Source organism: Nicotiana tomentosiformis, chromosome 12, assembly GCF_000390325.3.
Source record: "Nicotiana tomentosiformis chromosome 12, ASM39032v3, whole genome shotgun sequence".
Lineage (NCBI taxonomy): Eukaryota > Viridiplantae > Streptophyta > Magnoliopsida > Solanales > Solanaceae > Nicotiana > Nicotiana tomentosiformis.
In genome coordinates this window covers 101,962,437-102,034,525 of record NC_090823.1, presented here as the reverse complement: position 1 = coordinate 102,034,525, position 72,089 = coordinate 101,962,437, and the positions used below count along the sequence as shown (strand labels likewise).

At 40.7% G+C, this 72,089-nt stretch overlaps 2 protein-coding genes across 2 annotated transcripts in view; both read right to left on the bottom strand.

The window, feature by feature from the left end:
• Positions 1 to 53,737: 53,737 nt before the first annotated feature.
• On the bottom strand, positions 53,738 to 56,093 carry LOC104086976 (glycosyltransferase family 92 protein Os08g0121900-like). The gene has a single exon (XM_009591343.2). It carries the CDS (start codon positions 55,692 to 55,694, stop codon positions 54,222 to 54,224), a length of 1,473 nt encoding a protein of 490 aa, XP_009589638.1. The 5' UTR covers positions 55,695 to 56,093; the 3' UTR covers positions 53,738 to 54,221.
• Positions 56,094 to 71,277: 15,184 nt separating this feature from the next.
• Positions 71,278 to 72,089, bottom strand: part of LOC104119702 (glyceraldehyde-3-phosphate dehydrogenase B, chloroplastic-like) — a 3,188-nt gene continuing 2,376 nt past the window's right edge. The window contains exons 8-9 of the mRNA XM_009631275.4: positions 71,682 to 72,088; positions 71,278 to 71,545 (exon numbers count right to left, since the gene is read on the bottom strand). Of these exons, the coding sequence (XP_009629570.1) occupies positions 71,413 to 71,545; positions 71,682 to 72,088 (540 nt within the window). The 3' untranslated portion in view covers positions 71,278 to 71,412. The remainder of the gene's footprint in view (positions 71,546 to 71,681; position 72,089) is intronic.

The following is a 72,089-nucleotide window of genomic DNA, read 5'->3' as shown; positions in this document are numbered from 1 at the left end:
TCTGAAATAACATAGACAGAAAAATAAGAACAAAAGAAAGGCTCTAGGTGCTGCAGAACGACTCAGGATGCAGCTCACCACTAGGCCTCCGGGTAACGAGGATGTGCGCCGGTATGTCCACCAGATGCACTTGCCTCAGATCCTGCATAGTTAGTGCATAAGTGTAGCGTGAGTACATAAACAACATATACCCAATAAGTATCAAGTCTAACCTCGAAGAAGTAGTGACAAGGGGTCGACATCGACACTTACTATGGGCTACCAATAAAGTACAGAAGTTCTAAATAAGCATGAGTTATGTAATCAAAATAATAACTAAATAACAAGCAGGAAGTAAAGAATTCTTTCACACATGGTAAATCCCAAATTAATTCCATCATGTATACTTTTAACCTCTCAAGCCATGAAATGATATCAGATATATAATTAAACTCTGAGTGTTAACACGTACGATTATGCCGAGGTCGTATGGTCCGATCTATAATAATGTGTACACTGCCGAGGGTCGAGCAGCACGAACCATAGATGCATCTATATACTGTCGAGGCGTTCGGCCCGCTCCACAAGAAGAGAGAATACTTTATAAGCATTTGACTTAAACGTTATTAAAGGCTAACACACAATGTAGTACAAATTCCATTAACGGTCTTTAACAATTCCTCTATAAGTTCTAATATAATTTAGGCACTTAAATTACAAATAGGGTGCGACATTTGAAATAATTCATGATTTGGGTCCTAAACTACCCGGACATAGCATAAATAGTAGCTATACACGGACTCCCGTCACCTCTTACGTATGTAGACCCCATAATTAGAGGCAAACATTAAATTTAAAGCACCTATGGGGTAGATTCCCTCTTACAAGGTTAGACAAGAGACTTACCTCGTCTCAAAGCTCACTTTCCGGCCTCAAATTCACTCCAAAGCCTCAACTCGGTGCCGAACAATCCAAAACTAGTCAAATGTTGTAACAATCAATCAATATATGTTCAAACGTTCATATTTTAACTATTAGAGTTATTACCCAACCCCAATTAAAAGATTCCTAAATTTCGTCCACGGGCCCACGTGCCCAGATTCCGGAATTATTCAAAGAAAGTTGCTACCCATAAACTCACGAACTCAAATATATAATTTTCACTCAATTCTATAACCATTTCCGTGGTTAAACCCCATTTTTATCAAAACCTAGTTTTTTAATCTAAACCCATAATTTTCAACAATTTTCATGTTAAACTCTACCCATAATCTATGTATTAAACTCACATTGCATAGAAATTACTTACCTCAATTAGCTAGGTGGAAATCCCCATCTTTAAAGCTCCAAAATCGCCTAAGTGTGTAATAAATGAACTCAAAATAGCCTAAGTCCCGTTTTAAATAGATCACACTGCCTCCAGCGATTTCGCACCTGCGGTCACTAGGCCGCATCTGCGGCACCGCTTCTGCGGAACTGCCTTAGGCTGGCTGGCATCGCTTCTGCGGACATGATCCCTCTTCTGGGGTCCCGCCTTTGCACTTGCTTCCCCGCTTCTGCGGACCACTGGCCAATGCCCAAAGCCGCTTCTGCGGCCACAAGCTCGCATCTGCGGCCTCGCTTCTGCGGCGAGCGCGTTGCACCTGCGACCCTATTCCGCTTCTGTGATCGTCTTCTTCGCACCTGCGCCTCTGCAGGTGCGGTCCCTACACCGCTTCTTCGATCACTGGGCAGTCTGTGCTGGGACGCTTTTGCGGTCAATGGCTCACTTCTGTGAGCTCGCACCTGCAGCTGGACTTCCGCAGGTGCGATTACACCAGAAGCTGGGTGTTTTAGCCATTTCGAAAACTTGCTCCGCGCCTCGTTCGATTAACACCCGAGGCCCCGCCCAAACATACCAACAACATTGAAATCATAAGACGGAATCGCTCTCACCCTCAGAATGCGGAAAACAACATCAAAACTAAGAATCACACCCCAAACCAAATTGAATTAACTTATAAAACTCCAAACGCGCCGAAACCTACTTAAACTATTCGGAATGACACCAAAATTTGCGTGCAACTCTTAAATCACCATACGGAACTATTCCTTGGCTCGAAATCCCAAACTGACCTGGATAACACTAAATCCTACTTCAAACCAAATTTAAAGAACTCTAAAACCTCCAACGCGCCAACTTTTACTATTAAGCGCTAAAATGTTCCCGGGTCATCCAAAACCCTATTCGAACATATGCCCAAGTCTGAAATCATCATATGAACCTATTGGAACCATCAAATACCGATTCCGAGGTTGGTTACTCAAAATGTTGACCAAAGTAAAACTTAGCCTTTTAAGGCCAAACCAAGGAACCAAGTGTTCCGATTTCAACCCGAACCTTTCCAAATCCTGAACTAACCATACCAGCAAGTCAAAAAATAGCAAAAGCACAAACGGGGAGTCTTATTTAGGGGAACAGGGGTCTAGAAAGCAAAATGACCGGTCGGGTTGTTACATTCTCCACCTCTTAAACAAACGTTCGTCCTCGAACGGGTCTAGAGTCATACATGAAGTGCCGAATAAGTGTGGATATCTGCTCCGCATGTCCTCCTCGGCCTCCCAAGTTTCCTCTTCGACTGGTTGGCCCCTCCACTAAACCTTTACCACAAAAATGTTCTTGGACCTCAACTGGCGAACCTGCCTATCAACAATGGCAACTGGCTCCTCCTCATAACCCTGGCTCTCATCTAACTGCACCGTGTTGTAATCCAACATATGTGCCCTGTCGGCATGATACCTCCGGAGCATAGACACGTGGAAAGCCAGATGAACTCCCGATAGACTGGGAGGCAAAGCAAGCTCATAATAAACCTCCCCAACTCATCTCAACACCTCAAACGGGCCTATAAACCCTGGGCTCAACTTGCCCTTCTTTCCGAACGTCACGATCCCCTTCATTGGCGACTTTCAAGAGAACTTTCTCGCCCACCATAAATGATAAATCGCGCGCCTTCTGATCCGCGTAACTCTTCTTCCTGGACTATGTTGTGTGAAGCCGCTCCTGAATCAACTTTACCTTTTCCAAGGAATCCATCACTAAATCAGTACCATATAACTTAGCCTCGCCGGGCTCAAACCATGCGAGGGGAGAACGAAAGTGTCGACCATATAAAGCCTCAAATGGAGCCATTTTGATGTTGGACTGATAACTGTTGTTGTAAGAAAACTCGGCCAAAGGCAAGAATCAATACCACGGCCCTCCGAAGTCAATCACACATGCTCTAAGCATATCTTCTAAGATCTGAACTGTCCGCTCTGACTGCTCATCGGTCTGCGGATGAAAGGTTGTGCTGAGCTCTACCCGGGTCCCCAACTCACTCTATACTGCCCTCCAGAAATGTGATGTAAGTTGAGGGTCTCTATCTCATATGATGGATACAGGTACACCATGCAACCGAACAATCTCCCGGATATAAATATGGTCTAACTTCTCTGAAGAATACGTGGTCACAGCCGAAATAAAGTGTGCTGACTTGGTCAATCTGTCGGCAATGACCCAAACTGCATCAAACTTCCGCAAGGTCTGTCACAACCCAACTATGAAGTCCATAGTAATGCGCACCTATTTCCACTCAGGTATAGTCATTTGCTGAAGTAGGCCACCTAGCCTCTGATACTCATACTTGACCTGTTGGAAATTTAGGCACCTTGCCACATACACAACTATGTCCTTTTTCATCCTCTGCCACCAATAATGCTGCCTCAGGTCATGATACATCTTTGTAGCACCTAGATGAATAGAATACCAAGAGTTGTGAGCCTCCTCTAGAATCTTCTCCCTTAAGCCATATCAACATTAGGAACACATAGGCGACCCTAGAGTCACAAAACACCATCCTCACCGAGAGTAACCTCCTTGGAACTACCCTGTAGTACCATCTATCTGAGAACTAACAAGTGTGAATCATCAAATTGGCGAGCCTTGATCCGCTAGAGTAGTGAAGACTGAGCAATGATGCATACAAGAACTCGGATGGGCTCTGAAATATCCAACCTCACAAGTCTGTTAGCCAAGGAATAAATGTCCAAAGCTAGTGACTTCTCCTCTGTTGAAATGAATGCCAAACGACCCATACTCTCTGCCTTTCTCCTCAAGGCATCCGCAACTACATTAGCCTTGCCCGGATGATAAAGGATGGTAATATCATAATCCTTTAGTAACTTAAGCCACTTGCGCTGCCTCAAATTGAGATCCCTCTGCTTGAACAAATTCTACAAGCTGCGATGATCGGTGTAAACCTCACAGGATACCCCATAAAGATAATGCCTCTAGATCTTAAGAACATGAACAATCACGGCCTACTCCAAATCATGTACAAGGTAATTCTTCTCATGGGGCTTTAACTGCCGTGAACCATAAGCAATAACTCTCCCCTCCTGCATAAATACACAACCCAAACCAACACGCGAAGTGTCGCAATACACAGTACACATCCATAAATTGGAAGGCAACACTAACACTGGTGTTGAAGTCAATGTGGTCTTGAGCTTATGAAAGCTCGCCTCGCTATCATCGGACCATCGGAATGGAGCACCCTTCTGGGTCAATCTAGTCAAAAATGCTACAATAGATGAGAAGCCCTCCACAAACAGATGATAATAACCTGCTAACCTCAGGATGCTCCTAATCTCAGACGCTGTGGTAGGACAAGGCCAACTCTGAACTACCTCGATCTTCCTGGGGTCTACCTTAATATCCTCGCTTGATACAACATGCCCCAAGAATTCCTCAGAATCCAACCATACCTCACACTTAGAGAACTTATCATATAGCTTCTGTTCCCGCAAGGTCTGAAGCACCACTCTCAAATTCTGCTTGTGCTCCTTCATGGTACGTGAGTAGATCAAAATGTCATCAATGAAGACAAAGACAAACGAATCAATATAAGGCCTGAACACCCAGTTCATCAAATCCATAAACGCCATCGGGGCGTTAGTCAAACTGAAAGAAATCACTAGAAACTCATAATGGCTATATCTAGTCCGGAAAGCAGTGTTCAGAATATCCAAATCCTGAATTTTCAACTGACGGTACCCCGATCTCAAGTCGATCTTAGAGAACACCCTGGCACCCTGCATCTGATCGAACAAATCATCAATACGCGGTAATAGGTACTTGTTCTTGATAGTAACCTTGTTCAACTAGCGGTAATCAATGCACATCCGCATAGTCCCATCTTTCTTCTTCACGAATAACACTGGTGCACCCCAAGGCGATACACTCGGCCTGACGAACCTTTTTTCTAGAAACTCTTCAAGGTGCTCCTTCAACTCTTTCGGAGCCATGTGGTATGGTGGGATAGATATAGGCTGGGTACCTGGATCCAAATCAATACAGAAATCGATATCACAATCTGGTGGCATGCCTGGAAGATCAGAAGAAAACATATCAGAGAATTCCCAGACTATGGGCACTGAATCAATCGCCTGAGTCTCTGCAGTAGTATCCCGAACATAGGCTAGATAAGCCAAGAAACCTTTCTCGACCATGTGTCGAGCCTTCAGAAAAGAAATAACCTGACTAGGTGTACTGACAGACGACCCCTTCCACTCCAATCTAGGCAACTATGGCATCACCAAGGTAACAGTCTTGGCATGGCAATCAAGGATGGAGTGACATGGAGATAACCATTCCATGCCCAAGATGACCACAAAGTCGGTCATATCAAGCAACAGAAGATCTGTAGTCTCATAACCACAGAATGTAACAATGCAGGACCTGTAGATTTAATCCATAATGAAGGAATCGCCCACTGGAGTGGATACATAAATAGGAGTACCCAAGGACTCACGAGAAACACCTAAGAAATGAGAAAATAGAGATAAAAAATATGAATACGTAGACCCTGGGTCAAATAGTACTGAAGCATCCCTACCGAAAACAAAAATAATACCCGTGATCACGGCATCTGAGGCCACTGCATCTGGTTTGGCTGGAAAAGTATAGAACCTAGTTGGAGCGCCACCTGACTGGCCTCCACCCGATTGGTCTTCACCTCTAGGATGTCCCCTACCCACATGCCCTCCGCCTCTAGTTGGCCAGACGGCTGGTGGGGCAGTTGGTGCTGTAATCATAGGTTGCTGACCCTGCTGCATTGCCTTGCCCCAAAGCCTGTGGAAGAACCTCCACACATGACTGGATCCGCACTCGAAACAACCTCTTGGTACGGTGGACTGCTAACTTGAAATCTGACCTTGATGGCCTAAATACCCACTGGAGGAACCTTGGATAGCTGGTGGGAAGTAAGAACTCTCTGGCATGGCACTAAAATAAGGTTGCACTGGAGCACCCCGAGGAGGCGATGGTGCTGGATATGTAGGCCTACTAGACTGGCCCCTCACGAACTTACCCCAGCCCCTAGTTGGGGCAGCACTGAACTCTCCAGAATATCGAAACCGTTTATCCCTCGTCGCATGCTCTCGGCTCCACTGACAGACACCCTCGATCCTTCGAGCTATCTCCACAACCAGTCCGTAAGAAGTCCCCATCTCCACCTCTCGAGCCATAGTGGCCTGGATACCAGAGTGCAATGCGAAAACAAACCTCCTCTCTCTCTGCATCGGTAGGAAGTATCATAAGTGCATGGCGAGACAACTCAAAAAATCTCGCCTCATAGTCGTTCATCGACATCTGACCATGCTGGAGCTGCTCAAACTGAAACTGCAACTCTTCCCTCTGAGAGGCTGGAATATATTTGTCCAAGAAGAGGCGTGTGAACTGATCTCAAGTCATGAGAGGGTAACCTGCTGATATGCCAAGAAGATAGGACTGACACCATCTACAAGCCCTGCCCTCCAGCTGAAAGGTAGTAAAATCCACCCCATGGAACTCCAATATCCTCATGTTGTGCATTCTGTCCCTGCACCGATCAATAAAGTCCTGGGGGTCCTCATGTCACTCACCTCCAAAGGCAGGAGGATGAAGCCTGGTCCATCTGTCCAATAGCTTTTGCGGATTGCCGGCCGCAGCTGGTCTGGGCTCAGATACTGCTGCTGTAACTGGCTGAGCTCCACCCATGGGTAGTGCACCCGGGGTCTGATACACGATAGTTGCATGCCCTAAAGCCTGAGCGGTAGGGGTCTGTGCTCCCCCTCCCGCCTGAGATGTGTCTGGGTCTGCTGGAAATAAACATGCCTGAGTCATAGAATCCATGAACTGCAGCATACGGCCCATGACCTCCTGGAATCCCGGAGCGGACATGAAATCTACTGGGGTTGGCTCTGCTACAGGTGCCTTGCCCTACTTCTCAATAATAGGATCCTCTACGGGATCCACTGGTGGCATAGCTGGAGCAATTTTAGGGCATCCTCGTCCCCTACCACGGGCTGGAACCCTCCCCCGGCCTCTGCCTCGGCCTCTAGCAATAGGGGGAGCAGCTCTTCCATGGTCTGGAACATCCGCTGCGCGTGTCCTCACCATCTGCGAGAGAATAAGAGAAAGATACTTAGTACCACATCAACTGCATGATAGGAGATGAAGAAAGAGTAGTTTCCTAACGCCCTATAGTCTCTCGAAGATAAGTACGGGCATCTCTGCACCGATACGCAAGACTCTATTAGGCCTGCTCATAACTTGTAAGACCTATATGAACCTAGTTTTCTGATACCATGTTGTCAGGACCCAATTTCTCCGATTGGCCGTGATGGCGCCTAACATCGCCGCTAGGTAAGTCTATGATGAATTTACTACGTGATTACTTATTTTAACAGGCTTACAAGTAATTAAGTTCCATTTATTTAGAAATTTGCAAAATAGAGAGTCAAATGAATAAAATGAAAGCATCTGAATGCACGCATAAATATGTAAATACTCCAAAATCATAAAGTCTACTAAAGTGTGTGCCAAGATCAGGTGTCACAAGTGTATGAGCAGTAGAAGAATATACAAAACTCTAACTACTGTCTGAAATAACATAGACAGAAAAATAAGAACAAAAGAAAGGCTCTAGGTGCTGCAGAACGACTCAGGATGCAGCTCACCACTAGGCCTCCGGGTAACGAGGATGTGCGCCGGTATGTCCACCAGATGCACTTGCCTCGAAGTCTAACCTTGAAGAAGTAGTGACGAGGGGTCGACATCGACACTTACTATGGGCTATCATAAAAGTACAGAAGTTTTAAATAATCATGGGTTATGTAATCAAAATAATAATTAAATAACAATCAGGAAGTAAAGAATTCTTTCACACATGGTAAGTCCCAAAAATTCCATCATGTATACTTTTAACCTCTCAAGCCATGAAATGATATCAGATATATAATTAAATTCTGAGTGTTAACACGCACGATTATGCTGAGGTCGTATGGATCGATACAGAATAATGTCTAGACTGCCCAGGGTCGAGCAGCACAAACCATATATGCATCTATCTACTGGTGAGGCGTTCGGCCCGCTCCACAAGAAGAGGATACTTTTTAAGCATTTTACTTAAACGTTATTAAAGGCTAACACACAATGTAGTACAAATTCCATTAATGGTCTTTCACAATTCCTTTACAAGTTCTAATATAATTTAGGTACTTAAATTACAAATAGGGTGCGACATTTCAAATAATTCATGATTTGGGTCCTAAACTACCCGGACATAGCATAAATAGTAGCTACGCACGGACTCTCGTCACCTCGTACGTATGTATCCCCCACAATTAGAGGCAAACATTAAATTTAAATCACCTATGGGGTTGATTCCCTCTTGCAAGGTTAGACAAGAGACTTACCTCGTCTCAAAGCTCACTTTCCGGCCTCAAATTCACTCCAAAGCCTCAACTCGGTGCCGAACAATCCGAAACTAGTCAAATGTTGTAAAAATCGATCAATATATGTTCAAAAGTTCATATTCTAACTATTAGAGTGATTACCCAACCCCAATTGAAAGATTCCTAAAATTCGCCCCCAGGCCCACGTGCTCGAATTCCGAAAATATTCGAAGAAAGTTACTACCCATAAGCTCTCGAACTCAAATATATAATTTTTACTCAATTCCATAACCATTTCCGTGGTTAAACCTCATTTTTATCAAAACCTAGGTTTTTCATCTAAACTCGTAATTTTCACCAATTTTCATGTTAAAATCTACCCATAATCTATGTATTAAACTCACATTGCATAGATATTACTTACTTCAATTAGCTAGGTGGAAATCCCCCTCTTTAAAGCTCCAAAATTGCCCAAGTGTGTAATAAATAAACTCAAAATAGCCTAAGTACCATTTTAAATGGACCACACTGCCTCCAGCGATTTCGCACCTACGGTCACTGGGCCGCATCAGCAGCACCGCTTCTGCGGACCAAGGTCCGCTTCTGCGGAAGTGCCTTAGGTTGGCTGGCTTCACTTCTGCGAATGAGATCTCGCTTCAGCGGTCCCACTTCTGCGCTTGCTTCCTCGCTTCTGTGGACCACTGGCCAATGCCCAAAGCCGTTTCTGCAGCCACAAGCTCGCATTTGCAAGATCGCTTCTGTGGCGAGCGCGTCGCACCTGCGACCCTATTCCGCTTCTGGGATCATCTTCTTCGCACCTGCGCCTCCGCAGGTGCGGTCCCCGCACCGCTTCTACGATCACTAGGAAGCCTGTACTGGGCCGCTTCTGCGGTCAATGGCCCGCTTCTGCGAGCTCGCACCTGCGGCTGGACTTCCGCAGGTGCGATTACACCAGAATCTCGGTGCTTCAGCCATTTCCCCTAAGTCCAAAACTTGGTCCGCGCCTCGTCCGATTAACACCCGAGGTCCCTGAGGCCCCACCCAAACATACCAACAAGTTTGAAATCATAAGACAGACTCGCTCGCACCCATAGAACACGGAAAACAACATCAAAACTAAGAATCACACCCCAAACCAATTTGAATTAACTTATGAACTTCAAGTTCTTCCAACTTACTCCGAACGCACCGAAACCTACTTAAACTACTCGGAATGACACCAAATTTTGCGTGCAACTCTTAAATCACCATACGGAATTATTCCTTAGCTCAGAATCCCAAACGGACCTCGATAACACCAAATCCCACTTCAAACTAAATTTAAAGAACTCTAAAACCTCCAATGTGCCAACTTTCACTATTAAGCGCCGAAATGCTCCTAGTTCATCCAAAACCTGATCCGAACATACGCTCAAGTCCAAAATTATCATACGAACCTATTGGAACCGACAAATCCCAATTTTAAGGTTGTTTACTCAAAATATTGACCAAAGTAAAACTTAGCATTTTAAGGCCAAACCAAGGAACCAAGTGTTCCGATTTCAACCGAACCTTTCCAAATATCGAACTAACCTTCCCCACAAGTCATAAAACAAAAAAAGCACATACATGGAGTCTTATTTAGGAGATCGAGGGTCTATAAAGCAAAATGACCAGTCGGGTCGTTACAATAGTCGGGTAAAATCAGAAAGAACAGAGGGAGAATCGCTGAAGATTTTTACTTAAGAGGAGAATAGGCTTAGAATCAATAGATGAATATGGAAAACCAATGGTCAAATCTTCATTGTCTATAGTTCAAAATAGAGGTCACTGCGTTTGATCTCTGGACATCGAATAACAATCAAGGAGTTTTTTAAATCTTCATGCATACCTCCGATTTGAAAGATGAGAGGAGAATCGTTGAGTTTCAATTACATGATTTTAGGTCTAGGGTTTAATTTTAGGATTTGAATCTGTGTGATGAAATATGAAACGGAATCGGCAGGAATCTGTGTGATTTGTGACCTTGCACAAATTTGTGCAAGGTTTGTTTGATTGATTAGGTCCGGCGTTTGAGAGAATTGAGAGAGAGAAAAAAAGGAGGAGGCTGGGGCTTGTGGGGGAAATGATTAGGGTTTGGGAGATAGGGGTGGTCGTCTCTAGTTTAAGCTTAGGAGATTAGATCTGGGTCGTTGATCTTTGGGATTAACGGTCCTAATAATTTGGGATTAAATTATTTTTATGGAGAATTTTGGTGTCCGTTGGATCCTTGTGATCCAACGGTTAGGATTAGATCTCTGGGTGTTTTAAAAATTAAAGAGGAAATAGGGCTAAAAATCATGGGCCGTTGATCTAAGAAACAGATGGCTTAGATTAGTTGTGTTTGTTTTGTGAGTATAGGAGACGGGTGTCGTGGCAGGTCTTGATTGGTTAAAAAGGGATGGAAAGGATCGCCAACAGGGATTGAAGGGGCTATTTGGGTTGGGTCATTTCCGATTGGGCTCTTGTATTTGGGCTAGAATTAATTTTAATGGTAGCCAACCAATGTTTAATTTGAAATTGCAATTATAACATTTTAGCCTTTTAACCGCTTTTGAAATTAAATTAAATAAACTTAATTATTTTCAATAAAATATAGTAAATTTATAATTATCAAATATACTAGTAATTATTGTAATTAATTATTTATAAAATATCTTGTTTTCAAAATTGTAACACTGGTTTCGAATTATTAGCATAGTAATCTAATTTATTAGAAATTAAGAAATAATTCGTTAAATTAATTATAAAGCCTATGTGATGTATATAAAAATTATTTTAATAATCTTAAGATAGTAAGTACGATATATTTATAATTATATTTATAACATTGAATTATCAATTTCAAAATTACTAATACTATATTAATTTTGTAAAAATAGGTATTATTGATTGAAAATATTTTCAAAACATTCGTTGTAAATTATTAAGCATAAATAAGTTAATTTAAAAAAGGAGGGTCAACATTGGCCGTAACAGTTTTCCCTCTTTGACTGGAGACGATAAAAGAGTTTTCGGGTAAAGAAATTGAACCAAAGCCAATTTTGTCCCGACTTTAGGCATACATTGCAAGAAATGGCATTTAGATTAAAGAAGATTATGAGTTGTAGGTTTAGGGATTAAGGAGGATTCCAGGAGAATTTTCTGCGAGACGGAAGATTCGGTACTCATGATAGCTTTTCAATTACGGCTTGATTTGAAGATTTAAAGAATTAGAGTTCTACCGATCGTTTTGAGTTTGAGCTTGGATCTTTGCCTCCCTAATGAGTTTGTTGTCCTTCATAGCGTTGTAGCTTGGTTTGCTGCTTAGAAGGAGTTCCACGTTGCGATGCTCATTCCTGCAAAAACAAAACACACACATACCCATATATTGCAATGCAAAATATGTTAAGATGTGATGTAAATGATGCAGGAATGATGATGAATGGTTGTCGGCTAGCCGTTATTTGGGATACAGATGATGGGATACTTGAATCTGACTCAATTATTAGATGGGTTGTGTACCATTTTGTAGGTTTCGGAGCATTAAGTCTCCTCGTGTTGGGAGTAGTTGACTTGTAATGTAGAATGCATTTCCTCTTGCTTGGAGATGTTGCATTGAAATGTAAAGTATTGTTACTTGATGGGAGCATTTGTGCTGGAATGTAAAGTATCTCCGCATGATGGGAGTTTCTGACTTAAAAAACATAATCATGCATGTAAGCTGCATGAGCAAAGCATCAAAGAATTCGAGATAAAAATAAAGAAGAGGGAGCATGCCCAAGAGGTACTCTTGACTGTGAAAAACTAAATTGCGGTCATTGATTGACAAAATGTTGGTGACGACGTTTGCAACTAACTATTCTGATCTCCGATGTGGCGGAGTGGCGGTGCTGGTCTCTCCTGTTGGCGAAGCGAACTATTTGCTATATATAGGGATTGATTGGAAAACCGACGCTCGATTTGTACAGGGCACTGCGATCGATTGAGCTGACGATTTGCTATATACAGGGCTTCAATTGGTGAAGCTGGCGGCTCGATTTTGTACAAGGTGCTCCAATTAATTGAGTTGGTATTTTTTTATATACAATATACTTCAGTTGGCAGGGCTAGCGGCCTAGTTCTGAGATACCAGCAAAGATCTGAGAGTTAGTTTTAGCTATATAAGTAAAATTTGAATAAGGAAAGAGAGATGATAGTTATGAAAGAATGGTAGATCCGTTATTGCCCGAGTGTGTTCGGCGCTTCAATGAATATTTTGACAAATCTTTGTTTGGTGGCAAATGCCGTCATTCCGGATTATGACATGTTCCGAAAGTTTCTCAAATACGAGCGTTGTTTCTTGAAGACTCCATCCTGCTGATGTTGATCCTCCATGATGCTTCTGACGACATGGCTTTGTAACGACCCAACCGGTCGTTTTGAGCATTATAGCCTTGTTCCCCCATTTACTGCTTATTCTTTGCTCAGCTACTATTATGTGACTTGCCTGGGTAGATGTTTTAGTTCAAGGGATGTTTCGGAATAAATTGTGGTACTTAGTTCCAAGGTTGGAAGCTTAGGTTGAAAGAGTTGACCGGATATTGACTTATGTGTAAACGGCTCCGAAATGGAGTTTTGATGGTTCTGATAGCTCCGTAGGGTGATTTTGGACTTATGAGTGTGTCCGGATATTGATTTGGAGGTCCGTAGTTAATTTTGGCTTGAAATGGTAAAAGTTGGAAAATTAGAAGTTTGGAAAGTTGAGAAGTTTGACCGAGAGTTGACTTTGTGGTTATCGGGCTTGGATTTTTGTTCTGAAAGTTAGAATAGATCAGTTGTGTCATTTATGACTTGTGTGCAAAATTTGAGGTTAATCGGACTTGATTTGATAGGTTTCGGCATCGAATATAGAAGTTGGAATTTATTAGTTGTCATTAGGCTTGAATTGGGGTGCGATTCTCATTTTTTTTGCTGTTTGATGTGATTTGAGGGTTTGACTAAGTTCGTATTGTATTTTAGGACTTGTTGGTATATTTGGTTGAGGTCCCGGGGGGCCTCGGGTGGATTACGGATGGTTAACGGATCAAAAGTTGGACTTGAAGCATTGCTGGATTTTTGCCTTCTGGTGTGATCGCGCCTACGAAGGGATCAGCAGCAGGTGCGGCTGATGTGGCACCAAAGCAGAGTTGGGTTGGCCTAGGGTGTGTCGCAGGTGTAAGGGATCTTCCACATCTGCGAGCCCGCAGGTGTGAGCAAGGCTTCGCAGATGCGGAGAATGGGGGAGTGAGCTGTCTTCGCAAAAGCAGATGGATGGTCACAGAAGCGCTTCTGCAGGTACAGAACTTGGAGCGCAGGTGCGGACCTCGTGGACTTAAGTTACTTCCACAAAAGCGGGTTTATATCGCAGAGGCGATTCTATAGGTGCGGAGTTTTGGCCCACAAGTGCGAAAGCACTGGGCAGAATATAGGTTGAAGGGTTACGAGGTTTTTATCATTTTTGGACTTTGCAGGCTTAGAGTAAGGCGATTTTTAAAAGGGCTTTCGACTGATTTCGTGAGGTAAATCACTTTTGATCATTTTTATTCAATAATGTTGAGTACCCACTGAATTTCCCACCTAGTTTATGTGTTTTTAATGTGGAAATTTTGGAGTTTTAGGCTAGGGATGGGAGAGTCAAACTTGGGGATTTGAGTGATGATTTGGCGTCGAAATTTGGTAAATTTGGTATGGTTGGACTCGTGGTTGAATGGCTGTTCGGGTTTTATAACTTTAGTTGGGTTCCAAGACATGGGCCCGGGGTTGACCTTTTGAGTTGACTTTTTGACTTTTGATTAAGAACTTAGCATTTTCATATGGAATTGATTCCAATAGCTTGAGTTGATTGTATCGAATTGATTGTGGCTAGATTCGAGGCGTTCAGAGGCTGATTCGCTAGGCAAGGGCTTATTTGAGTAGAGATTTACACGGTTTGAGGTAAGTAACACTTCTAAACTTGGTTCTGAGGGTATGAATCCCTGAATTTAGTGCTATATGATCAGTGTTGAGGTAATGCATATGCTGGGTGATGGGCATGTGGTCGTACACCATAGTAATTATGATTTAGTCGATTTCGTGGGACTGTGTAGTCACCTTATCTGAATATTATTATTGTACTATATGTGTTAGAGCACTTGAGTTGTGAATCATGTTAGAAATCAGGTTTAGGCTATGAGCTAGTACTATTGGGACCCACATTGCTCGTTCTTTAGTTGTTGAGTTTATTTGCTTAATTTGCAGTTACGTACTCAGTCGCATTCATCATTGCATATCATATCTCAGTCTCAATATCATTTATTGTCACATCATGTATCATTGATTTGGGTTGCTTAGCATGTTTCCATGCACGGTGGTTGCTGATCTTGGAGTTTTTTCTCGTTCGGAGATCATCGAAGTAGCTTCTTTGATGTCTGCAAATCTTGACTCTCCTCCTCTATCTCTTAGTTTTACTTATGTTGTTCTACCTTTCTATACGGTGTTTCAGACTATGTTATTGTATAGATGCTCATGTACTCAGTGACATCCGGATTTTGGGAAAATTGTATTCGAGTCGCAGTTTTTTATATGGACTATTTATGAGAGTTATTACTGTTAAACTTGATTCATCTTATTTTTAATATAAAATTCCATGTTTTATTGTGAATGTCGGCTTGCCTAGTTTTGTGATAGGCGTCATCACGACACGTCAAGTTTTGGGTCATGACAGTCTTCTTGCCGCTGTGATTACGTCCTAATATGAACTAATGCATTACAAAGGTTTTCCTAGGTTTATGACCGAACCCTTTCAGTTTGCCTACATATCCGAAATGAAATCAGGTGTGAACGTAGTTCGCGGGTAAAGAAAATATGATGAAGATGACCAAGCCTGACTCAGGCGGCCTACATAGCCAAATGGAATCCGGTCAAAACGTAGTTCGATTACAACAGATCCGGATGGTTAACGGATCAAAAGTTGGACTTGAAGCATTGCTGGATTTTTGCCTTCTGGTGTGATCGCGCCTACGAAGGGATCAGCAGCAGGTGCGACTGATGTGGCACAAAAGCAGAGTTGGGCTGGCCTGGGGTGTGTCGCAGGTGTGAGGGATCTTCCACATCTACGAGCCCGCAGGTGTGAGCAAGGCTTCGCAGATGCGGAGAATGGGGGAGTGAGCTATCTTCGCAAAAGCAGATGGATGGTCGCAGAAGCGCTTCTGCAGGTACGGAACTTGGAGCGCAGGTGCGGACCTCGTGGACTTAAGTTACTTCCGCAAAAGCGGGTTTATATCGCAGAGGCGATTCTGTAGGTGCGGAGTTTTGGCCGACAAGTGCGAAAGCACTGGGCAGAATATAGGTTGAAGGGTTACGAGGTTTTTATCATTTTTGGACTTTGCAGGCTTAGAGTAAGGCGATTTTTAAAAGGGCTTTCGACTGATTTCGTGAGGTAAATCACTTTTGATCATTTTTATTCAATAATGTTGAGTACCCACTGAATTTCCCACCTAGTTTATGTGTTTTTAATGTGGAAATTTTGGAGTTTTAGGCTAGGGATTGGAGAGTTAAACTTGGGGATTTAAGTGATGATTTGGCGTCGCAATTTGTTAAATTTGGTATGGTTGGACTCGTGGTTGAATGGCTATTCGGGTTTTATAACTTTCGTTGGGTTCCAAGACATGGGCCCGGAGTTGACCTTTTAAGTTGACTTTTTGACTTTTGATTAAGAACTTAGCATTTTCATATGGAATTGATTACAATAGCTTGAGTTGATTGTATCGAATTGATTGTGGCTAGATTCGAGGCGTTCAGAGGCTGATTCGCTAGGCAAAGGCTTATTGGAGTAGAGATTTGCACGGTTTGAGGTAAGTAACACTTCTAAACTTGGTTCTGAGGGTATGAATCCCTGAATTTAGTGCTATATGATCAGTGTTGAGGTAATGCATATGCTAGGTGATGGGCATGTGGTCGTACACCATAGTAATTATGACTTAGTCAATTTCGTGGGACTGTGTATCACCTTATTTGAATATTATTATTGTACTATGTGTGTTAGAGCACTTGAGTTGTGAATCATGTTAGAAATCATGTTTAGGCTATGAGCTAGTACTATTGGGACCCACATTGCTCGTTCTTTAGTTGTTGAGTTAATTTGCTTAATTTGCAGTTACGTACTCAGTCGCATTCATCATTGCATATCATATCTCAGTCTTAGTATCATTTATTGTCACATCATGTATCATTGATTTGGGTTGCTTAGCATGTTTCCGGGCACGGTGGTTGCTGATCTTGGAGTTTTTTCTCGTTCGGAGATCATCAAGGTAGCTGCTTTGACGTCCGCAAACCTTGACTCTCCTCCTCTATCTCTTAGTTTTACTTATGTTGTTCTACCTTTCTATACGGTGTTTTAGACTATGTTATTGTATAGATGCTCATGTACTCAGTGACACCCAGATTTTGGGAAAATCGTATTCGAGTCGTCGTTTTTTATATGGACTATTTATGAGAGTTATTACTGTTAAACTTGATTCATCTTATTTTTAATATAAAATGCCAAGTTTTATTGTGAATATCGGCTTGCCTAGTTTTGTGATAGGCGTCATCATGACACATCAAGTTTTGGGTCATGACAGTCTTCTTGCCGCTGTGATTACGTCCTAATATGAACTAATGCATTACAAAGGTTGTCCTAGGTTTATGACCGAACACTTTCAGTTTGCCTACGTATCCGAAATGAAATCATGTGTGAACGTAGTTTGCGGGTAAAGAAAATATGATGAAGATGACCAAGCCTGACTCAGGCGGCCTACGTAGCCAAATGGAATCAGGTCAAAATGTAGTTCGATTACAACAGATGCAAAATGATGAGATTGAATAATGAAATGGCCGAGTATGACTCAGACTGTCTACGTATCCAAATAGAATCAGGCCAGAATGTAGTTCAATTACAAAAGATGACTGAATCTGATGAGGATTTCCTACATATTCCTTCCAAAGGAAAGCAAGTCGTGGCATATTTTCGAGTACAATACAAAAATGGTATTTGGATTTTCTATTATAAAAGAAGGGGGAGATAGAGAAAAACCAAACCCTACGTGGGTTGCCTACGTATCCCCCCATGGGAAGTCACGTCGAGCATAATTCTGTTACAGCCAAACCCTAACTCTATTGTCTCTAAATGTAGTATATCTTTATTGCGTCTGAGTTGATAGGCTTCTTGATGACTCTTCCATCCATCTCTGCCAAGATCAGAGCTCCTCCCGACAACACTCGGTGGACCGCGTAAGGACCTTGCCAATTTGGTGCGAACTTTCCTTTGGCCTCTTCTTGATGAGGGAATATTTTCTTCGGAACCAACTGCCCCAGTATGAACTGGCGATGCTTCACCTTTTTGTTTAATGCATTGGCCATCCTATTTTGATATAGCTGACCATGGCATACCGCATCCACTCTCTGCTCGTCAATGAGCATGAGTTTCTCCTGCCTGACTCATATCCATTCTGCATCATCTAACTTGGCTTCTTGGATGACTCTTAAAAAAGGTATCTCGACTTTTGAGGGTATCACAATTTCGGTTCCATATACTAACATATATGGTATTGCCCCAGTGGATGTTCTCATGGTGGTCCGATAACCCAGTAAGGCGAGGGATAACTTCTCGTGCCATTGCCTATGATTGTCCACTATCTTTCGCATAATCCTTTTGATGTTTTTGCTGGCTGCTTCAACTGCTCCATTCATTTGCGGTAGGCTGTAGAGTTGCGGTGGATAATTCTAAACTTCTCGCAAATTTCCCTCATGATATCACTGTTGAGATTAGATGCATTGTCAGTGATGATTGACTCGGGTATCTCGAATCAGCAGACTATGCTGTTACGGACAAAATCTACCACTACTTTCTTTGTGACGACCTTATATGTAGATGTTGCGATGCATTTGGTGAAGTGTCAATGGCTACCAAGATGAAATGGTGCCCATTTGATGCAGCGGGCTCTATAGGTCCAATTACGTCCATGCCCCAAGTGACAAATAGCCAAGATGAACCTATTACATTCAATTCATTAGGTAGAACCCGGATGAAATCCCTGTGAATCTGGCACTGGTGACACTTCTGCACATAGCGGATACTATCGCTTTCCATGGTCATCCAAAAGTATCCATCTCCCAAAATCTTTTTGGCTAAGGTGAAGCCATTCATGTGGGGCCCGCACATTCCTACATGTATTTATTCTAACAATATGGTTTCATCGGTGGCGTCTACACATCTTAATAGGCCAAATTCTGGGGTCCTCCTGTATAGGACTTCCCTGTTAAGCAAAAGGATTTGCCAGTCTTCTGAGAGCTCGCTTCTAACTATTAGTAGCATTCTCTAGATACTCTCTTGATTCAAGGAACCTTTTGATATCGTGGTACCATGGCTTACCATCTGGCTCTTTGTCTTCATGAAAATAGTATGCATGTTGATCCGTGATCTTTATCTCAATAGGGTCGATGTAATTCTTATCCGGATGCTGAATCATGGATGACAAGGTTGCGAGGGCATCGGCCAATCGTTCTGGATCTTGGGAACATGCTTGGACACAATCTTTGTGAGCTTCTTGCATAACTCTTTTACACAGTGCATGTATGGAAGGATCTTTACGTTCTTGGTAGACCATTCTCCTTGAACTTAGTGTATCAATAGATCAGAATCCTCTATGACTAAAAGCTCTTTGATGTTCATGTCAACTGCCATCCAGGTCCCGAGGATACATGCTTCGTACTCGGCCATATTATTGGTGCAAGGGAACCTTATCTTCGTCGATGTAGAGTAGTGTTGTCCTGACTCCGAAATTAGGACTGCCCCAATTCCTACTCCTTTGAAATTTGCTGCTTTGTCGAAGAACATTCTCCACCCTGAGTACGACACTGCGATATCTTCTCCGGCAAACAACACTTCCTCATCTGGGAAGTATATAGTGAGCGGCTCATAATCGTTGTCCACTGGATTCTCTAGGAGGTGATCGGCTAAAGCTTGTCCTTTGATGGCCTTCTGCGTTATGTACACAATGTCAAATTCTCTTAGAAGAATCTGCCATTTGGCTAGTTTCCTGTAGGCATCGTCTTCTAAAAGATGTACTTGAGTGGGTCGAGCCGGGATATTAAATGTGTGGTGTATGCTGACATGTAATGCCTCAATTTCTGGGTGACCCAAGTTAAAGCACAGCAAGTGCACTCTATCAAAGTGTATTTGGCCTCACATGGTGTGAACTTCTTGCTTAAGTAGTAGATGACCTGCTATTTTCTTCTTGTCTCATCGTGTTGTCCCAACACGCATCCAAATGCATTATCCAAAACTGAGAGGTATAACAATAGTGGCTTCCCGGGCTTGGGAGGAACCAGCACTGGTGGATTTGACAAGTACTCTTTAATTCTCTTGAAGGCTTTCTAACACTCTTCTATCCATTTTGTAGTCGCATCCTTCATTAGCGGATTGAAGATAGGTTCGCAAATTACTGTAGATTGGGATATGAAACAACTGATGTACATTCAGCCTACCCGGGAAACTCATCACATCCTTTTTGCTCTTGGGTGGTGGAAAATCTTGAATGACTTTGATCTTTGAAGGATCCAGCTCTATCCCTTTTCTGCTTACGATGAATCCTAGAAATTTTACCAACGGGACTCCGAATGCACATTTTGTAAGATTAAACTTCAAACTATACCTCCACAAACGTTCGAAAAACATCCTCAAGTCATCCAAATATTATGAACTCTTTCGGGATTTGATGATGATGTCATCCACACATAACTAGATTTCTTTGTGAATCATGTCATGAAAGAAGGTTGCCATGGCCCTCATATAAGTGGCACCAGCATTTTTGAGGTCGAACGACATGACTCTGTAGTAGTAAACTCCCCAAGGCATAGTGAATGTTGTCTTTTCTGCACTTCTTCGTGAATCAGGATCTGGCGGTATCCAGCGAAACAATCCACAAATGACTACAGTTCATGCTTCAAGCAGTTGTCGATGAGGATATGAATATTTGGTAAAGGGAAATCGTCCTTTGGGCTGGTCTTGTTAAGATCTCGATAACCCACACATATCCTGATCTTCCCATCCTTCTTGGGCACCGGGATGATATTTGCCAACCATGTGGTAATTGGTGACCCTTACTACGTTCGTCTCTATTTGCTTGGTTACTTCTTCTTTTATCCTCAAACTCAAATCTGGCTTGAATTTCCTGAATTTTTGTTTGACTGGTGGTCTAGCAGGATCGGTGGGCAATCGATGCGAAACGATATCAGTGCTTAACCCGGGCATGTCATCATATGACCATGCGAACATGCCAATGTATTGTCAGATGAGCTCGACCAATTCTTCTTTCTGCTCTGCTTCTAGATGGATGTTGATTTGGGTTTCTTTTACGTCTTCTTCACTTCCGAAGTTGACCACTTTTGTCTCTTGTGGGAGATTATCCGGCATCATGCTTTTATCCTAATCCCCGTAATCTAGATCTCTTTTCTCAAGGGTTTCGTTACATGTCATAATCGCGGAATGCGGGTTTTTATCACTTTGATTATTGAAAAGTAAAACTAAGTGTAAATGAAGCGATAAATAAATTTGCAATAATTTTAAGAAAGCATTTCTTTTTATTTCATCAAAAAAAGGAACGTCTGAGCGTTCAAAGAGGAAAACGACAAAAAAGTACACACGCGGTTCAAGCCTCAATTGACCGTGCGCTCTTTTCAAAAGTTTTATAATTCCACACTACCGAGACTCCCGGTGAACCAAAGACGGGATGGCGGTCCAATTATGCAAGTCCCCTCCTAGTTCGACATTCCAAATGGTCGGTGTCTTGATATTAACTCTTTCATAGCATTCCTCGATCATGGTCACGAACAGACTTCCCATTCTATCAACAATGTCATCTTCTAGTGTTGATCTCTGATCCGTACCCGTAACACGCTCTGGCACAAAAGCCTTCTTCCCGAAGCTACCGGTACAAGTCTTCCCAGTTGGAGGCTGATACCCTATGCCAGCTCTACCTTTCTGCCCACTTGGCTCAATTGGCTCTGTTATCCCGTCTGATCGGGCTCCCAGCCCGGTTCCTGGTCTGTATCCATACTTCATCATTTCTCTCATGGCCATCTTCGATCTGTATGGTGACTGTATTCCCAGATTTTGCTCGGTCTCTTATATTTCTGTGGTCTGCATAATCTCAACAGCATAGAAAGTGACCTCGTCTAATCCCTCAATGAATGGGATTGCATGTTCCAGATAAGCTGATTAGCTCCATTCGTCATGGATTATGATCTCTTGAAAACCCCAATCAAACTTCATGCACTGGTACAAGGTAGACGGAACTGCCCCTAATATATGTATCCAAGGCCTTCCTAGCAATAGGTTGTATGAAGATGAAATATCACTTGGAATAGTATGTAAAACTTGACTTGTCTAATTTATAGAGCCAAATAAATTTCTCCGATGACGTCCTTCTCTGAACTTTCAAAAGCCATTACCCTCACATGACTTTGCTTTACTTCTCTCATATGGATACCCAACTCCCGTAGAGTATAGAGCGGGCAGATATTGACTCATGATCCTTCATCAACAAGTACTTGGGACGCCACCTTATCTCTACATTTGACAGTGATGTGTAAAGCTTTGTTGTGACCCACGCCCTTTATAGGAATTTCATCTCTTCGAAAGTGATCATATTTTCTTCGACCATTTTCCCAATGGGTGCTACCAATGCCTCACGGGTGGTGTTGCTTCGTATGCTCACCCCAATTAGCACTTTCACCAAGGCGTCTTTATGAATGTCAGAACTCATCAATAAGTCCATGATTGACATTTGCGCTGGGGTTTTCTTCATTTTCTCCTCCAAGGAGTATTCTTTGGTTGACATCCTCTTCAAGAATTTTGCGGCCTCCGGATCTGTTATATTTCTTCTCCGAATATGTTCCCTTCCTAGTTCCCTCGGTTTACATCCTCAGGAGCGTAACACCTCCCTGATCTGGTCATTCTATGAGCCGTTGCGAAATCCGTCATCTTGGCCTTCCCTTTCTGTTGATATGTCCAAGGAACTGTCTTGTATTCCCGATCCTCTTCGTCCCTGATGGAAGTAGTAGACTATTGCTGGTAAGTATGGAGCATCACCGTAGGTTTCAACTGTACTGTGATTATTGGAGTCCTTCTAGGTAGGAGCCTTGCAGCCTCAACGTTCCCTATTGTGACTATGGTTCCTTTCAAGTCATACTCTTCATCCGGGATGATCATATTAGCTCCTTGATTCTGGAGATTTGGTAGCGGGTTGCGGTTCACATTGGGTGGCACTGGGTGCACTTAATGAACCCAGACTGTGATGGTAGTGAATGTGGCCTCAGTTCCCATTGATCAGTGACTCAATTTCTTTTTCCAGTCTGAAGCATTCCTCGGTATCACGCCCCGGTTCATTTGAGTGGTACATGCACGGTTTGGTTGCATCAAAGTATTTTGAGGGATACTCGGGAACCCTTCCTTCTATCGAAAGTATCAAACCTGCTCTCCTCAGTCTTTTGAACAATTGAGCCAGAGGTTCAGGAATTGGGGTGTAGGTTCTAGGACCTGTCTGCTCAAAATTTGGTTGAGGTCGGGGTGCATAGGTGAGTCGGTTTTGAGGAGTGGTAGTTTGAACTTGAGCGTATGGTCGTGGTGGGCTTGGATTTGTATGGCCTCGAGGTGGGTTATATTGAGGTTGGGGATTGTAATATAGTTGTGTGTTATAGACTGGAGCATAAGAAGGTGGGTGTGGGGAATGGGTGTTTGGAGAGTAAGAGGTGTTTCCATGGTGTGGATTGGACTGGTAATAGGGAACGATTGTTGATACCTCTTCCTTTTTCTTCTTTCCACTGCCTATTGATCCTGATTTGATTGCTTTGCTAGCTTCTTGCAATGCAACCATGGTTGGTACCTTGCCGGACCTTATACCTTCTTCTAAAAAGTCTCCCATTTTTACAAGTTCAGGAAACTTCTGTCCCATCATACCCATCATTTTCTCAAAGTAGATCTCTTCCTGAGCCCTGATGAAATACTTTGTTAGCTCATTGTCGTCTAATGGAGGTTGTGCCCTGGCGACCTCTGATCTCTATCGACGTGCACATTCTTGGAATGATTCGAAGGGCTTCTTCTGCAAGTTTACCAATGCTAACCTATCGGAAGTAATTTCTATGTTGAATTGGAAGTGATTATGAAATCTTCTGCCATATCCTGCCCACTCCCTCCAGTTTCAGGGATCATGGCGAGTATACCAAGTAAGTACTTCCCCTGTCAAGCTCCTTATGAACAGCTTCATCCTTAACTTCTCGTTTCTTCCTACTCCAACTAGCTTATCACAGTAGGCTCTCAAGTGTGAATGGGGATCGCTTGTCCTATAAAATATATAAAACTTCGGAGGCTTGTACCCTACCGGCATATCCATATCAGGATGGATACACAGATCCTCAGAGTCTCGACTTTCACTCCTTCGAGTAACCCGAAGGTTCTTCATCTATTTTCTCAATGCTTGTAATTGCTCACACATTGATTCCTCCTCCTTTTACTTAGCTTCCCTCTCCATTTCGGCATATTGATCAACTTCATAAGGCATCCTGACCATGACAGATGTTGTGAAGGTGTGTTCTAAAATGACATATACAGGAGGAACATATCGCTCATGTACAATGGTATGTGTCGCAGGTATGTGATGGTTTTGGTTAGTGGTAAAGGTGACTCTGAGCATGAGTTTCCTTTCCTGAATGTCCAGAATCGCTTTGTGAGTATCTAAGAAAGGTCTCCATAGAATCAGAGGGATCTCCCTATTCTCTTCCATGTTCACCATAATAAAGTTCGCAGGGAACACAAATTTATCCATCTGAACTAACACATCTTCCACTATTCCTTCAAGTATGATTGTGGTCTGATCCGCCAGCTGCAAGGACACATGTATTGACCTGATTTCTCCAATCCCTCCCCCCATTTTCCTGAAAATAGACAAAGGCATAAGATTAATAGAAGCACCTGAATCACACAAAGATTTTTCAAACTTAGTACTTCCTAAGAGCAAGGTATAGTAAAACTCCCTGGATCTCCATACTTTTGAGGGAGCTTATTTTGTAGAATGGCACTACAATGCTCTGTGAGCGTGACAATCGATGTCTCTTCCACTTTCCGTTTGTTGGACAATATCTCCTTCAGGAACTTAGCATAGGCTGTCATCTGTGAAAGCACCTCTGTGAATGGTAGATTAACATGCACCTGCTTGAGCACATCTAGGAAATGCCCAAATTGTTTGTCCAACTTCTCTCTTCTCTGCTTCTGAGGGAAAGGTAGAGCAGGCATGTATTTGCTTTCCTCAGTCTCCTCATTCATTGAATTTACATCTTTCTTCTTCTTCTGAGCTCTAGTCTTCCCCTTCTTCTTCAGACCATCACTTCACCTTCTTGATTGTTGCTATTTTTCTGTTCCTCCACAATCTCTACATGTCCTTCAATCAACTCATTCTTTTGTTTTGCTCTGGATCCTCCAATACGTGTCCACTCCTTAAAGACACTGGATTTATTATCTCTTTTGGATTTCTTTCAATATCAGCAGGGAGAGTTCTTGGAACCCTCTCAGACAATAGATTCGCAAGTTGCCCCACCTGTCTTTCCACGTTTTGAATGGCAGTGCCCTGTTCTCGGATAGATGTGCCCTGTTCTTGGATAGCTGTGCCCTAATCTCGAATAGCTGAGACATGGGTTTCAAGCCTCTCATCTACCTTAATAATAAAGGTTTTCATCAGATCTTCCATGCTAGACTGATTACACTGATTATCATCTGCAGGCCATTGATTTGCATCTTCAGATAATTTGTTTAGAATTGCAACAATCTCCTCAGGAATTTTCTTCATAAGAGGACCCCCAACTACGTTGTTTAGCGTCCTCCTGCCAGGGGGTGTCAGCCCATCTCAGAAATCTTGAAGTTGAATCCACAAGTCTACTCCATGATGCTTATATCTTCTCACAATATCCTTAAATCTTTCTCATGCTTCAAACACCCTTTTTGTATTTTTCTGCTCAAAGGTGTGGATCTCTCTTCGAATTTTCCCTATTTTTGCAGCTGAAAAATATTTTTTAAGGAACTTCCTTGTCATGTCTTCCCAAGTTTGAATTGACCCAGTCAGCAAACTCCGCAACCAGTGCTTAGCATCTTCCCTTAGTGAAAAAGGAAATGTCCTTAAGTAGATAGCATCTTTCGATGCCCCGTTGTGCTGGAAGGTATTCATAATCTCATCAAAATCCATCAAATGAGTATTTGGATCTTTGTTGGGTTTGCCTCAGAAGACACGATTATTCTGAATGGTCTGAAGTAGGCCTTGCTTGATCTTAAAATTATTAGTCGTGATCTGAGGAGGTCGTACACTAGATACTCCTTGGTTGTAGACTGGACATGCATAATCTCCCAGTGATTGTCCAAGCCTGGGCATATTATTTTCAAATTTGTCTTCAACCAGAGGTCGGTTCAGGTTGAATTGTCATCCTCCATTCTCGCCAACCATTTTATTAGCTCTAAGAGCTGCTTCAGCAACTACCCGTGTGGCTGCTTCCTGTTAGGCCGCTTCCCATGCAGCCAAATCAACCACCTCTTGACCGTTTTTAGCCATGTTCTCTTGGGTTGAAGATTGCCCCAAGAATTTTCCTGTGAGTTCTTTCTCTTTTCTCAGTTGTCGCATGTGTTTTTCCAACTCGAGTTTGTAGGGTATAACTCTTTTTGAAGAAGATCGAGTAATACACCAACGAAATTAACCTGTTGCCTGAACACGGAAGAGAAAACCCATGAAGAATAAATAAAATAAATTCTTGAATTAGCACCAAAAACTATTTTGAACACTATTGATTGCCAATCCCCGACAACGGCGCCAAAATTTGACGAGCACAAACACAATACAAAAATAATGCTCGCTAGCCAAAGATAATATAATTATGATTATCATCTCCACAGGGATAGGATTTAAATAATGTTCAAGTAATTTCTAGCTTAATGCCATTCAGGATGATTAACATGTTGGTTGGGATGATTAATAACTAAAATTAACTATGAAACTAAAACAAGTGACAATGATCACTGGAAGACAAGAGTTGTGCAATACTGAAATATCAATGGGAGAAATAAGAGTCATGACAGGATAGGTGCAAGATAGCTATTTGGGACCCAACTCTAGTTCAATTCACTCTAATTTTCTAATGATTCTCACGAATTCACTCGATGATTAGTTCAAACGTGTAGTCAAGACTCCTCTCTCGATTAAATCTCAACTCTATAAGGTGAACTAATATAAGCACTATGAAAATATGCAAGCATGCGTTAATGGATTGAGTTTGAGGAAAACGTCTCTCGAATATTCTCCTAACTTGATTTAATCAACAATTCAACAAACTCTTTCGATTACTTAAAAGAATCACTGAATTAAACCAAACCAAATAATGCAAAATAATCACCACAATATACCTCTTTCAATTAAATAAACTTGTGAATGAAGTTGCAAACAATTCATGTCACGGCCCAATTTTCCCTCTGTTTGGGTATCGTGATGGCACCTAGTCTTAGTAACTAGGTAAGCTTAACAATAATTAAAAACAATAACATTATTAAATAGAATCTCTTAAAATTCCCAAAACCGGTAGTACAAGTCATAAGCTCTACAGAGTGTTTGCTAGAAAACTTCTAAATACAACTATCCAGAAATCAGAATAAATAGTACAAAACGAAAAGTTGAAGGTGACTCTGAAGCCTGCGAACGCAGCAGCAGGTTTACCTTGAGTCTCCGTAGTAACAGTCCACACAGATAGCTAACGAACAACTACCTGGATCTGCACAAAAACAAAATGTGCAGAAGAGTAGCATGAGCACACCACAGCGGTGCCTAGTAAGTATCAAGACTAACCTCTGTGGAGTAGTGACGAGGAACAGCCAAGACACCCAGTGGTCTAATAAACTGAACAGATATAAGTACATGAACAACAGAAGTATGATGTCTACATAAATACTATGCAATATGGCTCACAGTACAGTAATGCCAATAAGGAAGGAAACAACAAGTATCAGCGAAATATCATGAAAATGACACAGAAAGGTGAATGGAACACAACCTAAGTCAGGAATCACAAATACAGCATGGACAAATAATAACTCAGCAACTACAACCGCTCTTACATCAGGTTTTAGTCAGAAACTCCATGAGGTACCGAACCTCGGACAAATCACAACTTATGGGTCTCAATACCTGAACTCTAACACTTGGTATCATGTGCCCTCATAACATCTCATAACCGCACTGACGACTCACGTGCCAATATAGTCATTCTCACATAGAAGGCAAGTAAACAAGAGTGAGCATCTATGCTCAACAATATCAAGAACACCTCTTATCCGATAAGAGTGCTTAACTACGTGTATGTTTGTGCAAGTGTACTACCATAGTCCATATCAGCAATTAAGCATAAGGAAAAAGAACGGACATCACGTAGAATATTTTTTCACAGCTTTCACAAGATAAAGTTCACACAGGTACGTATACCACTTCACAAATATCAACAACAAGAATGCCCCCAGGCCACAAATTATCACAAATCAATCCCTGACACAGCCCACCTTGTCTCGCCACGTGTGCAATAGTAACATAAATGCCCGCCTTGTCTCGCCACACGTGCATAATAATGTTTCCACCTTGTCTCGCCACATGCGCAACCCACACACACACACACATATATATATATATACATATCCCGCCTTGTCACGCCGCATGTGCAAATATCAATGGTAACAATAGCACGGCAGAAACCTCGTGCAACCCCATAATAACAACAGCACGGCAGAAACCTCGTGCATCATAATAATAACAATTGTACGGTAGAAACCTCGTGCATCATCACAACAAGTACAACAACACCAATGACAATAATACAAAGTGTGACAAGTAAATCAACTCAAGAACTTTAATTCACAAAGAAACGGTAGAACCAATTCACAAGAAATAACCACAGTAAAGAATGCTAGACATAAAGAGAACAACTCAACAAAGGGGAAAACTAATGTGTAGCAACGATCCCACAAGATACACTTCAACAACAAGGAAGCTAACACAAATTAAATAATACCAAATAAAATAAGTCGACTAAGATATATGATATCTAAACTTCTTTTAAGGTTGAGGATATTACGAAGGATATTCAACAATTCAATTAAGGATAAGCAGCGGAAAAATCATCATAACCTCAATTAAGACTGAACCGTTATAGGATGAAATAATATAAATTCCAAATAAATAAGTAGTTATGAAAAGATAGCATGGCTATAAAAGAGATAACAGTTTCAATTAAGGCACATATGAATCAAGTAACAATAATAGTGGATCATGAAGCAATTGATTCTAATTAAGCAGGTAAATATGAATCTAGTAATTAAGATATATAATCATAACAAGAACAACTGCATATTCAATGAATACAAGGACCTAAGAACCCTAAAAGGCCAACTTTCCACAAATAAGTCCGTATACGCACTCGTCACCTCGTGTACACGGACTACAATCAATATAGAAGACTCAAATTCTAAGGGGAAGTTCCCCACATAAGGTTAGGCAAGATACTTACCTCGAATCAAGCTCAAACAATCGGTCACAATGCCTTTTCCATGAATATCCGGCTCCGAATGGCCCAAATCTAGCAAAACAAAATTGCATAACATGAATACAACAATAATAGACTCATCTAATCAATGAAATCAATACTTTAACAAAAATTCCGAAATTCACCCTAAAAAGTCGACCCGGGCCCACATCTCGGAATCGGATAAAAATCACAAAATACGAACATCCATTCATTCACGAGTCCAACCATATAAGAATTACTCAAATCCGACCATAAGTCCCCCTTCAAAACTCAAAATCTTTATTGAAGAAGTTCTTCAAATTTTTCCCAATTTCAACCTCAAAAAATCCGAATTTAAATGGATAAACAACTATAGATTAATACAATAAAACCAAATTCGAGTAAGATATCGTTACCCACAATATTCCTCTAAAAATCCCTCAAAGAATCGCCTTCTCCCGAGCTAAAAATAAAAAATGGAGTGAAAATGAACTAACCCTCGATTCCAACCCCTTTCTGCCCAGCGATCCTCGCACCTGCGATCATTTCTCGCACATGCGCATACCGCACCTGTGGTCTAACCAGTCGCACCTACAGAAGTCACTAACTCCCACAGCCTCCGCATCTGCGAGCCTTCTGCGCATCCGCGAGCATCACAGATGCGAAACTTCCTCCCACCTGCGACCCCAGGCTAACTCTCAATTCTCGCATCTGCGCTTCCATCTCCGCACGTGCGAGTCCACTGATGCGCACAAATTCTCCACACCTGCGGAGACTGCCAAGTCCAGCTCTTCTCGCACTTGCGCCTCCATCTTCGCACCTGCAACCATCGCACTTGCGCCCAAGGTCCGCAGGTGCGATTACACCAGAACTCAGACCTCCCCAAAACTATGGAAATCATTCGCAACTCGTCCGAAAAACACCCGGGGCCCTCGGGACCCCGTCCAAACATACCAACAAGTTCTATACCCTAACACGGACCTGCTCGAGTTCTCAAATCACATCAAACAACTTTTAAACTAAGAATCGCATCACGAATTGAACTTATAAATTTTCAAATCTTTCAACTTCTAAAACCCGTGCTGAAACCTATCAAATCAACCCGGAATGATGTCAAATTTTACAAGGAAGTTCCAAATAACATAACGGAGTTGTTCCAACTCTCAGAATCACATTCCGACCCCGATATCAAAAAGTCCACTTCCGATCCAAATGTCCAAAAATTTGACTTTCGCCATTTCAAGCCTAAATCAGCTACAGACCTCGGATTTACAGTCCGGACACGCTCCTAAGTCCAAAATCACCCAACGGAGCTAATGGAACCGACGGAACTCCATTCCTGAGTCGTCTTCACATAGTTCCGACTACGGTCGAAATCCTAAGACTTAAGCTTCCGTTTTAGGGACTAAGTATCCCAAATCACTCTGAAAGATCCGGTAATCGAATTCAACCACGCACACAAGTCAATACATATAATATGAAGCTGCTCAGGGACTTATGCCACCAGACGGGACTTAAATTCTCAAAACGACCGGCCGGGTCGTTACAATTCAAAGCTCCATAAATGAATTCAAGCAAAGAACTAGAGTTAAAATGCACAAATATCAATCAAAACACCATATCCGTCAAATTCTAAGGGAAACTACTCCATAATCATGGGGAAAGTCATCACAAATATAATTAAAGAGTAACAAAACATCAATCTAACGTTATAATCCAAACTCTTGTATTGAATTGATGGAAAGATGATGAAATCTTGTGTCTTGTAGACTCCAATACTCTCCAAAAGCTTCCAAGGTCAAAAGTCCTCCAAAAATCGTGTTTTTGATGTATTTATACCATGTATGAACGGGCCCGAATGAAACTACCTTTTTCAAGTCGAAGTGGGACAATTGGACCGCAAAAATACACTAGCGCGGCACGCCATGCGCCACATCAGTGAGAATTTTCAGAGAGTTAATTTTTTCACTCTGTAGGAATTTATCACTAGCGCCCTGCGGCGCGGTTGTGCATTTTTCTCAGAGTAATCTTTTTTCTCACTTCTAGATGTCCATACTTAGTCCTCGACCCCCGAACGTGATCCCGACTTAATTTTTTGGGCTTCTACTCAGATTTCAAAGCTCCAAATCATCCATGTTAGCTCCATACTTTCTTTTTCACTCAAAATTAGCTTCATACTTGCTTTTTCACTTGAAATCATATCCTACACAACATAACACACGTAATAAGTGCAAAGTACTAATAAATAGGCTCAAATAATATAAAAGTGTAGTACTAAAAGTGTGAAATATAGTTAAAAACATAAGTTCCTATCCTACCATCAATGGTTGTGGTAGTATTGCAATGCTCTTTCTTAGTTATTTCATGTTATTTATGTTGTTGAGATTTATTAAGTTCTATTTTTTAAGCTCATTGTTATTTTGAATAGTTTGGCTCACTTGGAGGCATGTGAAAGGCCGTTGGCCAAGGAAGTTCATCGATTGGCTAGTTTGGGAGTTCGTATTGCGGACTCTAGTGAAGGAGGGGTAATTGTGCAGAATAAGGCTGAATCATCGCTTGTTTTGGAAGTCAAAGAGAAGCAATACAACGATCTATTGTTGGTGCAATTGAAAGAGGGAATTCATAAACATAAGACCATGGCCTTTTCTCTTGGCATGGATGATGGTGCAATAAGGTACCAAGTGTGATTATGTGTTCCAAATGTGGATGGTATCCGTGAAAGAATTTTGACTGAAGCTCACACTTCTAGGTATTCTGTGCACCCAGGTTCTACAAAAATGTATCATGATCTTAAGGAAGTCTATTGGTGGAATGATATAAAGAGGAATGTGGTGGACTTTGTTGCAAAATGTCCGAATAGTGAGCAAGTGAAGGCCAAACACCAAAGGCCTGGTGGGTTGGCATAAAACATAGAAATTCCAATGTGAAAGTGGAAAATGATTAATATGGACTTTGTGGTAGGATTACCGCGCACTCCGCGCAAGTTTGACTCAATTTGGGTGATTGTGGATCGACTCACAAAATCAACACACTTTTTGTCGGTTATGTCTACCGACACATCAGAGCAGTATGCTCAGTTATATATCAAAGAAATAGTCATGTTGCATGGCACCCCACTTTCTATCATATCTGATCGGGGAGCACAATTCACTACTAAGTTTTGGAAGAAATTTCAGCAAGGTTTGGGCACTCAGGTGAATCTTAGTACACCCTTTCACCCGCAGACTGATGAGCAGGCAGAATGGACTATTCAAATGCATGAGGATATGTTGCGTGCTTGTGTGCTAGACTTCAAATATAGCTGGGATGATCATTTACCACTTATAGTATTTGCATACAATAATAGCTATCATGCTAGCATTCAGATGGCACCGTTCGAGGCTTTATATGGTAGGAGATGTAGATCTCCTATAGGGTGGTTTGAAATTGGGGAAGCAGAGTTGATAGGGCCAGATCTCATGCATCAGCCTTTGGAAAAAGTTAAAATCATTAAGGAGCAGTTGAAGACTGCTCAGAGTCATCAAAAATCCTATTCGGATGTTTGTCGTAGGGATTTGGAGTTCAAAGAATATGATTGGGTATTCTTGAAAGTTCCCCCATGAAGGGTGTAATGCGATTTGGTAAGAAAGGAAAATTGAGTCCGAGGTATGTCGGACCGTATACATTCATTCATAGGATTGGTAAGGTGGCGTACAATCTTGAGCTACCACCTAAAATGTCATTAGTGCACCCGGTGTTTCATGTGTCTATATTAAAGAAAGTAGTTGGAGATCATACACTCATTGTTCCGGTTGAGACTATTGCGGTAAATGAGAAATTGACTTACGAAGAGATTTCGGTTTCTATTATTGATCAGCAAATCCGAAAATTGAGAAATAAAGAAATTACCTCCGTAAAAGTATTATGGCGAAAGCAACAGATTGAAGAGGCTACTTGGGAGGCCGAGGAATAGATAAAGAAAAAGTATCCTTATTTGTTTGAATGACCATGTATTTATAAAATTGTGATCTAGGAAACAAAATTTTAAGACTTACTTTCTATGAATTTTGTATCATTTGAACAATTGGCGTTAAAGGGTGTTCCTTTCTTTAAATATATTGCTTATGAGGACACAGTTGGTGTTGTTTTGTATTATGTTACGTCGTTGGATTATGTATATGTTGTTAGGATGTGTTTCTGGGGCTCTCTTACAGGTGAATAGACCTAATTACAAGGGAAACTCTGACGAAATGTTTGGAAATTTAGGGAGTTAGTCAAATTTGGGGCTGCTAGGTAAGACAAACAACACAGTTCTAATGAAAATAATAAGAAATCAATAAATGAAATAACTGAATTCGCATACAATAATCCAAGGAGTGGTAGTACAAGTCGTGAGCATCTAAGACTGGGATTTATAAAGCTGATATGAAAATAAATATAACATCTATTTGAAATATATATGAATAAATTACAAATCTAAATGTTGGCTTGCCTAGCAAGTAGCGTTAGGCGTCGTCGCGGCTCCGGTGGGAATTGGGTCGTCACATATTAATATATTTTATTATTTGGATAATATTCTAGACGAATGTAGTAAGTATTATTAATGATGGCTAAACTATTTCTATTAGCGCTTGTGACTTATAGCGCTAATTTAGCTGGATACACCAGCTATAAAATTGGACGATAAAAGGGCAAGCTAAGATGTTTTCACCGGGGATATTGTAGCCATTATAATTACTGGAAATTAATTTTTGTTAAAGATATTGATTTTTAGCGGCAATTTAGTTAAACATAATAGCCATTAAAATGGACGCTAAAAGAGAAAACTAAGATGTTTTTAGAAGGGATACTATAGCCATTTTAATTGCCACAAACTAATTGCCGTTAAAGATGCAAACTTTTAGCGGCAATTATTTTGAATTTAGCGGCTGTATAAATGGATTCCAAAGGAGTATAATTAGCCGTTTTGGATTGAATTTAGCAGCCATTATAATTGCCGCATACAAACTTTTAGCGGTAATTATTTTGAATTTAGCGGCTATATAAATGGATACTAAAGGAGTATAATTAGCCGTTTTGAATTGGATTTAGCATCCATTATAATTGCCGTAAATAATTGTCGTTAAAGATAATAATTTTTAGCGATAATAAATCATACCTTTTACCAGCTTTTGTTAGAAAGGCCGCTAAAGTCTTTGCCGATCCGACTTCAGTGGCTAAACACCAATGGCCGGTAAAAGATATAGCGGCAATTGTTATTACTGCTAAAGTCGTTTTGTATTGCCGCTAAAACCGCTTTTTGATCTAGTGCTAGATCCTAAACAAAAAGCTTGATCTTCTTAATGGCCAGAAGGAAGATTTCTCAAAGCACGTTGCGTATGGGCATCATTGCCCATGTACATATCGTCAATCAAATTCCGCCCAACAATGTTTCTGGGTTCTCGGCCATATCTTCTCTAACGAAATTAATTTGTAAGTTCACTTCAGAAGATGTTTATATTTGTGGAACTTCTCATGTCTCATTTTAATTGGTTTCTACATCTACTTTTACAATTTTATTGTAATTTAGAGATTTAGTGTTTAATTGAGTTTAAGATATTTTGGTCTTAGTTTTCTCTGTTTCTCTGTTGTCTTTGATTTTCTGCCTTAATAATAATGGACAAAATATAGATTTGCTCTCGATTATATTCTCTAATTATAATTGAGTTTATTTTTATGAAGCCAAAATATTAAAATGGAGATTAGTCATCCTCTCATAAACTAAAATAGCTATTATTGTAGTTTCTGATTGGTGTTATTAAGAGATATACTTGGTCAATTTTACACAACAGACAACAACAACAACAACAACAACTCAGTATAATCCCACTAGTGGGGTCTGGGGAGGGTAGTGTGTACGCAGACCTTACCTCTATCCTGGGGTAGAGAGGCTGTTTCCGATAGATGCTCGGCTCCCTCTCTCCAAGAACTCCCCACCTTGCTCTTGGGGTGACTCGAACTCACAACCTCTTAGTTGGAAGTGGAGGGTGCTTAGCACTAAAGCAACTCACTCTTGTCTAACAGAGCATACTAGAAAATACGTCATGATCTGAATATGTACATGATTATGACGTATCTTAGCAAGAACTTTAGTTGTGATTCTTCCACAATTATAAGGAATTACCAAAAGAAACTAATTCGATGGCACTTGAATAGGAATCTAATAGTTTGTTGTGTTCGTGTTATCCCCATATACACATTATTTGAAGGGCTTGCAAGATGTAAGTATCTTTTAGTGAAAATAGTTGGATTTAATATTAATCTTTGGTAATAGAGATGAGGAAACATATAGTATGATCAGTACCAGAGGGTCACAGAAAACTGGAATTATATCATATATAGACCAAATGAACGTTTCATATGTTAGATGAAATGCACGAGCATATAGCTTAGAGATTGGTGACCGGCATCATAATGAAGTAAATTTCCTCTATGTCATCTAAGTATCTTATTCAGACGGCATAAATATTTTTATTATTCTAGATCTTCCCATTTCTGGCCTAATCTTAGGTGTAACACCAAAATTTTAGCACACATATAGACTTTAGTGTTACACTTAGTTTCTAAAGTTCACTATTTTTTAGGATAGTTTTATCAACTAGAAGCCAAAGAAATATTATCAAAAATCTATGGTGTTATCTGGAAAAAAAAGTTTAGAAGAACTTTATATTAACTTGTCTAACAGAGTGAGCCGTAAAGAAAAATTTGATCTTCTTACAAATGGCCTGAAGAAAGATTTCTCAAAGCACGCTGTATATCGGACTTTATGATATAGCTAACAGAGCAATTAGACGTTAGAAAGCAATATAGTACTTGAGCACCGACAAGGATGAAAGCAGAGAAATCACTTACAGTGGGATGAAGTCCAACACGTGGAGGATTACGAAGGGTCAAACAATCTCAATATTGGATTTTATATAACGCAATATATTCTTTTAGTTGGTTAACTTTACATTTGCACTATCAAGAAGGATTATCAATGTACCTGACCGTTCGTTTTGTACTCTAGCGCGTCGTTCGGCGGTTTGAGGCCTTGAGTAGCTTCAATTCATGTATCATGACTTGTATGTGTGGTCGGAATTGAATTTCGGGAAGTTCGGAGTTGTTTCGGAAGGAAAATTCTCAATTCGGAAGCTTTAAGTTGGAAGAGTTGACCAAGGTTTGAATTTTGAGTAAACGACCTCCGAATTGGAATTTGAATGTTCCAATAGGTTCGTATGATGATTTCGAACTTGGGTGTATGTTCGGATTGAGTATCGGGTGGTCCGGGAGCATTTCGACGCTTATTATGGAAGGTTGGCATTTTTGAAAGTTTAGAAATTTCTTAAGTTTGATTTGAAGTGAATTTTGGCGTTATCGATGTCCATTTGGGGTTTCGAGCCTTGGAATAGGTTCGTATCGTGAATTGTGACTTGCACGCAAAATTTGGCATCATTCTGGGATGTTTAAGTGTAATTCGGATGCGTTCGGTGAAGTTTGAATGCTTGAAAGTTAAAGAAAGGTTTCGATCGTCGAGTCGTAATTTTGATGTTGTTTGACATGAATCGAGGCTTCAACTAAGTCCATATCGTGTTTTGGGATGTGTTGGTACGTTTGGATGGGGTCCTGGGGGCCTCGGGTTTGAAACGGATTGAAACTTGGATTTGAGGACATGTTGTTGCTGCTGAAGTCTGGTGTCGCCGCACCTGCAATAGGATTGGTCGCAGGTGCGGACACGTAGGTGCGAAGGGAGTCATCGCAGAAGCGAAGAGGCCAGCCAGGGGGAGGCTCGCAGGTGAGGAGTTTGGCGTGCAGGTGCGCATCCGCAGAAGCAGAAGAGGCACCGCAGATGCGAAATCTGGGCCGCAGGTGCGTTCATGTGTCACGGAAGCCGGCTCGCAGGAGCGGCCAATGCTCCTCAGAAGCGAGACCGCAGGAGCGGATTTGCCTGGGCTTAGAGGGAACCACACCTGTGATGGATTTTTCTGCACGTGCGGGGTCGCACGTGAGACTCTGTGGCCGCAGGTGCGAAATATCATTGGGCAAAGGGTGCTTTTAAATTGAGACGTAGCTCTCATTTCTCTCATTTTTCACTTGGATGGCCGAATATGGGGAGCTATTTTGAGGAGTTATTCATCAAGCAACACGAGGTAAGTGATTCCCACTTATTACAAGTTAAATACGTGAGTTATATATGGATTAAACATGAAAAATTCATGAAAATTGTGGGATTTTAAGGGAAAAACCTAGAATTTATAATTTTGGATTTTGACCACGATTTTGGAAATGGAATTAGGATAAATTATATATTTGAGTTCGTGGTGTTATGGGTAATGTTTATCTTCAAATATTTTTGGAATCCGGGAATGTGGGCCTGGGGGCGAATTTTAAGAATCTTCCAATTTTGGTTGGATAATTACTCTAATAGCTAAATTATGAACTTTTGAGTATATATTGATTTGATTATATAATATTTGACTAGTTTCGGATCGTTTGGCTATGAGTCGAGGAGTTAGAGAGGCATTGGAGCTGGTTATAGAACTTCGGAGCCAAGTAAGTCTCATGTCTAACCTTATGAGGGGAATTTACCCCGTAGGTGTTTTCTTGTTATATGCTACATGTTGTAGGAGCTGCGCACGTATGAGGTGACGAGTGTCCATGCGTATGCTAGCATTCCTGGTTATGTCCGGGTATACTTAGGTTCACGCCATGCTTTAATTGTACTAATTGAGTCATCCTTTCCTGCTTAATTCCTTTATTTTGCGTTACGACCTGAGACTAGGCTTACGTAGAGTGATGGACTCGCTATTGTAGAGATTTGACGAGCTACTTGATTAGCCGCGGAATGATTTTGCTTCCCCTACGGATTTTTCCCACGTTGTGCGTTTTCATCGAAAAGCTTTTTCAAATTTCATAACTCACACGTATATTCGTGAGTGGGGTCAAGGACCCGTTAAAGCTTCTTATTCTTATGGGATCGGGACGTTCGCCTTGGCAGTATATTGTAACACACTCGTATGGGATCGGGTCGTTCGCCTCGCCAGGATATTGTAACACATTCTTATAGGATCGAACTGTTCGCCTCGGCAATATCATATTCTTATGGGATCAGGTCGTTCGCCTCGGCAGTATCATACTCTTGTGGGATTGGGCCGTTCGCCTCGGCAATATAATATTCTTATAGGATCGGGTCGTTCGCCTCGACATATCATACTATTATGGGATCGGGCCGTTTGCCTTGGCAGTATCATATTCTCATGGGATCCGAACGTTCGCCTCAGCAGTATCATGTATCACATTCTTATGGGATCGGGTCGTTAGCCTCGGCATTTCTATAAAATACTCTTATGGGATCGGGTTGTTCGCCTCGGCAACTTCATGAAACACTCTTATGGGATCGGGTCGTTCGCCTCGGCAGAATCATACGTAATATTTGACAAGAAGCCAGTGTATCCATGAGTTTTCCTGATTTAAATTGTGATGACCTATCTGGTGGGGATATATATATACTCTAGTTGAGGAGGTAACCGATAATTAAGAGTTTTTGTTTACTGTTCAGAGGAGGATCGTACCACGTATCCATATTTGTTTACACTGTTTATTTACCATGCCTCATACTTATTTACTTTCTATTGTGCTTGATTTATTGGACTACTGGTAAGTGTCAATGTCGACCCCCTGTTACTACTTCTTCGGGGTTAGGCTAGATACTTACTGGGTACGCGTTGATTTACGTACTCATGCTACACTTCTGCACTTATTGTTCAGGTATATATTTCTGGTGGTCTTTTGGGCGCAAAGGCGCAGCTATTGCGGGACTTTATGGTGAGCTGCATCTCATGTTATGATCTGCAGCATACGGAGTCTCTATCAGAGTTATTTATATTTTTTTTGTCTAACTTGTATTTCAGACAGATGTTGTATTGTTATAGTACCTTCTAGTAGATGCTTATGCACTTGTAACACCTGGTTTTGGGGGTGTTTTAGAATTGTTATGAATTATTTTATATTGGTACACTTTTACTTATTACTTTTAATTAAATTATACGTAACTACAATTTATTTTAATGCACTGATCACTCTATCTAAATAAGATTCGTGATTTTAAAAAAAATAAAAATGAATAATTAAGTGTTGGCTTGCCTAACGGTGACATTGGGCGCCATCACGACCTATAGTGGATTTTGGATCGTGACAATCAATATTGATGCAAATTGTTTGATTATGGCAGAGTAGCCAAAATAGATGAACGGAACAAACATTATGAATATCCTCTTATTAGGCGAGATACGCTTAATTACATGTTTGTACCTCATAACCTTAACACTGGCAAAGAAGCCACCATATGATAATCAATATTGATCATTAATGTAAACATGTATTTTATTCTTTCATGTACAATCATTTACTCAGTATTTTATTTTAATAGTATTAATATTACTCCACAAAAATGGACTACGTGAACCGGCAGAAAAAGTTGAAGGTTGTTTACCCATAAAATGGTACAGTTGAATTTGTTACGTGATTTATAGACAAACGAACTGATTTGATCCAAAATGATAAATAAACAAGATTAAAAATAAGACTTAGCGATTAAAATCAAAGGAAATGACAATCTTGGTTCCAAGAGCAATGCCTCCGAGAACAGAAATAAGAATAATGTAAAGAGCAAATAAAGTTATTTTATTGAGCTTGAAAATGGAATATAGCATATGTTTTGCCAAGAATTTCATGTCTTACAATGGTTGTCGAGTCTATTATTTATAGCTATACCTAGGGAAACAAGGTCCTAGGATCAAGCCCCTCTTAAATGACAATAAAGGGGCCATTGATGAATATGTAACGGCAGGCCATGAATGTAAATATTCTTTGCAACGGCTGCCCATTTAATGCCAGGGAATATTCTTCATTGAATATTATCCGATGGCAAACATTCGATCTGCTCACATTGATCATGCTCCCTTCGAGGTCTATCCTATGCCAACTGCAGTTATTGTTCTCGATACTGATTGTTATTTGATTTACTTTCTACCTGTCTTCGGTTCTACGTGTCACGCCACTATTCGATCATTTAATAAAAACCATTTTTACCCTATATAGATAGTCCCCCTGCTTTTCGATGGCATATCGTTGTGTCACCTGGAAGTTAGTGAAGATCCCTTTCACGGCGAGAAATCTTCTGAACAGTCTCTAACACTTGAAAGGACGCACGTCTTCTCGCATTTAATACCATGAACACATGTTACCCCACGATTTAGCAATATTTTTGCCGGTTCTCGAGGTAATCATGATCACAATTTTCGTCGTCTATATCTTTATTTAAACTCATAATTTTACTTCTTTCACTTCCAAAACTTTCATAAGTTCATCATCTTCTTTGCACGTAACCTCCTTCTGCTTTCATCTTTTTCTGACTTTCTTCAAAAATCTTCACTATCTTTTTACTACCATGACTTCTTTTACTGACTTTCAAAAACTCTGGTCTTCTCTTCGGTGGAGTCCCGAAGAGAAACAAAGACAAAGAGATTGATATTGATGATGATTCTCCCACGGTGAGCACCATTAAACACAAGCACCTAAGTATCATCAATGACTTCCAAGAGAAGTTCCCCTCTGTGTCTTCACAGACTTGGGCCGTTAGCAGGTATCCCTCCTCTATTCGCCCTTCCAGTATTCCTACTGTGATGCAGGACTGAAACTGCACAGACCTTAATATCCTTGCTCCGTATTTGATAGAGCGGGTTATCTTCACCAAGGAAGGTTTTACGTATGTCTATATGTATCCCTTCACCTTGGGTCTGTTTTCTTTGAACGGAGGACTCGACCCCGTGAACTTGGAGTTCTGCCACCGGTACCAGGTCTACTTAGCATAAGTAAGCCCTTCTATATGGTAAACAGTGGCTTGTATATGCCATTTGTGCACGAAGACGGGAAAAACCCTAACTCTGGCACACATAATGAATCTCTACTACCCCAAAATCTTCCGTGGGGGAGTAATAAATTTCAGCAAATGCGGCCACCACGCCCTTCTCACCAGCGTGGATGATGACAGTGATCGTGGATGGATGGAGTAGTTTGTCATCGTTGCTACCAGGGATATCATCCCGGCCACAACTCCATCTTTCCCAAATCATGGAATCGTTCATGTAAGTTTGTAATTTATTCATCTTTTTCCTTCGTAAAGAGACTATTCCCTGTCATTGTTGGCTTTTTGTTTCCGTTGTTTCAGCTACTCGGTGGACACCACCAAGGGTTGAAGGCCTGGACCAATGGGTTCAGAAGATTATGGAAATTACAACGCCAAAAACTCGTCGGTGGAAGTAGATGGCCCCCAAATATGGGTGGAAGGCCAAGAACCACGGTATAATGAGTCCTTCTTTCGTCTGCCTCTATATGTACATAAGTAAATTCACTAACTATATCTTTTGCTTGATTCAGGACTCCCGTAGGGCTCTATCACCTGCCCTGAGGTTGATGTTTTGGTTGATCCCACGGAGGCCGCGAGATTATTACTAAGTGCTCTCGCTCGAAGCGATGCTCACGGATCCGCTTCCGGTGGGGGTGCTTCCTCCCGGAGTCCCCAGCCAGAGAACAAGCAACCAAAAAGGCAACGTTCTTCCTCGGCTGGGGATAAATGTAAGAAAATAAAGAAGGCCACAACTGAGCCGTCGTGGCCACAATGGTCATTGAATATGACGGGGAAGCTAGTGATGAATGGGCTTCCCTTCAAAGGAGGCAATGATTTTCATCAGCTCAACCGAGTGCTCAACCGGGAGAGCTTAAAACCCCAACCAAAGGTGAGGTCCGAGCACTTTGGGTGAAATGGAGATAGTAGAGGACGTCGCTTCCTGACCTCTATTGCTATTTCTAGTCCCGGGAGGTCGGAACCCGGGCCTCTTCTTCCTTCGGTCGATGAGCAACCAATAATTAGCACTACTTCTCCTCCACCGGCCACACACGCCCGAGAGGAGGGTGCTTCTCCTCCCCAGTCTCTCGACCACGGGAATTTAGGGCACAATTATTCATCCTTTCTCCAGATCCTCTAGGGGGAGGAGTGCCACTCTTTTGGTTTTGAAGGGGTGTCATCTGCTGTCCAGGCCAGTGGAGCTTACCAACTACCTGAAGTTGTTGGCTTCATAGATGGATAAGAAGAAAATACTCTCTTTTTTGGGGGAGTGCCTATTGAATAATGCAATGCATAATGCGGCAGTGTTATCATACTTGCTCTCTTATTACTTGTTTTTTACTTATCTATTGTAATGGGGTTTCTACCTTCGATATACTTTTTGTAGGCCAACTTCCTTGCTTTCGAAGGCCTTCGGAGATTGATTCTCAATAAATAAGGACTTGTCTGCGAATGGGATCAGCTGTTAGCCGAAAGGAATCAACTTGTTGCACGCCTCCTAGTGCTGAAGGCAAAGGCTGCTGCAGTGGGCGAGCTTGAGGCCCAGTTGCAGCAAAGTGAGCAAGAAGGGATAGCATATAGGCAAGAAGCCACTCAGTTACATGCACATCTCCAAGATTCTAAGGCTAAGTGGGATGAGCTTCAACATGTTGTTCTTACTGCTACCGAGCGCGAGTCTGCCTCCGTTGAACAGGTGAATAACTTGGAGGCAGCCTTGAGCTACAAATCCGAGGAGGCTAATTCCGCCGAGGAAAAGAGGGTCGGGATGGAGGAAGATTAAAGAATATCATGGAGAAAAACATGCTTCACCTTTCTACAATCTGTGATCTATATTCTAGCCTCGTCGCCACGAGATCTGAGAGGGATGGTCTTCAGGCCGAGGTTGACAGACCTAAGGCAAATCTCACAACACCAAGGGAATTCCCTCGTATTTGAAAATACGTACGCTATGTATTTTATGAGGAGAAAAAACTTGGAGGAGTCCAAAGCGAGCATCGTTGATATTGATGATTGCATCGCCAAGGCCCGAGCACCGAAATTAACCGCTCGAGAACGTCTCCCGGCTCAGCCTAATGCAACTGACTCTTCGAGCACCGATTTCGAATATTCGGGAACCGAGGAGGAACTTGAAGAGAATGATGATGGAGGCCCAGGTCCCAAACCGGTGACTGATCCACCTCTCTCCCCTCGAGTTCCAGCGGCGATAATGTTTAGATTTTTCCTTCTTTTTTTTGTTTTTTACCTTTGTACTTTTGTATTTATGTCGTTTGGCATTTTGATAAATAAAGAAGATTTTTACTTAAGTATTGCGCAAAGTTTATTCTTTTTTCGTTGAATTAGATAAGGCTTCGGGTGTATTTTTGTCTGATAACTTCATGTTCCGGGCATAAACTTTTCTGGAAACAACCCTTTACTATGAGGGTTTCATAAGAGAGGGCCCTCTTATGTTTACGGTGCTCTTGAAGAGGACGTCTAATGTTCATTCCAAAACAAGCATTTGAAGTTTTTCTATTAACTTTCAAATGATAAAATTAACTCATCGTTTGGACAAGAAACAAGATAAAAATAAAAGGAATTTATTTTATTCCTTCTATCTTTAAGAGTACATAAGCATTCAATTGCTAAAAAAAAAGAGAAATTGCCAATACATGTGGTTAACTTGTACAACTTGTTTATACGAGGTTGGCCATGCAGTCCCTGGTCCCAATGAGACATTATTGTTCTCCGATCTCGTAGTCCCGATTTTCGTGGCATCCTTGCTGCCGTATCCAATAATATCCCCCCCCCCCCAGTATTCAAATGCGAAGTATGTGAATTGTAACACTGGAAGTTTTGCTTCGTTTGTTGAAACATTTGTGAACGGCTGAATAGTTTTTGGTTTGATGGCAAGCTTTACTTTCCATTAGGAACATTCCAACAAGCCAAAGATTATTTAACCATCCCGTAGTGGTTTATCATTTCAATGCCTTATCATTTAAAGGTCTTAACTTTGTCGATGATGCTTCCTTCGTAATATGCTTTCCGTTGCTGCCTCGTTAAAACCCCTGCCAGAAAAACCCGATTGGGACAAAAACTAGCCGAAGGGAAAAAGAGTGCAGCACATACTTTCAGTATAGGTAGGATCCATTAGTAGTAATACCTTTTGAGGTGTGTCATGTTCCAATTGCTAGGCAATTTAGCTCCATCCTTATTTTCTAGCTCAAATGATCCTTTACCGGTGACAACCAAAACCCGGTAAGGACCTTCCCACGTCAGACCCAGCTTCCTAGTGTTGATTTCCCGAGTACTCTAAGTCACTTTCCTCAAAACCAAGTCTCCTAGTTTGAAGTAATGGAGATTGGCCCTCCGATTATAGTATCTTTCCATCATTTTCTTCTGAGCCACCATCCTTACGTGTGCCAAGTTTCTGCATTCATCGAGCAGATCCAGCTTCACCAGTAATGCCTCATTATTCTCTTCTTCATTTGTTCTGGAGAACCTTAAGGTTGGTTGCTGTACTTCCATCGGGATCAGAGCTTCCACGTCGTATACGAGAGAGAAAGGTGTCTCTTACGTGCTTGATTTTGTCGTCTTCCAGTATGCTCATAGCACGCCTGGTAATTTTTTGGGCCACTTGCCTTTAGCACATTCTAAACTCTTTTTGAGGTTTTGGATAATCACCTTATTGGTTGACTCCGCATGTCCATTAGCGCTCGGATGGTATGGTGAATATATAATTCTCTTGATTTTCAGATCTTCGAGAAATTTTGTGACTGACTTTGGAGCCTATAAACTGTGGTCCGTTATCGCAGGTAATTTACTTTGGTATTCCAAATCGACAGATTATGTGTTCCCACAAGAAGTCGATCACTTTGTGCTTGCCGTTCTTTAGTAAGGACCTACTTCAGCCCATTTAGTGAAGTAATCGGTTAAATTAAAAGGAATCTTGCCTTTCTGGGACACGGTGGTAGCGGACCAACTATATCTATCCTCTATTTCATGAATGGCCATAGGGACAGTACCGAATGTATGAGTTCCGCCAGTTGGTGCACCAACTGTGCATGGCGCTGACACTTGTCGCATTTTTGAATGAACGTCTTTGCGTTTATGTTCCATTATGGGCCAGTAGTATCCTGCCCTAACCAACTTTAGTACCAATGAATCTGCACTGGAATAGTTCTCGAAAATTCTTTCATGGACCTCTCTCATTACGCAGTCCACCTCCGAGGCTCCTAAACATCGGGCCAACGGGCTTGGGTATGATTTCTTGCTATCTGCTTGATTCCTTCTATGGTTGGTAATTTCAATAGTTGGTGATATGTTGATGGTAAGACCTTAATCTCATGTAACCATGGCCTTCCGAGGATTATGTTATAGCCCATGTCGTCGTCCACCACTTCAAATAAGGTGGTCTTTGTTACCCCTTCGGTGTTCGTGGGCAGCAGGATCTCTCCTCGGGTCGTCACACTTGCCAAGTTGAACCAGGCGAGGAGCTTTGCTGCCGGAATGATACTTCCGGTTAATTTTGCTTGTTCCAGCACTCTCCATTGAATGATGTTGGTTGAGCTTCCTAGGTCCATCAAAACACGCTTAATCTTGAAATCTAGGATATTAAGAGAGATTACCAGGGCGTCGTTATGCTGCAGAAGAAGTCTGTCAGCGTCTTCTATCGTGAAAGTGATGTCGTCTTCGGCGACTTCCTGGATTCTCTTGTTGTGGGTAAATGATACCTTTGTTTTCTTGGCCGCTGAGAAGGTTACACCATTGATTTCATTTCCTCTAAAAATCATGTTGATAGTCAACCGAGGAGGGTCTTCTCCTATCTTCGAGGGTTCAGAGTTGCCCCGGTTGTGGCCATAATTATTCTTGGTTCGGTCACTCATGAACTCCCTGAGATGAACTTTTTTCAACAACGTTGCTACCTCCTTGCGTAGATGCCGGCAATCCCTAGTTCGGTGGCCGTGAGTCTCATGATATTTGCACCATAAGTTAGGATCCATCTGGCTGGGATCGGATCTGATTGTCTTCAGGAATCGTGCTTCTTTGATATTCCTCATCGCTGATACCAACTCCACTATGCTGATGTTGAAATTGTAATCTTACAACCTGGTATATGTGGAATCCCAGGTCCCCAGTACCTCATTTTCTTACAATGATTTGTTGTTCCGGCCACAGTCAGTTCTTCTGTCGGGAGCGAACCTATATGGGGACCAGAACCCTTTGCTGCCGCATCCCTCGACTCTCTCGTAAGGCAAGAAATGTACTTTAGAAGATCGCGAGTCTGCATCAAAATCACTTTTGAACTTATCCTAGTTCTTGTCTCGGTCCCGCCCTTTGGTTTATATCGGGAAGCCGAGCTGATCATCTTCTATCCTTATTTTTGACTCATAGCGGTTATGAACATCCTCCCACGTGGTCGCTTGGAATTCGAGCGGGTTTTCCTTCAGCTTTTGGGAGGCGTCGGAGCTTCTCGGATTCAAACCCTTTGTAAATGCCTCCGCTACCCATTCGTCTGGTACTGCCAGTAGCAGCATCCTCTCTTTCTGGAATCTGATCACGAATTTCCGCAATAATTCGGACTCAGCTTGTGCGATCCTGAATATGTCCGCCTTCCTAGTTTGGACATTTTTCGCCCCGGTGTAGGCCTTTATGAAGGAATGTGCAAGCATCTCAAAAGAGTCAATTGAATGTTCAGATAAAAGAGAATATCATGTCAAGGCCCCCTTTGTGAGGGTTTCTCCAAACGTTTTCAGCAGAACCGATTCGATCTCATGTTTGAGACAAATCGTTCTCTTTCACAATTGTTGTATAAGTTGTGATGTGCTCTTGAGGGTCCGAAGTCCTATCATATTTTGGTATGTCCGGCATCTTGAACCTCTTCAGAATAAACTCTAGTGTTGAGCTTGGTTTAAATGGCAACTGAGTATATTTTTTCAAATCTGGGCCCTTCAAAACTGGTGGTGCGCCCGAAATCTGATCCATTTAGGCATGAAACTCATTCGCATTCTGATCCATCTGCTCGTTCATCTCCCTCATGAATATCATGAGCTCAGTTTTGAAGGGATCATTACCATTATCATTACCGGATCTGCTACCGGTCCCCCCGGCACCGTCGAAGCCGACATCACCCCTCGGTGTATTGTTATTAACTCTTTGAGCCGTCTGATTTATAGGAACGCCGGGAGGAGCCAGGACCCTTCCGTTTGCATTGTTGGAAGCGCTTGACAACGCTTGCTTCAATTCCGTCATGATCTGATCCTGCCTTGAGAGGTGGCCCATGATGGATTTTTGTTCCTCTCTTAAGATCCTTACTATTTTCGCAACATGTTTATCTTTCGCGTCATCGTGAGTTGGCTCCCGTACATATCGGGGGTACTGTCCTCCACGAACCAGGGGTTGCCTCATCCCCCCGTTGCAGGTGTCGCTGATTAAATCCTCATATTGAGATAGATTTTCATGTCCCTCAACGGTGTCTGCGATGTTGACATCATTAGCTATCATTATTGATTTTTTTGCTAAGGAACAAATAATCAAACAAGTTAGTAATAAACGTAAGGATCAACTCAATTACGCAACTGTCTAAGCCCTACGGTGGGCACCAAACTATTTACCCATAAAATACTACAGTTGAATTTGTTACGTGGTTTATAGACAAGCAAACCGATTTGTTCCAAAAATGATAAATAAACAAGATTAAAAATAAGACTTATAAGCGGTTAAAATCAAAGTAAATGATAAGCCTGGCTCTAAGAGCAATGCCTCCGAGGACAGAAATAAGAACAATGTAAAGAGCAAATAAAGTTATTTTATTGAGCTTGAGAATGGAATATAACCTATGTTTTGCCAACAATTTTGTGTCTTACAATGGTTATCGAGCTTATTATTTGTAACTATACCTAGGGAAACAATAATGTCCTAGGATCAAGCCCCTCTTAAATGACAATAAAGGGGTTATGGATGAATATGTAACGGCAAGCCATGAATGCAAATATTCTCTGTAACGGCTGCCCATTTAATGTGAGGGAATATTCTTCATTGAATGCTACCTGATGGCAAACATTCGACCTGCTCGTGTTGATCATGCTCCCTTCGGGGTTTATCCGATACCAACTACAGTTGTTGTTCCTGGTACGAGTTGTTATTTAATTTACTTTCTACTTATTTTCAGTTCCACGTGTCACGTTACTATTCGAACATTTAATATAAACTATTTTTACGCTAAACAAAGGTGTCTTACTAAAATTTGTTTTTAGGCCACTAATTTTATGTAGTGCATCCTTTGGTTTCCTGAAAATATACGTTAAAAAATTACTATAGAATTTACACGCTAGAGCCAATAAGTCTAATGGTTTAGTTGACGCCCAAAGACAAAAAATGCATTCAATTCCCATCAAAATATGTGAAATTCGTTGCAGTTTTTAATGTTACTCAATATGGGTAATTAGTCATCTTTTATGTTGTATTTGTGATTAATTAGGTTTTTTCGTTTGATACGAGTGTATAACTGAGCAACTGGCATAGCTTTTATCGTTTCAATAAACTTGTATTATAGTTGATTAGGCATCTCACTTTTGTCTCTTTAGCATATATAAAATCTAGTCCATGCTAAGATAGTTAATACTATAACATCTAGAATAATGCAAGTGCACGTTACCGCAATCGATCAAATCATATCCAAAGAGTTACTAAATTTGGTCGCCCTAAATATGGATTAAGGATAAGCTTGATAAGCTCTCTTAATTCATATTTAATTCATCACACTACTAAAAAACAACGGTTTACCGATGCAGCAGTACCGACTGACTTTTTTCCATCGCTATTCCAAGGGATTTTCCGTCGGAGTCCCTCGGTACTTTTGAACTTTTTAATTTATTTATTTTTTTAAAATTACCGACGGACAACTCTCGGTAAATAATGATACTTTGACCAGTCAAAATTTAATTAGTTGTACCGATGCACTCCGTTGGTAATTTACCAACAGACTCACTCGCAACATTTTGTATTTATATTTTTGAATTATTTTTTTATGTACCGACGGTGTCTCTCGGTGCACTTAAAAAAAATAAATGAAAAAGAAATAAAGTTATCGACAGACTCAATCGCTATTGCATTTACATAATATTTTGAATTATATTTTTACAGTACCGATGGATTTCCATAGGTAATTTAAATATATTATCTTATACATAATTATTTTGTATTTTTTATTACACAATAGCGAGGGAGGTCGTTGGTAAGTCCCTCGGTAAGTAATTACTTAATTATCTTAGTGGTTGATTAGCCTATTTATTGAAAATTACACTAAGTGAAACTGTATTCATGGTAATTATACTACTTAAAAATATATTAGTGGTAATTAGCTTAGTAACTTATAATTATACAAAGTAAAAGTAAATTTGTAGTATCCTTAACTACATTGATTAATCTATACATTAATAATTACACACTAAGAAGAAGTGTATTAGTCATTTCCGTAAAAAATATTAGTGATGGTTTATCTTATAAATTGATAATTACTGTAAGTAGAAGTGTATTAATGGTGTCCTTAAGTAACGTTAATAATTGATTATCACACACATTGATAATATACTAAGTAAAAGTGTATTAGTTGTATATAGCTTGTAGATTGATAATTACATGAAGTATAAGTGTATTAATAATATATCTGTAAATAATGTTGGTGATTGATTAGCCTATATACATTTATAATAGCACTAAGTATTAATGAACTAGTGGCATCCTTATATAAATAACGTTAGTGGTTGATTAACCTATACATTGATAATTATACACTAAATGGAAGTGTATTAATGCTATTTGTGAGAAATGTTAGTGATTGTTTATCTTTAAATTGATAATTAAAATAAGTAGAGGTTTAATAGTTGTATCGTTAAGTAATGTTAATAATTGATTAGCCTATATATTGATAATTAGGCTAAGTAAAAGTATAATAGTTATAATTAGCTTATAGATTGATAATTACACTAAGTAAAAATATACTAAGAATATATCCTTAAGTAATGTTAGTGATTCGCTAGCCTATACATTGATAATTATATACTAGGTAGAAGTTTATTAATAGTATACGTGACAAATGTTGGTGATTATCTGATTATCTTAAATTGATAACTAAAGTAAGTAAAAATATATTAGCAGTATCGTTAATTAATATTAATAATTTATTAGGCAATTTATTGATAATTACATGAAGTATAGAAGTGTAATAGTTACAATTAGCTTATAGATATTGATAATTACACTAAGTAGAAGTGTACATACTAAGGATATATCCTTAAGTAATGTTAGTGATTCACTAACCTATACATTGTTAATTATACACTAAGTAAAAGTTTATTAATGATATACGTAAAAAATCTTAGTGATTATTTAATTATCTTAAATTGATAACTAAAGTAAGTAGAAATATATTAGTGGCATCGTTAATTAATATTAATAATTAATTAGCTAATTCATTGAAAATTACACTAAGTAAAGTGTAAGCCTAAGATATGTTAGTGATATCATTAGCTTGTGATTTGTTCTAAATTTGAGAGTAATATTAATGGATTTTTCATGGTTGACTTTGGATTGTTAGCGGAGTTTCTGGGGCTGCTTTGGAGCCGTTTCAGTCTACTTTTGTGGGTGATTTGGGGTTGTTTTAAGGTGTAAGAGAGATGGATTTGGGGGTAGTTTGAGGTAGTTTTTGGGTGGTCGTTTTTGGATGTTTTGAAGCTTTTTTTCAGTTGTGTTTTGGGCGTTGTTTTACTAAAATTTGAGGCAGAATTTCAGGTGTGTTTAGGGACTATTTTGGGAAGGTTTTGGGGGTTATTAAATTTGTTCCAATGTGCTAAACGACTCCGCAAAAATAAGAGCTTTGAGCTTCATGATGAAATTGAATATGTGTTGATTTGAAAAATTAATTGGGAGCCTTTTTTCCAAGTCTTAAAATTTTGTTTCTTTCTAACAGTAGTCTTAAAAGTTGATGCTTCTGTATTAGAGAAAAATGGAACCCTAGTTAGGCCTTTTATGAAGCCTCTGTTTAAAAGTTGATCTCTTTGTTGAGATTAGGCATATGTATGCACATACACGTGATTTCTTGGCATGTTCCTTTATGATTTTTTAAAGACTTTTCGTTTTAATTCATGTTATCCAAAATGAATTAAGAGGAGATTGGTAATTATTTAAAGATCTCACTCTTGATTTTTTCTAACATTACTTGAATTTATTAACTCTTTTTATTTCATTTGCAGGAAGCTACTTTTAAGAGACCACGAAACGTGATAAGGTTTGGAAAAAGACCCACACAAAAAGCAAAGTCGGGGAAGAAGCTTGAGTTGAGCCATGGGCTGAGGAGACTTATGTAAGATCAAGATTAACTTAGGATATTATATAGTTGGAACTTGTGATTCATTTTCGAAAAAATCCAAAATTTTATTCTAATGATGCACTTCTTTTGGTGATAGAGGCAAATTATGCAAGCAGAACAGATGATAAAAGAAAAGTGCAAAAGCTTAAAGAGTTTATTTGTTGGAGAACTTTTTCTAGTTACTTTTTATGAAGTTAGGTGCTGAATTATTCCATTCTAACTCTTCGTGTATTTTTTTTCACTTCTCTTTTGTGGATTACAAGGTATTGAGACATCCGCCATCGTGCAAAGTGAGGACCTTGAGGAGATGCGGCGAACGATTCAACAACTTTTTAGGAACTATGCGGATGAACGACAAAAAAGAATGCATGAAGAGAAGATTAGGACCGCACTTAGGAATGACATCAAGTCCCTCAAGGCTCAAGTGAACCACTTAATCGGCCTGCCCCACTCTCCGCCAAAAAGCCACATTTATGAAGAGGATGAAAATGATGGAAACAATATAAATGATGAAGAAGATAAAGGGGGAATCCGAAGATGAGGAGTAATTTTAAGTTTGGTTATATTGTTGTTTAGTTGGACGATGACTTTGAATATGACATTTTGAATTTTGGTTGGATAGTTTTGATGTTTGATAGGATAATTTGGATGTTTGGATAGTTTATAAAGTTTTATTGTTGTGAATTTGTGTTTTATTATGGTTTCATTTCTGTTTCTATTGTAATATTCTGGCTGGTAGGTGGTGCAGCAAAAAATAAGCACTGCCTGCCAAATATATATCAGATTTACCGAGGGACTTACCGACAGAGTCCGTCGGAAAAATTATTTATTTGTCAATCCAGAATTCATACATACCAAGGGAGTCCGTAGGTATACTTAAAATAAATTTTCAAATTTTGTTGAACATACCCGGATATCAATCGGAATATGAATTTATTCATATTTTAAATTTTTAAATTACTAAATTAAAATTCTAAATATACCGATGGTATCCGTCGGTAATATTAAATTATTATTTTTAATTTACCGACGAATATTTGTCGGTATTGATATTATTTTATTTTATAATATACCGACGAATATCCGTCTGTAAGTAAAAAATTTTGACCAAATAGTGTCAGAAAAGTATCGATGGCTTTCCGATGGGGTCCAATCGGTAATTACCGAGGGATTATGTCGGTCACTTTTACCGAGGAAAGATTTACCTACCATTTATCGACGGACTTTCTTCGAAAAAGCCTTGTTACCAAGGGACGTCCCTCGGTAATTTGCATCGGTAAACAGGTGATTTTTAGTAGTGGCGATTGTATAAAGTTAACCCAGCTTATTTTTTGAATTTTATAAATATATTCCAATAATTCATGTTCATCTTTGATCTTGATAAGAAATATCGTTGCCTTATTCTTCACAAAATCCACATGATATTGTACAATATTTGTCAGCTTCCTAATTAGCAGTTTTCTAGCCATTAAAAATATTTATATCAGCATAACAACCAAATCGATGTATTACTGTCCCAATAAACTAAATTATACATCAACGTGCTATTTGATACTTTGAGTCAATTAGCAGTTGGTACAGATCTAGAATAAAGGAATTATATGACAACGCATACACATAGCCCTTAAGTTATACCTTTCTCAACAGATATGAACTGAAACTAGCACGATCTAATTAATCATTACACAAAAACACTTACCAGGACTAATTGATGTACCTTAATTCTAGATCAAACCTGGATGTTTCAATTTTCTTGCCTTCCATCATGTTAATACTCCTTTTCATTTCACTTGGCACTATTTTATTATTAATCGTTCCGAAAAGAATTTCATATTTTTTTATTTGGAAACATTTAATTTTAAATTTCTCATTTTACCGTTAATTGTATATTTTTATAGCCATAGAATCTTATGGCATATTCAAAATTACGAGTTACAAAAGTCTTTCTCTCTGTTATAAACTTTGTGCTCATTCAAACTGCGCCACCTAAAATTGAAACAAGGATGATATATTGCACTGGTAAAGATCTCCGGTAATAAACGCAGTAATATCTCAAGTTAATTTCGAATGGAACAAGGTTAACTACAGGCGCTTGGGGAGGAATAATTAGCAGAAACAAGAATTAATAATGATAAAGCATTAAATAAAACAAAGAATTTAAAGAGCAAATCTGCCTATCTTATCTATCCCACAGGCTGCATGCAACTAACAAAACAACAATCGGCATGTTTATACATAAATGAATCAAAAGAACATTAATTATGTGATAATAAAGAAACTAAAAAGAAAACAAACAAAATAATCAGTCAAAATTCTAGCTAAAACAAAACAGTTTCCTCTAAGCTTCTCAATCACTTCAGGCAGTAGAGCTGCAGGTACATTCTTTCCTCTGTGTTTAATGTATCAATCCTCAATTGTCTCAATCAATGTAGCAAAAATTCAGTTTGCTGCATGTCATAATCTACAGTAATATAATTCTAAAAGCAAAATCCGCTTGCCCTTTTCCTTTAATGGTTTAGGCCAAAGCGTATATAGTATCCCAACCTATATTGCTCGGATCCTCCAAATATATCTTGCCATGAGCATTCCAAATCCTTAAAAAGCTACGCATTTTTTGAGGATCTGAGCAACATTGACCGGTCATCTTTGCCACGCCATACGGTAACGTGATGGAGTTGGAGACTTGATTGCAAACCATCTCCATGTCAAATCTTTCAAACCATTATCATATACCTCGCAAAACTTTTGTGGCCAACCTTTGGGTTCAACAGGACTAAATCCTAATCCTGGAGTTCGATCATTCGAATGTGGATTTAATTCTTGTGTCCAATCAATAACATAAGCTGACACCCTTCTTCTAAACTTAGCCTTAAATTCAGGCCAAGCTTGGAACTTATAATGATTCACTACCATATCATTTACATTCATTTTCTTTCCCTTGTACCCTCGCTTTAATATGAAATGATGAATAACATTAAGCAAAGAGTGATCAACTGCATCCAAAAATACTATAGACTTGTGTCTATTCTCCATTTTTCTTCTACAATTGTATCCTTGTGTTACTCCCATTATCGGATGAGACCTCTTGTTCGACGGTCCAAATTCATAACAGGGGATGCTAATTTCTGCGACCTGTTTCTTATCTGAAATTGGCTCTTGTAAATTTCTCGGATTTGGTAACAAAGAAGGTAACAATGATTTCGATGGTCGGGATAAATTAGACCATAGTCGAGAATAGACAAATTCATCCACATCAATGTACATCATCCAAGAACAAGAGTCCTTAGCATAAATGGCACTATGAGAAAAACCAGCTTCTTGAGTTTTAGGCCATAGCCAAAAATATGTTTTCACGTCATAGCCTTCTTGAACAAGCTCATCAACAACTTTTGGTAAATCGTCATCACTACCATTATCGTATAATAAGAATTTTTCAACCCCGATTCTTGAATGATATAAAACCCATTCTTTCAAAAACTTGCCAACGTTGTACACCATGGTACATGCACAAAGTTGAGCTCTCTCTGTCTTCTCATTATTTTCTAGCTTTCGTGGCGGGGTGTAATAAGCCACGGAAGGTACCACCACTGGAACAGGACGTACAATCTCAAGAGAGACAGTAATTCTCTCTTCAAAGGACAAAACATTTGGGTCTGGCCGTTTACAACGGAAAACTTCTTGCATGGAACTCGTCACGTTGGTTCTAATTACATTATTGCCACGACCGAAAATACAGTTAAATTCGTTGGGTTCACGGTTAATTCCTTGGCGATTATTCAACCCTTTAACGAACAAAACGACGTCGTCGTCCGTCGTTAGAGAGTCATAAACAAGAAACGTCCAACGTAACAGCTCCGGCTGTTTAAACGGCGTTACATTATTCTTCTTTTGGGAAGATTTCATCAGCATGGGTTGTTTAAACGGCAATCTCCGACGTGCTCTCCTGGGAAACTCGCACTTGAATAAATTGCGAGCTGGAAACCGGAGCTCTCCGGCGGGAATCGTCGGAGATACCTCCCCAGTATTAAATACACAAACATAAGGATCCTCTTGAGTGAAAATTAAAGGAGTATAATCAGGAGAGACAATAACGAAAACTTCCCAATCAGGCATTAGAATTGATACAGAAGAGATAATATTATTTGTTGAAGGAGTAATGAGAGGAGATATATGAGGAGGGGAAGAGATAGAGATGTTTTCTTCGAGTGCAAGGTTATTGGTTTTGGAGGAGATGGTGATGGTGATTTGTGGTGGGGGTGGGGGAGGGGAGGGGAAGGGGGTGGGGGGTCGGTGGCGACGGAGAGGAGAGGAGAAGAAGGGCGGAGATCATCATCGTCGACGGTGGAGGAGACGGCGGAGATAGAATCACGAAGTTGAAGATGATAGAGGGTAGCAAAGAAGACAAGGGAAGTGACAACGAAAAGAAAGGTGGTAGGAATTTTTCGAGCCATAATCTTTTTCATAACAATGGCGGAATTGGAAGGTCATAAATAAATACTAGGTGTAAATATCTTGTAAAGCAGCATTGACAACATTGAGCTGGCCTGTCAAGTTGTCAATGGTTTGTTGCATGGCAGTCACCCTGTCTGCCTCTTGTTCCCTGTTGGCTAAATCCTCGGCACGCTCCTGCTGGAGGACCTCAAATTTACCAAAAATTTCAGCTGCCTCTGTGGCTGCTGTTTGCCGGTCTCCTTCAGAGTCGCGGCTGATGTTTTCTATGTCAACTTCGGCCTGGATGAGTCTGCGGTCCAGGTCGTCCAACCTTTGCACTAGGCTGGTTTTTAGATCGGGCACCATTTCCACGATGGGCCGTAATGCGTCAACCGTTCCCTCAAGGGTCGCGATGCGATCCCCATAATTCACCATGGTCAGAAATGGTGGTAATTGCAATGTGATCCCTCGTCCGATGTCGAGCCTAGGCTCTGATACCAACTGTTACGCGGCGCCTTCCTGAAGTTCCTTGGAAGGGCGACGTAAGGCTAGGCAACCGATGTCAGTACGGTTGCTGTCCGCCAACTGAGGTCCCCTCCGTACGCTAGACTAGATTGTCAGTGCCGTACGGGAAAACCAATGTCATGAGCAATTGAAAGAGAGCAGAAAAGAGAATTGAGAATGAAAGAAAGCTTGATTGCATTGAATGAAAGCTATTACAGAAAACAAGACGGTGTCGGGGGGGAGAGACACCAGTACAGAGAATTGTTTGCTTGCTTGAAAGTTTTGATTGCTTGGTCCCCCTTAATAATGCTTAAAAAAATAAACCAAAGTTACATGACTAGACCTATGAAAGCTGGAAAATCACACTTAAAGAAAATGCAGCAAAACTACTCTATATTTACAATGAAAAGGACTTAGTCTTCTACAAAGCAGCAGCAAGTCCGTTGGCAGCAACTTTGTCTTTAGCATCAGGGTCTGCGCGCGCGGCATTGTCTGCGCGCGCGGCGCTGTTGGCTTTTGCCTGTGGCTGGGCGCTGGCGATGGCTATCGGTGGGGCGACAGAGGCACATGCGCGCTTGTCACTTGGAGCTGCCGAGACCACGGGGCCGACCGTGGCGACGGGCGTTGGGAGGCTGGCCAGGACGCCACGGGGCGCGTCCAAGGGATCATGGGGCATGGCTGGAAAGCCGCCCATGACATTCTCCCCCACCTGAGTTGGCGACGTCCTCGGCGCCTTCCTTGCAAGGTAATCATCAATCAGGCTCTTGTAGGCTTTGAGGTTTGTTCCCCTCTCCCAAGTATTCTCCTCTGCATCACATCCCTGCCATTTCACCAAGAACTCCTGGTGATCTTTTCTTAAGGCGTGAATCACTCGATCATCAAGAATAGCTTCAGCACGCCTTTTCCCGGTTGAATTGGGGCCTCGAATACTTGGTATTGTGAGTTGGCTTTGTGAAGGATCCTCCATATCTTCCCGAAAAGGTTTCAGGAGACTGACATGGAAAACAGGATGGATTTTCCACCAAGCTGGGGTATCCACCCGGTATGCAACTTTCCCAATGCGCCTTTCAATGGACAAGGGTCCAATATATTTTTGCAATAGGCGAGGGTCATGGACCCCTGCAAACAAGTACCGCTTTGGGATTTTGACCATCACTTTGTCTCCCACCTGGTATTCCACAAAGCGGCGATTCTGATCAGCATGCCTCTTCATCCGCTTTTGGGCTTTGACAAGATAGCTCCGCACTATCTCCAAATTTTGCTTCCATTCTTTTGAGAAGCTAGCAGCCCGAGGAGATTTTGACATGTTTGGTGCGTTCACTGTGTGTGGGAGTAGCGGTTGCTGTCCGGTAACAATTTCAAAAGCGCTTTTGTTGGTACTTGAGCTCTTTTGTGAATTGAAACACAGTTGAGCAGCATCCAGAAGCTTCACCCAATTCTTCTGCGATCCGGTCACAAAGTGCCGGAGATATTCCTCTAGCATGCCATTGAATCGCTCCGTCTGGCCATCAGATTGCGGATGAAAACTTGAGCTATGACTCAATTTTGACCCGAGGCACTTAAAGAGTTGGGTCCAAAAATTGCTAGTGAAGCGTGAGTCGCGATCACTAACAATGTCTTTAGGTAAGCCCCAATACTTGACGACATGAGAGAAGAATAGTCGAGCTGTATCTTCTGCTGATATATATTGTGGGGCTGCTATAAAGGTAGCATACTTGGAAAACCGATCCACCACAACCAAGATAGTTGTGAGATCTCCGACCTTGGGCAATCCGGTGATGAAGTCCAGGGAAACGCTTTCCCAAGGTCTTTTTGGTACAGCTAGTGGTTCCAAGAGCCCTGCCTGCGTCAAGCGGTCTGACTTATCTTTCTGGCATACTAGACAAGTCTTCACATACTGAGCGACGTCATCGACCATTTGAGGCCAATAATATGCACGGCGAAGTAATGCCATGGTGCGTTCCTCGCCGGGATGACCGGCCCACAAAGTATCGTGGCATTCTGCAAGAAGAGTCCGTCGCAGATCTCCTCCTTTAGGAACATAAAGTCGGTTCCCTTTCACCTTCAGGAACCCATCTTCGGTGTAGAACTGGCGAGTCTTGCCCTGTCCTACCAAATCAACCAAATACTATGCAGCAGGATCCTTGATGAGTAGATCCTGTATCTGGTCTTTTATGGTGGTGGTTACTTCGCTTCCCTTTAGGGCGGCGAGTACACACATCGATGCTAGATCAGCTCTCCGACTGAGTGCATCAGCAACATGATTGGTCTTTCCACTTCGGTACTCCAGGTTGAAGTGAAATTCCGCTAGGAGTTTCTGCCACCTAGCCTGTCGTCCATTCAGCTTTGGCTGGGTCATGAAATGGCTAACGGCTGTGTTGTCTGTCTTGACCACGAATGGGGCTCCCAGTAGATAATGCCTCCAAATGCGTAAGCAATGAACGACAGCCAATAATTCTTTCTCATGGGCAGCATAGCGCCGCTCTGCATTCTTCAGTTTCCGGCTCTCGTACGCTACGGGATGCCCTTCTTGTAGCAATACTCCACCAAGTGCATAGTCGGAGGCATCCATTTGCACTTCGAATGGCTTGGCCAAGTCAGGGAGGGCCAAGACTGGGCTACTAGACATAGCCATCTTCAATGCGTCGAAGGCCTCTGCCCGCTTGGGGCCCCAATCCCACGGGGTGGCCTTCTTGAGAAGTTCTGTCAGCGGCACTGCAATGAGGGAGTAACTTTTCACAAACCGCCGATAGAAGTTGCATAGGCCAAGGAACGACCTCAAGGCATGTATATCCTTAGGAGGCGGCCATTCTGTAATGGCCTGAATCTTCTGCTGGTCCATCTTGATCCTCCCTTCCTCGATGACATGTCCGAGGAAGTCAATTTGTTTCTGAGCAAAGGAGCACTTGGATAGCTTCGCATATAATTCGTGCTCCCGCAATCGGGCTAGGACCTTCCGCAAATGCTCCAGGTGTTCTTCTAGTGTCTGGCTATATACCACAATGTCATCCAAATAAACCACGACGAATTCATCAATGTATTCTCGGAAGACTTGGTTCATCAAGGTGCAAAATGTGGCTGGCGCGTTAGTCAAGCCAAAGGGCATAACCAGGAAGTCGTACGACCCATATCTTGTCACACAGGTCATCTTGTGCTCATCACCATCGGCAATCCGAACTTGCCAATAACCTGTCCTCAGGTCTATTTTGGTGAATACCGTCGCACCACCCAGTCTATCAAACAAGTCTGCCATTAGCGGAATAGGGTACTTATTTTTCACGGTGATTTTGTTTAGAGCCCGGTAATCCACGCAGAGTCGTAAACTACCATCATGTTTCTTTTGGAATAGCACAGGGGACCCTTATGGGGACTTAGAGGGCACAATGATCCCTGTGTCTAGCATTTCCGTCAATTGTCTCCGAAGCTCGGCGAGTTCGGGTTGTGACATTCTGTATGGCGCCCGGGCAGGTGGCTTCGCACCCGGCACCAACTCAATCTCATGGTCCACAGTTCGCCTAGGCGGAAGACGCTTTGGCATGTCTTGTGGCATGATGTCTTCAAATTCCAGAAGTAACTCCTTCACGGGTGCAGGAATGGGACCCGAGGAGCGTTCTATATCTTCCATGCAGAGGGTAGCCAGGAACGTGGGTTCATGTCTTTTTACCCCCTTCTTCAACTGCAAGGCCGAGATGTTCTCGGCTGCCATCTTCATGGGAATGCACGGAATAATGCAGGGCTTGGCCCCATTTGCCCCCATCATCAGTAGCATGTCTGCATACGGTGCGGGCATGGTATTGGTCTGTCTCAGGAATTCCAACCCCACGATTAACTCAAAGTCATCTATGATCACTACGCGCAGGTTGAACTTTCCTTCATAAGGGCCAAGCTTCACTGGTACTTCTTTGGCTATTCCACCCACTGGTTGAGGTGGTGAGTTGATAGCCTTCACACGACCTTTGCCCTTTCCTACAACTAGTCCAAGACGCTCCACCTGAGTCGAGGCTAAGTAGTTGTGGGTGGCACCCGTGTCTATCATTGCCCGAATGGGCTTGCCATTTACCTTCATGTCAACGAACATTAGGGTCCTCTCTTGATGAGGAGGAGTCCTCAAATTCGCCTTCTTATTTCCTTTCCTGGTAATTGGACAGGGGTCCTTCTTCTTGCGGATACCGGCACTGGTTCCCACTAAGGGCTCAGAAATGGAGCCAATAATTGTATTGAATGCACCTACTGGCTCGGTCTGGTCCGCATCATCGGTGTCGTCATCCATCCCATCCTCAAAAGCTTGATGGGCGTTCATCTGTGCATGTAGAAATTCATTATTCCAATGTGGTCCGCCGCAATGGCGACATCCTGAGGGGGGCTTCCTTCCCCGATCATTGTTGTTAGATGCAGCACTAGTACTGCCGGAAGAGGGAGTCTTGGATTTGGGTGCACTCCGGTCTCCTCCACTTCTGCTAGGGCCACTAGTGTTTGGTTGGCCCCCTTTGTATCCTCCTCGGACAGGCTGTTGAGGCCTATCCTTCCGGGCTTCCACTTGGTAATCCCCAAGGCACTCTGCTGCTTGGATTGCCTTAGGCAACGTGTCTACCCTTTGTCTCTGCAACTCCATCCGGGCATAAGGTTTCAACCCTTCCAGGAAGGTGAAGAGTTTGTCTTTGTCCCCCATGTCACGGATGTTCAGCATGAGCGCGGAGAATTCCCGCACGTAATCTCGCACTGATTTGGTCTGGCGGAGCTCCCGCAACTTTCTCCTGGCATTGTACTCAACATTTTCGGGGAAGAACTGTAGGCGTATGGCTGCCTTCAGTTCCGCCCATGTGTCGAGGGCATCTTCACCTGCCTTGATGGCTTCGTACTTCACCCGCCACCAGAGTTTGGCATCACCCTGAAGATACATGGCAGCAGTTGCTACCTTCTTAGCTTCTTCCAGGCTTCCCACGGCATCGAAGTATTGCTCGATGTCGAAAATGAAATTTTCCACTTCTTTGGCATTCCGAGCTCCACTGTATGGCTTTGGCTCAGGAATTTTCAGCTTTTGTGCCATGGGGGCGAGGTTCACACCACCCCCAAATTGGTTTCCGCCTCCTCGAAGTAGGCCTTGTAAGGCAGCATTGACAACATTGAGCTGGCCTGTCAAGTTGTCTATGGTTTATTGCATGGCAGTCACCCTGTCTGCCTCTTGTTCCCTGTTGGCTAAATCCTCGGCACGCTCCTGCTGGAGGACCTCAAATTTACCAAAAATTTTAGCTGCCTCTGTGGCTGCTGTTTGCCGGTCTCCTTCAGAGTCGCGGCTGATGTTTTCTATGTCAACTTCGGCCTGGATGAGTCTGCGGTCTAGGTCGTCCAACCTTTGCACTAGGCTGGTCTTTAGATCGGGCACCATTTCCACGATGGGCCGTAATGCGTCAACCGTTCCCTCAAGGATCGCGATGCGATCCCCATAATTCACCATGGTCAGAAATGGTGGTAATTGCAATGTGATCCCTCGTCCGATGTCGAGCCTAGGCTCTGATACCAACTGTTACGCGGCGCCTTCCTGAAGTTCCTTGGAAGGGCGACGTAAGGCTAGGCAACCGATGTCAGTACGGTTGCTGTCCGCCAACTGAGGTCCCCTCCGTACGCTAGACTAGATTGTCAGTGCCGTACGGGAAAACCAATGTCATGAGCAATTGAAAGAGAGCAGAAAAGAGAATTGAGAATGAAAGAAAGCTTGATTGCATTGAATGAAAGCTATTACAGAAAACAAGACGGTGTCGGGGGGGAGAGACACCAGTACAGAGAATTGTTTGCTTGCTTGAAAGTTTTGATTGCTTGGTCCCCCTTAATAATGCTTAAAAAAAATAAACCAAAGTTACATGACTAGACCTATGAAAGCTGGAAAATCACACTTAAAGAAAATGCAGCAAAACTACTCTATATTTACAATGAAAAGGACTTAGTCTTCTACAAAGCAGCAGCAAGTCCGTTGGCAGCAACTTTGTCTTTAGCATCAGGGTCTGCGCGCGCGGCATTGTCTGCGCGCGCGGCGCTGTTGGCTTTTGCCTGTGGCTGGGCGCTGGCGATGGCTATCGGTGGGGCGACAGAGGCACATGCGCGCTTGTCACTTGGAGCTGCCGAGACCACGGGGCCGACCGTGGCGACGGGCGTTGGGAGGCTGGCCAGGACGCCACGGGGCGCGTCCAAGGGATCATGGGGCATGGCTGGAAAGCCGCCCATGACATTACACATGCATGGCTTAATCTTTGAGACAAGCATATGAAAACTATTTTTGTGTCCCGCGAATTATTTTTTCAAGATACCGATCAATTTTGGTCGATTTTTTATTTAAAATAAATTAAAATTAATATTCAAAAACCTGACTAAAATCGATCAGTTGTTTCAGTTGGGCAAATCAACTGATTTCGATCGGTAATTATATTTTATTAATAAATCTAACAGACATCGGTAGGTTATTTTTGCACGAAAATACAATTAAAGAGTATTAAAAAAGAAGATAGTCTTAAAACAAAATGCATCAATGGTCTAGTAGTAAAATAATTTCCTATCACAATACGGACCCCGGATCGATTCCTAGATAGTGCATTTTTAATTACATAATTAAAAATATCGACCGCCACGAATCGATCGATTTTCGATCGATTTTTGCCAATTACCCACCAACATCGGTCAGTTTTGGCAGTCAATTTTTTTTTTTATATATATATATATATATATATATATATATATATATATATATATATATATATATATATATTAAAAATATCGACCGCCACGAATCGATCGATTTTCGATCGATTTTTGCCAATTACCCACCAACATCGGTCAGTTTTGGCAGTCAATTTTTTTTTTTTAGTATATATATATATATATATATATATATATATATATATATATATATATATATATATGCATGTGCGTGCTCATACGCCCTTATACACATGTATCATATTTAATTTGATTTATATTCTACATGTCTAGCTTTTGTTCTTTGTTCTGGTATTTCTCAGTAAGGGACCATGAATATTTGATGTAACTCTATTTTGATTTGGCTGTTGAATGAGTTAGTGCAGTCGTATTCTTGCGCCTACTTAAGATTATCCTTCTATCGTGTGCATGGGTGGGGTTTAATAATGTATTTATTATTAGCAATATTATTGTGGGCTGCTTCGTTCAATAATGCATTTTTTATTAGATTACCATTTTCCGACCATACTAGATATATTAATTAGTTGCCAAATTGTGTCACAGTCCATTCCCACGAAACACTTGGAGATTCAAACGGGTCAACTCGAATCTTCCGTTACTTTCCACTTTATCAATTTCCTCTCATTAATTATATAAACAAATAGTGACATTTTTTAAAAAAAAAAAAAAGCTCTTTCATATAATTATGCTTTTTAAAGATTAAGATTCATCATTGAGTAAAATAAGTAAATGTTACTAAATGGGAGAGAATGGTAAATAACCTGTAGCAACAAAAACTACACTATTTAATTTTATTGCGTACATAATTTAAATTCAAAAATAAATCAGAAAAACTGGTACTATTATACTTACTACTATAAGAAAAGAGTAAGATTCAGGTGGTGATTCTGTCTTCATTTCTTGGTTTTCCTTCTGAACGAATTTGATATACTTGGAGTGGCGTGATTGTTTTCTAATACCACAGTACCACTTTATGCATGAACACGTGATGAGAAATATTGAACGACGTGAGTTGCAGGGAGGATTTAGTTAGTTATACTTAAATAACATAATTAGTTACCGATTATCGTTTACTGATAGTTGTTAATTAGTTACTCCCTCCATCCCAAATTTTACCATGAAGTCCGAATTTCGAGAGTCAAATAAATTATTCTTTGACCATAATTTTTTGGTATGCCTTTTAAATATTATAAATTATTAATTATTTTGACTTATACTACTTTTTATGTAGTTTATAAATGGAGTATATAAATTTTATTTCAAAAAATTTAAAAATTCTATGTTCAAATATACGGTCAAAACTAAAAAGTTAAAAACTCGAAAAATAAAAAGTGTCACATAAATTAGGGCAGAAGAAGTATATGTTAGTGTATGAATTACTATATCAAGATGAGTTGTATGCTAAGTGATATTATGATTGCTTAAAAGATAAGTATAAGTGATATTAGTAATATGAAAAGGTGTTATGAAATGAGGGAGAAGAAAATAGAGAAGACAAAGATGATAGAGAGAGGAAGAAATGATTTCATTAATGTGATAAACTCTGAATACACGATATACAATAGTCTCCTTTATACTTCACTAACACTAACCTCTAAACTAACAACTAACTGATTATTTGTAACCACTTTTAACTAACTTATTAGATAATTACAAATTTACCCTTATGTCATTTAACACTCCCCTCAAGTTAGGTGGTGTAAAAATATCGAAAACACCTAACTTGGAACTCAAATATGCATGCTGAACTTTACTCAATCCTTTTGTGTGTGAATCTGCAGGTTGATCATTGGTAGGGATATACTTTGTACAGACCAGTACTTGTTGAATATTTTCTCTTATGAAGTGGCAATCGATTTCTATATGCTTGGTTCTGTCGTGATAGACTGGATTAGCAGCTATTTGAATGGCTGCTTTGCTATCAGTGAAAATGTCTCCTGATAATATAACTTCTGCATCAATTTCTTTCAACATTCCCAGTAGCCATGTCAATTCTGCCACTGTTGCAGCTAAGCTCTTGTATTCTGCTTCTGCAGAACTTTTTGAGATAGTAGTTTGCTTTTTGGACTTTCAAGATACTAGAGAATTGTCTACTTTGATCAAAAAACATATAACATATCTCCTAGTGACTGGGCAAGTTGTCCAGTCTGCATCACAATATGTAGTGACAATGTTGATGTGTTGACTTGATAGCAGGATACCTTGTCCTGGATTGTTCTTTCACATATTTTATAATTTTTAAGGCAGCTTCCATATGAGACTTCTTTGGTTGCTGAAGGAATTGACCTACAATTTGAACTCCAATAAGCTATATCTAGTCTAGTAATAGTTAGATATAAGAGTTTACCTATAAACCTTTGATAAGTTGTCTGATCAACTGTAAGATCTTCTACTGATCTGTCATCCTTTAAAATGTGCTCATCATACTGTTTAGTTGTAAGCTTAACATTAGTATCAATTGGTGTAGTCGATGGTTTAGCTGCAATTAGTCCAACTTCTGTTATAAGTTCTAAAGCATATTTCCTCTGATGTATAGCAATGCCTTTGCCGGATCTAGCAAACTCCAGCCCCAAAAAAGACCTTAACTCTCCCAGATCTTTCATCTTGAAGATATCCTGTAGGTAAGCCTTAGTGTCTTGAATCAGCTTCAAATTGTCCCAAGTAATTAATATATCATCAACATAGATCAGCACTAAGACCATACCTTCATATGTCTTTATATATAAAGAGTGATCAAATTGACTTTGTTTGAACGGTAATTTTAGAAGAGTTTCAGATAGTTTTAAATTCCATTGTCTTGGGGCTCGCTTCAGCCCATACAAAGATTTAGTAAGTCTACACACTCTCTTCTCCCCATGACTTCTAAATCCTTGAGGTAAATCCATGTAGATTTCATCAAGTAGATCACCCTATAAAAAAGCATTGTATGCATCAATTTGGTGTATATGCCATTGCTTAGCTGTTATCAGTGCCAATATGGTTCTAACAGTTACCATTTTCACCACTGGTGAAAAGGTTTCTTGATAATCAATACCTTCTTGTTGGATATATCCCTTGGCTACAAGTCTAGCCTTAAACCTCTCTATTTCTCTTGATGCCTTGTACTTAATCTTATATATCCACTTGCATCCTATAGGTTTCTTTCCTTCAGATAATGTGACCAATGTCCATATGTTATTACCTTCTAGTACTTTTATTTCTTCTTCCATGGCTTGTATCATCTTGGATCTTTACATGCTTCAGCATATGTAGTAGGTTCAATAGTGGATGAGAAATCAGCAGTAAAAGCTTGATAGTTAGGAGATAAATGATCATATCTTATGTATTTATTTAAAGCACAGTATACCTCTTGATGAATATTCAAAGACACAAAGTCCTTCAACCATACAAGTAGTTTTTTATCTCTGTTAGACTTCCAGACTGTAGGTTGTTCAGAATTTTCTTGGTTTCTGGTATGAGCTCTAGTAGATATACTTTTATTGTTTTGTTGTACTTGTGTCTCCCCTCCAATAATATTGTGATTTGAAAAATCATGAGCTAGCTGAGGATTATAGGCCTCTCATGTAGTATCAACTGCTGATGATTGATTACATGTATCTTCATAAGTATGATCTGTATTAGCATGTGAGTTAGTCTGCTGACTTGAGATAGTCTCAAAGAGGATTTCTAAATTGTCCATATATGATCTTGTAGTTGGTATAGTGTCTACAAACAAAGGTACTGAGGAAGACGTTGTTTTTCTTAATGGAAAAATGTCTTCTTTAAATATAACATCTCTGTTGATAAAGAATGATGTATTATCTAAATCATATAGTACATAGCCTTTGTGAACTTTTGAGCATCCCATATGCACAGATACTTTTGATCTAGACATTAGCTTGTCCTATTCCTGAACTATTTTTGCAAAACACAGGCAGCCTAGCACCTTTAAGTGACTTAGAGAATGTGTTTTGTTATGTAGTCTTTCATAAGGAGATACATTTTCAATTACTGAGCTAGGTAAACTGTTAATTAGATAAACTACGGCAAAAATGCAGTGACCCCAAAATCTGATAGGGATATGTGCTTGCAGTCTTATAGCTCTTGTTACTTCTAAAATATGTCTGTGATTTCTTTTAACTACCCCATTTTGTTGAGGGGTGTAAGCACATGTTCTTTGATGTATCATTCCAAGGTTCTTGAACAATTGTTTACAAAGAGAATTTATAATCTTTGTGCCATTATTTATTCTGATAATCTTGATGACCTTATTAAATTGAGTCTTGACTAAGCTGAAGAAATGTTGTAAACATAAATGCACATCTGATTTCTGTTTGAGTAGGAACACCCATGTCATTCTACTGTAATCATCTATAATCATTAGCAAATACTTGTTGCCATCAAAAGTAACTACTTTATAAATACCCCATAGGTCTACATGAATCATATCAAAATAACACACACTTCTGATACTACTATAAGGAAACTGCAATCTAGTTTGTTTGGCACAAGGATAAATTGTGCATTTATCTACTTTGTCTCTGATATTTCGTAAGCTAATAGGAAGTATTTTCGTAAGCACTAAAATAGACACATGTCCAAATCTCTAATGTCACGGCTTACATTGATCTGATTAGCTTCATTTGTAGTCAGTTCCTTTGCAGCATACCCAACATTCTGATTATTCCTTGCCAGCTGAGCTAATAGTATGTACAATCCTCTTTCTTCTTTATCAATCTCCCTCACCTTCCCAGTGAAGAGATCCTGAAAAACATAGAAGTCATGGAAGAATGTTGTTGCATATTGAAGCTCTTTAGTCATTTTAGAAACTGAAAGAAGATTATACTTAAACTGAGGCACATGAAACACATTAGTTATAGTGCTTTTGTCAGAAATTGAGCTTGCTCCTATGTGTGTGACTAGAGGTACATCACCATTTGGTAAAAGAACCTGTTATAGTGCTTTTGTCATAAATTGAGCTTGCTCCTATGTGTGTGACTAGAGGTACATCACCATTTGGTAAAAGAACCTTCTTAGGATTGACAGTCTGTACTATTGTAGACTTGTTCAAAAGGTTAGTATGAGACGCCATGTGGTTAGTTGCACCAGTGTCTAGAATCCATTCCTGTGAGCCATTTGAAACCAATAAAGATGTATCAATACCTACTATGTTGTGAAATGAGGGAGAAGAAGATAGAGAAGACAAAGATGATAGAGAGAGGAAGAAATAATTTCATTAATGTGATAAAATCTGAATACACGATACGCAATAGCCTCCTTTATACTTAGCTCACACTAACCTCTAAACTAACAACTAACTGATTACTTGTAACCACGTTTAACTAACTTATTAGATAATTACAAATTTGCCCTTATGTCATTTAACAGAATGGATACTATGTCATCTACTATAGCATATTCATTAAAATTCATTAACATTACAAAAAAGATACATTTTCGGTATATAAGTAAATCTGGTCTATTTTAATCTTACTGAGTTATCAAAACTAAAACCTTTCTCTTTTTATCACGTAGCCAGCCTGCAATGGCGCTGGATTTGGCGCAAAGATATATGTAAACCAAGAATGATTCTTCGAAAGTAAGTACTATTCAAACCATCACATCTAATAAAACCAAAGAAAACAAATAAACTGAGTAATCTTAGTTTTTTCTTCATACGATGACAGTTTTTACGAAAGGATCTGGGTAACGCTGACGGACGGACTTGATCATTTTGTTGTGTTGAGCTGAGAATGTATTGCGTTTGATTATTAACAAACTGTGGTAAGAACCAGATTTCAGGGTCTAGTCTGGCGTATGCAAGAATGCTGTGAACATGTGATAGAGTAAGAATGTTGAACATCAAAAGAACCAGGTTTACAACAGGCTAGCTAAAGTCACCAAATCAGACGCGGAAGACCAGCTTTCCCATGCGAGTAGGGATTCCTACAAGATCCTGTTCGTGTCCAAGAAGGAATACGCTTTTGAAGGACTGCGTGTGCTAAAAGGAATATGCAAATATGAAAAATACTCGTGGGAAGCAAGGAGGATGCAAGTTGGAGTTAAATAAGGAAACCAAGCCTAAACGGGAAAGGATTTCCATACCAAAATATTTTAGGTTTTGGAACATTAATTGAAGAAGAATTTCGGCCAACTTTGTACCTATAAAAGAAGACCTTTTGCCACAATTCAAGACTACTGCTATGAAGAGAAATTGTGAGAATACTTCCGACAATAGCAAAGCAAAGCAACAAGGTACTTCTGAAGATTCAATTCAATCAACCGATAAACAGGTCCTTGAAGATGAAGCTGCTCTTTAGTTGTTAGATTGAGTCATGTGTTCTGAGTTGTAACTTATTTGAAGAATAGGTTATTATTGAGACTTTATTGTGGTAGGCTTTTTAAGCTAGAGTTAGTTTAGAAAGAGGTTTCTACAATTTGGTTGATTATAGGGGTTAGGGTTAGTTTAGAAAGAGGTTTCTACAATTTGGTTGATTATAGGGGTTAGGGTATTAGAGGTAGTCTCCTTGGTTATTGAGTTATAACCTAAAAAATGCTCTTTGAAGTTAGCGAAGATTTGGAGAAAACTCTACTGGGTAGGTTGTGGTTTTTACTCCGAGCAAGGAGGTTTTCCATGTAAAAATTGTTGTGTTGATTACTTTTCCGCATTTACTCTTGTTTGGGTGCGCTAAACTTGTTCAAAGAACCAGGTTCTTTGAAACGCAAAATTAGGCAAGACACAATTCAAGGACCCTTCTTGTGTCTAAAATAACATGCTGACCTCGGACTGGGCAAAGAATTGGCTGAGCAATGAGCAAAGGCAAACAGGATGGAAAATTCCACCGTCCCTCCTCAGAAAGCTGTTTCTGCAACTGGAACGATCAGCTAAAATGAGATGGTCCAATTGCACACCCCAATACAATTTGTGCAGCTATTGTCTTGAGTTCAAGCCTCTCCCGTGCTACAGGCCGTTCCAAAACTCTTTCTGATCAATGAACTCTTGGCAAAGCACAAGTACAATAACTATGAACAAATCTCCCCAGAGCTAAAAAAGCTGATTTTTAACTATTTCCAGAAATTTGCAGGAGGAATATTAAGCAACGAGCATGTTCCTACAGCCTTGTGAAGAAGGCGAGGCAGTATTGCTCTTAATGAAAATGCATGCCTCCCCCTTATTTGGGCTACTGAGGTAGAATTTGATCAAAGCGTTCTTAATCGACACATTGCTATTGATCTCTGCTATTACTTGGAAAATCACATTGACGATGGAAGTACTTCTCGTTCCATGGAATATAAGCAAAGCAAGCAATTATCGGATTATATGCTGCATCTTTTAGTAGTGTGTCCATTTATGCTCCCGATTGGAGTTGGGATGATCTGATTCAGATACATGTGCTGAAGACAGAGTTTTTTTACATATAGGAATATGGCTATAGCCTGTACGAAGATGCTCATAGTGAACACTGAGATTGAACCAGCTAAATTGAAAGGGGATAGGAGCAAGAGTTTGTTGTTCGACGCGTGCATACTTGCCAAATCATTGCACAACAGGAGAAGGAGATGCTTGCCAAACAAAGTTGCGCAATCGCTTTTGTTAGCATGTTTCCAAAAGCAAGAAGTTGAACTCTATGTATGCTACTACTGTGCATAATTTGTTGAATAAGCTCTTTCTTCCCTTATTACTGTATCAATCTTTGTGGGATATTGGCAAGTTGCAAAGTAGTCCTCCGTTATGGAACTTAATATTTTCGGAACAGAAGTGCATGGAGTCTAGATGTATTGTCTTTTATTATTTTGACTATTAGTCAAGAAAATACATGAAAGACACTTGTAGATATAATGCAGGACAGAGTTGTTTCTGTTAGTTTCCGGGAAGAATTTATTGACAAGACTTCATGCCATGGTTACCACTTACCAGGGTATCCTCTGTCAAAGAATTCTTGCTGTTTACTTGTATACATGTGTGAACGAGCATAATTTCTTGAAAATGAATAAAAGCATATTTTATGAACGTGCATTATTTCTGAAATGCATCCTGGTGAGTAGTGAAACTAGTCTCTACCGACTGTACACATGATTTTCAACTGTGTAATTTGACTGTCATATATTTATGGTCTTTCCCTCTCAGAATACGTATTTGGACAACATTAACAATTGGCTTCAAAAATCATCCATCCATTTCAAAAAAAAGGTATAGAAAGTAGACAGATTATTCGTAGACTTTGCACTCCTTGTCAGCAGGGTTAGTCTTGCAGTAGTCCTCCAAGGAGTCTCCACTTCCTTCCACAGATGAACCAGGCCATTTGCTTGCTACCAGATGAGCCAAGTCAACCACACGTTGGCTGCAATTTTACCAAGTACGATCACCGGTTAATCAAGGATATATACTTGTGTGTGTGTGTGTTTAATATTGATTGCTTATGCAAAACAGTTTTCAGGCTGGTGGTATAAGCTCGCAAAGTTTTGTGCTAAGTTTACCTGTATCCCCACTCGTTATCATACCAAGCGACAACCTTGACCATGTCGTCTCCCATAACCATGGTCAAAGAGGAGTCGATGGTGGAGGAAACATCACTGCATCGGAAATCAACTGACACGAGTGGAACATCACAAACAGCCAATATGCCATTCAATGGACCGTCAGCTGCCTTTCTGAAAGCTGCATTGACATCTTCAGCTGAAATTCCTTTCTTCTCAACGTTGACAACGAGGTCAACGACCGAAACATTAGGTGTTGGCACTCGGAGAGCAATGCCATTGAGCTTGCCCTTGAGCTGGGGTAGCACTAGAGACACGGCCTTGGCTGCACCAGTGCTGGTCGGGACTATGTTCAACGCTGCAGCTCTCGCTCTCCTCAAGTCACGGTGTGAAGCATCCAGAAGCCTC

Excerpts from the sequence above, each read along its gene's own strand:
- LOC104086976 (XM_009591343.2), bottom strand. The coding sequence starts at position 55,694 with ATGCCTGATTGGGAAGTTTTCGTTATTGTCTCTCCTGATTATACTCCT.